Source organism: Mercenaria mercenaria, chromosome 7, assembly GCF_021730395.1.
Source record: "Mercenaria mercenaria strain notata chromosome 7, MADL_Memer_1, whole genome shotgun sequence".
Lineage (NCBI taxonomy): Eukaryota > Metazoa > Mollusca > Bivalvia > Venerida > Veneridae > Mercenaria > Mercenaria mercenaria.
Window position 1 is genome coordinate 73,662,695 of NC_069367.1, and position 60,948 is coordinate 73,723,642.

General features: G+C 36.0%; 3 protein-coding genes across 3 annotated transcripts; 1 reads left to right on the forward strand and 2 right to left on the reverse strand.

Moving 5' to 3' along the window:
• Positions 1-10,491: 10,491 nt before the first annotated feature.
• Positions 10,492-11,367, reverse strand: LOC123563785 (luc7-like protein 3). The gene has a single exon (XM_053547278.1). The coding sequence runs from the start codon at positions 11,365-11,367 to the stop codon at positions 10,492-10,494; it is 876 nt and encodes a 291-aa protein (XP_053403253.1).
• Positions 11,368-17,952: 6,585 nt separating this feature from the next.
• On the reverse strand, positions 17,953-36,291 carry LOC123553928 (GPI mannosyltransferase 4-like). Its single transcript, XM_053548663.1, has 3 exons — positions 36,230-36,291; positions 23,597-23,733; positions 17,953-23,124 (listed from the first exon to the last, which is right to left on the reverse strand). Exons 2-3 carry the CDS (start codon positions 23,706-23,708, stop codon positions 21,236-21,238), a joined length of 2,001 nt encoding a protein of 666 aa, XP_053404638.1. The 5' UTR covers positions 23,709-23,733; positions 36,230-36,291; the 3' UTR covers positions 17,953-21,235.
• An 88-nt stretch (positions 36,292-36,379) lies between these two features.
• Positions 36,380-52,850, forward strand: LOC123553930 (nuclear cap-binding protein subunit 2-like). Its single transcript, XM_045343678.2, has 4 exons — positions 36,380-36,651; positions 44,256-44,437; positions 46,794-46,932; positions 51,821-52,850. The coding sequence occupies exons 1-4, from the start codon at positions 36,586-36,588 to the stop codon at positions 51,911-51,913; spliced, it is 480 nt and encodes a 159-aa protein (XP_045199613.1). The 5' UTR covers positions 36,380-36,585; the 3' UTR covers positions 51,914-52,850.
• The last annotated feature ends 8,098 nt before the right edge of the window (positions 52,851-60,948 follow it).

Consider the following 60,948-nt stretch of genomic DNA (forward strand, 5'->3'; position numbering starts at 1 on the left):
CAAACAGTTTGTTATCATTATTATGTGATCAACTTCCCCATTAACCAAAATAGTACATTTGTTTTCAAGGTCAACTTCAAACTACAACAAACGACCGGAAACTGACTTGAAGATCATTCCGATTTTTTCATGTATTCAAACTGTTGAATGTAAAATGTTTATGACCTTTGGTTTTAACATATTTATTCCCAACAATATACTTAACTATATTTATATACTAACATTACAAGTACAGTTGGTGGAAAGGATTGGAAAGAAAGACAGATCTTACAGAGTTCTTCTACTATCTTATCATGATCTTTGCTATTTCATGAATTTGTGTTTAGGTTTCAAGTGTGTTTAATAAATATTACAATGTACATGACTATTTGTTCTTTATCAAAGTAAAACATGGCTTTTACAATATTGCTTGTCAAATAATGTTTGGTAAAATAAATATGTCACAACAGAACCTATTTCAGTATCAATGCCCACTCTTATGTGAACTCTATCCTAATGTACACTCATCACATTTATGCAGTAACTAGCTACTTCTTATAATTTCAATAAGTATTTGTCTGTTTGCTTTTCTCTTTCCTCTTAATTTAGCGTCAGAAATGCGGTCTCTGTTATGCAAGCAGTTGTATAATTGTAAAATCATTGGGAGAGTTATAAGCCTGCTCTTCAAAACAACTTGCAGTCTTCACTATACCTCATATTAACCAAGTTGTCGATGAAAACATTTTGCGACGTCAAAAAATATAGGAAACTATAAAATCACTTAAAGAAAACGTTTCTTGGCAAACAAACTAATTAAAGCTATTTATTAATTCATCTATTTTGTCATTCTTTCATCGACTGTGTAACAATATTCTCCGAACACCTTGTCTGTCCATGAAATTGCACTCTGTGTAATATTGAAAGTTTCAAGTACACCGCCGTGCCTGTGTCTCTAGATTATATTTTTGTACTGGTAGCATTGTGTAAATGTTAAGCTAGATGGCGTGGTAGGTAGCATACATTTCCACTACCGTCAGTGAACAGGCTCCTCACCATTTGCCCAAATCAAAGGTTTCTTTCTGTTCTGTTGCAAATTGGTCCCTTTTGTAACTGGGTTCCTTTTTAAAACATGTATGTTAATATTTTCTGAATTGACAGTATTTTTTCTGCTTTTTTTTCTCTGCATACGTCTGATGCTATTCTGTAATTTACTTTTTTTGCGGTTTTGGTCGTTAACACACGAACATATTCTCGTCATGTTGGTGGTGTTCAACAAAGTGAAATACAATGGCCTTAAATTCGTTCGTCGAGCCAGTCATAAACACACATACACAAGCTAAATCTGCAACGAAAAAAAAATCACAATATAATATTTATTAGTAGGACCGGGCTGTCTGCAAGATATTGAGAGTAAGTCTAAGTGGCGTCCCAATACAAAATTTTAAATGATACATGTACCTTTAACTGTTTTTGAGATAATTCATTTAATATCAACTTAAACAATGCTCAATGGAAGAACAGAATATATCTATACATTTAAAACTGGTAAGCATAACAAAAAATATTGCCCACTGTTTCACTATGGTGACTGAGTTACGTTTAGAGCTTATTACATGAATTACAACAGAGTAAACGCTATAAATATCAATGTAAAACACCACGTATCTTCAGGACTAAACAAAATACTGTTTTGTACTTTGAAAAGGAAATGATAATGTACATTTTGTAAGATTCATTCTACAAAACTCGGCGATAATGTAAACAATACACAGTACAGTAAAATTTGATACAGGTCAATACACGGTACATATATTTGCAATACACAGTACACCACCGACGCTCATTTATTATCGATTTCTCTGTCATTTGAACATTTACAAAGCTGTTTTCTTTGTATGTAACTAAATAAATCATACGATTCAGAATTTTTATCATAAGACAATAAGTGACGATATCGGGAGAGATGTGTCCCCGACCTGCAATTATCAGATGATAAAGTTGTCATTTTATCACAAATTTTACCGTTCCTTCATAAGATTGACTCGTTTTACGCTTGTGAGAGCATATACACAGCATGTAGTTATTAAAAGTAATGCTCTTTTCTTCTGTAGTAGTATAATACAATAGTAAATCAGGGTTTTACTTACCTTGTTGACGAAAAATAATCACGTTTCCGGAAAATACCTTATCGTTTAATGGCAATATCCGGTGTACGCATCCTCACCGTGACGGTGTAACGCTAAATGGCCTGAAGCATGGTACACTGTTGAGTTTACTTCAGACATTACTGTCCTGGAATTATTTCCTATTGTTGTTTTATTGTTTATTTGGGGTTCAGATCTAGAAAACAAGAAATTAAAGTTCAGTTGCGATAATATTGCAGTGGTTTACATTCTGAACAAGTTAACTTCAAAGTCAGACCTTGTCATGTGTTTGGTTAGATTTCTAACATTAAGATGTTTACAGCTCAATATCCTTATAAAGTCTAACCACGTTCAAGGTCGTTTAAATAGCGTCTGTGACGCATTATCTCGATTTCAGCTGGAAAAGTTCTGGCAGATAGCCGGGTACCAGCTTTTCTCTGGGACATCTTCAATTTAGAGCCGGGCAGCTATTACGGTCTGGAAAAGCCGCTAATTCTCCCACATCTTATCAATTCGCATTTAGAGCTTTTCAACAAATTCAGGCAGTCTTACGACTGAAATGAGTTATGGCCAGCTCTAATTAAACACATGATTATTATCATGGCCCATTGTTTCGAAAAGGGCCTGTCCCCAAGGAGCATTTCAATATATATTTCTGGGTTAAACTATTAACACAAATTATTAGGTTTTTATGACATTACTAACAAGTGTACAGTGAAGAAGGTCTTAGAGGGCTGTCACTGAAATCGCAATTCTAAAGACAATAGGGCACCTTTAACATGGAGCGTATTAATTGACGTATGTTCCGCATTACCACACATCACGATAAGTCATTACGAGTACCTACAATTTTCCGCTTTATTCTTATTTGCATATTATGGCTTATTCAGAGTTAGTGAACTAGTTGCACTAAGGCTGGGCAAAGGCAGTCAAATACAGCTGAAAGACGTATTTTGTACAAAAAATGATACACACCTTATAACAAAACTTCAGTTTCAAAACTAATTAGCGTGGAAAACCTATTAGCATTAAGTTACCACGGGTCTTGTTGATGTTTGTTTCTGCGCAGAATTTTGGGGGACAAATTTGGTAAAAATTTATTCTGGCGGAAAATTCTGTCAGGCGAGGGTCGAGCAAACCAGTCTTACAAAACACGCCGTGTTTGCTCAGTGATCGACGTTTGGGCTCCGGCTTCATTCCCTCGGTCATGGGTCAAAGGCTGCTGGTTTCCTTTATTGTAACTGTATTTAATCGAGTTGACTTAATCAAGTAATATGTTGCGTTTGATCAGTTTCCATGTTGCGTTTCTATGTTTTGTCCATAAGGTGCTGGCAATCCTAGCTTGCTTGTACTGTTACGCTTGCCAAATGGCGTGCCTGGATTTTGTACTTAGGCGTCGCCGTATTCGTAACAGTGTTGCCATTTGCTAAATGAATCCGCAACAGTATTCGCTTTTAGCTTAGTTAATTTACAGTAATTCGTTGTAGGCTTGTTCTTCTCTCGGCCGATAGGATTTCTCTTCAGTTGACAGTTGCTTCGGCATTCCCTGTCATCTGTTAAGTGGCCAATATCTCCCATACTACTTTGAATAATCATGGCAGCTTGCTACTAAGTATTCATAAAATATGACTGTACATGTATGTGTATTGTTATTTAGCCTTGGCTAATAAGGACCGTAATAAATTATTGAACTCCCAGAATTTTGGTTTTGTGTTATGTCAACTTTTGACACAGAGGTATCACTTTGGTGTCTGTCCGTCTGTTCATATATAAAGATCTGTCATTAATATATAAAGGGATTGACGTCAGTCTTGAAATAATTAAAGCTCTTGTCACAGATTATGTTGTCGCCATGGCGTCAACGTCCAATCAAATATCAAATCCTGCCGGCGGCTGTTGTCCATATGTCATGTGTCTCTCATCCGGTTTTCGGAATGATAAAATAATACAAATTATTCTATTCATAAATAATTTCATTTATTTTTCTCAGAAAACCCGTTTCTGCTGCGTTGATATGCATTTGGTTCAGGAGCGTACCTGGATGGTTTTGGACTGTACGCTAGATATGAGCAGCATAGTTAAGAACCAAGCAGCGATGCTGCGAGTATGGAGTAGGTGAGGGAGGGGGGTTTCCATCTCCCAGCAAATTAAGATTTGGGGGGGCCTCCCCTTGAAAATGTTGAACGTTTTACTGCAAGAGATGCGTTCTCTTGCTATATTCCAGTGTTAATATATTTTGTTTGTCACATTTATACTACATATTACGAAGGGAATCATTTAAAATCATAGTTTAGCACACCGCTCATGCTTAATGACAGGGATCGTGACATTGTCTAAACGCAAAAACTGCAACTCGAGCAGCCCCGGATATTTTGAGGAATACAACCATTTTTCTTATACTTTATTTACAATTAAGAGTCCTAATTAACTTGACCATGAAATTGTGTGCTTCAAGCACGGCAGAGACTTAGAACGTTGAAGAATCAGAGTTCTGTGAATTGCTGTACACAATATACCCCCTGTTTTCGTACACTAGACATCAATAGTAACAGCAGATATATGGATATGTTTCAAAATATTTGCGTGACTGAAACACTGTGTCATTTTATGATGTATTTTATTGTACAACTGCCAAGACCCGCGCACGCTAAAGGGACCGAACACTACGGCAGTTTGGGTAACTGCATCTAACTGCTACACATGTGAAAAAAATCGCATATTCAAACCGTGTGCTAAGCTGTCATTATCATTATTTATTCATTTATTATTTATTTAATATCCTCCACAACGTCAAGATTGCATAGGCAATGAATGGAACGTTACCTCGCACATTAGTTTTTTTTTGTTGTAATCGTATTTGAAATCTTCGTCAGTGTTTAATTTAAAGCATTGCGTCTACATCAGCATTTTGGCAGGTTTTTGATAAATGTATCTACCCACAAATTGCAAATGTTTCAAGTTTTCTCACGCGAAACTTAACATTTTTTCTAGTCAGATTAAACAACATCTAATTTTGGCAAAGGCAAATTCAAACTGCGTGAATCGCTAAATAGTATTTCTGTATTCAGATCTGGATATAGATTGATAAATTTTATTGCAACCATTAATAAAGTTTTCGATATCACGTTAGCAATGTTATATTTAGTGTAACGTTTTTCTTACTCGAGATAACGGATGACTATCATTTTTATTCTTCCACTGCTCCTGAAAGATCTCCACTGGCTACCTGTAAAGTACAAAACAAATTCAAAATCCTAACACTGACCTATAAAACATTACATAACAAAGGTCCAGTATATATCAATAAAATGCTGAATGTGTACCAACCAAAACGAGACTTACGATCTCAGAATGGTTCACTAAGACTGGAGTTACCTACGAACATTCGAACAGCAACTTATGATGACAGACGTTTTGAAACAGCCGCTGCAAAGCTTTGGAACGCACTCCCTCCAGGAATAAGGGATTTAACATCATTGTGTTAATTTAAAACATCACTGAATACACACTTTTTCATTCAAGAATACGGGAGATAGTTTTTGAGATGACTGAACGAAGTCTCACACTTGTAAAATGGAACTGTGATATTGAAGTGTGTGATCTTTATTTCTAATACAGTATATGATGGCACCATTAACCGGGGGGTTTGAACCTCTATATGCAGCTCGTCTGGGCGTACCAGGTGCTTTAAGCACTGGTATTGGCAATAAGGGTAAAATGACCTCAAGGGGAGGGGTGCAGTCATGACTGTTTGTTACAATAAGGCTGTAATTAGTATCAGTGTCATTATTAATATTGTTATAATAACTATTATTATTATTGTGTACAACGTCATTGAATATATCATTTATAAAAATAGGCGTTTAATCAAATTAGGTATTCAGTTTCAGTTTTATGATTGCATATGCCATGTTTTGTGATTTTCCTACATATCAGCGATATGTCACATGTTTAATTGTAAAGCGCCCTTGAACGTATATTTCATATGAAAAGGGCGCTCAACAAATCTGGTATAATAATAATAATAATTAAATATAAATCATTGGCTAAACTTTTTGTAATAGCAACAAATACTGTGTTTAGCTATACATGCATTACGTCTTATTTAAAACCTAGGGCATATAGTACTGTTAATACAGATAAACCTGTTAATTTTATGTTTACATAAACTATATGTTGTAACTGTTCATATATTCAGGTATGAAACTCGGATCTAGTATACCTTTGAGATATAGTCTGTAGCTTGTATCCGCTTGTATCTTTGTATGTTCGATATATTTTGATAGAAGGAGAATTTCATTATTATTAGCTTTAAGTCCACGAACTAGTTTTTGATTCCACATCACCCAGATTCAAACTTGGCCTTGGAATCATCAAGTTTATTGTATTTTGTTGGATTCCTAGTCATGTTGGTATTCATGGAAACGAGGATGCTGATATTGCAGCAAAGAAATCCCTTTTATTATCACAATCTAATTTGACCACATACCGATTTTAGGCCCAATATAAAGAAATACATTTTATCTAAATGGCAATCGTCATGGAACCGTGCTTCATTCAATAAACTTCATGCTATCAAACCTACTCTAGGGGAATGGCACCAAGGGAACAGATCTGTTCGCAGGGAGGAAGTTGTTCTTTCTCGCTGTCGAATAGGTCATACTCGTTTGACTCATTCTTACCTTTTGAATAAAGAAGATCAACCCGAATGTGTACCATGTCAAACACCACTAACTATTAAACATATTCTAATCGACTGTGTGGACTTTGCTACACAGCGCGGTACATATTATGACGTTCAATCATTGAAAGAGTTATTTGAAAACGTTTCAGTTGGAAATATTTTATCATTTTTAAAGCAGATAGGAATATAACAAAAAATCTAACATTTCATATTTTTGTTTACATCTTGCAATATTATTACGTTTGCAGCTGATATTTTAACACACACGTATATACATTTTTACATAACTGTTTTTAGATATGCTTTACATTGATGTTTTTAGATATGTTTTACATTACTCATAGTGTTCTTTACATTTTTACATGGATGTTTTTGGGTATGATTTACATTTTTACATCAGTGTTTATGCTTTACAGTTGGCGTTTGCAATATGACTTCTTCTCGGCGATATATGACCATTTTGTGTCGATTCGCCGTAAAATCCAACTCACTCACTCAAAATAAATCTTGCTGTTTACTGATAACATCCAATTTTTGTTTATTGTTTGTTTGTTTGTTCGGGTTTAACGTCTTTTTCAACAGTTTTTCAGTCATATAAACGACGGTGTCTGCTTGTAGCAGTGAGCACAATGCCCAATTTTATAGTGCTGCCTCACTGGAATATCACGCCGTAGACACATGGCATGATACCCCACCCAGTCACATTATACTGACACCGGGCTGACCAGTCCTAGCACTATCCTCTTAATGCTGAGCGCCAAGCGAGGAGCTGTTAGTACCATTTTTTACGTCTTTGGTATGACGCGGCCGGGGATCGAACCCACGACCTTTTGTCTATTTAAACACCGTGTAATTACATTATGATAAAGCACTACTGTCACTGACTTTCAATAAATAGGGTCATCATCAGACCAAATTTGTCAAAAGACAAAGTATTTGTAATGAGAATTTTGGGTACATAGAAAGAGAGCAACACATTCTGGGATAATGTATGCAAAATTTTACATGCATAACTGTCGTACATTTCGAGATATTGTATGCCATGTGGGAACAAGTAAACATCAATTATTTATCGTTAATAAATCTCTGTTACTTGTCACTGTATGAGTTTGCATGCGATTACTTTCGCAAAAATGATTATTCAGTGCTTCAACAACAACTGTAGAATCTAGTATGGGTCTTTATTTGTTGATTTTTGTGTAATGTGTCTCTTACCATTTATTTTTTGGACATTAGTCAAATAAAATAGAAAAAGGGAGTTTCATGGTTATTGTCATTTTTCTATACATTTTGAGACCTCTCGCATTGACATTTTATTATCATCTTAGCACGTATCATATTTGCAGTATATGAATGTTATTCCAGACATGGATGTTTTGTGGACATATGCCACCTTTTATTCAGGGTGTTAATGACGGATATCACAATGTAATAATCTGTACAAACAACAGTGTGTGCGGTAACGGAACTTTAATTTTGTAGTATTTGAAACTCTTGAAAAATGTAAAACTATTACGAAGTTTAACAAAACTGAACAAGTATTACCCCTCGACTGTTTGTAGTAAAGTTTCTATAAAATGTTCATATCCCGTCCGAGTCTTCATATCGAAATAATATTAAATAACTGCGTAAACCGAACAAAAAGTGTTAAAATATTGATTATCTACAGCACAATATGTCCTAATAAGTATTAATTTCGTATTATAATTTTGACAAACACTTTTAATGATGTAAGAATCCATTGGACATAACAAGAATCTAGAAAATATTACCGATATCCAGAGAAATTATTTGAGTAACGGAAAATTCCCAAGTAACGGAAAATTCATTGTCATTGTTTCGACACTTTCTGATCATGTTAGATGCTGAATTTCGCTCAGTTGTCTCTCACTAGAACTATAGTTGTATTGCTAGAAAAAGAATCGAATACTTTTAAAGCACAAAATAGTATCAACTAATACAAGAACAAGTTACTGGTTTCGACAAAGGATTCATTTTTTCATGAATTGTTCAAATAACTTCGTGATAGTAAATGAAGTTTCTTCATTCAATGCATACATTCTGCTGGATTTTCCTGTAGGGACCGGTGATGGTATAGTGCAGAGTATCTCGGATTTCTCTATCCAAATTTGATCACTATGGGCAGGCCACTTATATAGTTTCTTCTTCTTTTCCATGAAATTTATTTCGACCTCCGACGTATCACTATTAACAATTTTGCCGATATACCAATTGCCTTGGTAGACAGCAGCTACGAAATCATTTTCATTAAACTCTACTGATGCCTGATCGGTGTCATCTGATTCAATACTGTTAGAATTTCCTTGCTCTTTGGTAACTTCCACAGAGATATTTTCTGGACCTGCTTCCGCAGAGTTATTTTCTGGAACTGGTCGATTTTCTCTTTCATATGTTTTCGCCACATTCCATGTGTTACACATTGACCCAACCAGACATTCTTCACAATAACAGCTAGTGTTTCTTGTCAATATTTTTGAATCTCCTTTTCCAACAATGGCATGGAATCTCATTGTACCGCTAACAGTCTTTACTTGCCGTTCTGATACAACCTCTGCCTTTGCTGAGCATGCATCCTGAGAAACGAACCTAAATGTGATATTCTTCATGTTTGAGGATCTTGCCCATTGATAGAATTCTCTCGCATCGCTTATGACATGCCTTCCACTCCTGGTCGCCTCATCAGCCATCCTCTTGCTTGTTCCTCCAAGCCCATCGCATGGGCCTTTGCCATGCCCGCTTTCAAAGTAATTCCAGTGAGCATGGCAACTGTACGTACTGTAGTGATTTGCGACGGCATCAAACATATATTTATTCCTATACTGGGAGGACGGAGAGTCGCTCCAGTAATGAATAGTGTCCAGTTGAGGGTCAATTTCTTTCAGTTGTGGTATGAGATCGTCTAAAAAAGCAAGCACTGTTGACGATTTGTGTGACATTTCGTCAGAAACTGTTATAAAACTTTTATGCATTAAATTGCCATCTTCTGCTTTCCAGTACGCCACCATTGGGTGCAGTGTTACTGACGACTGGTTGAAATATGCGCTTTGAACCTCTTCGTGTGAACGGCATGAATAATTTTCTGCGAAATCTAACTGGACGATCATGTGATGTGCCGGCAGCTTCAGTTTAAGATTCTTCAGCTGTTCGTATTGTATATGTACGCGGTCAACATGCTCCTTGAAATCGTTCATCTGTTTATCGAAATGTTTTATAAATTCATCTTTGGCCATTGTACTCTCAACAATTCTGGTGACTGACTTCTTTTTCCCTTTCTCTTCTATTTCGACCCTTGTCCACTGACTAACTGCTATTTCGTTAGGTATCTTGTCATTGAGAGTTTCTGTGCCTGGTTTGTCTATCGAAACAGTCTCAGGATTTGCTGGTACATCCACATATCTACGCAGAGCTTTTACGGTCAGAGCTGCATTCTGGTGTTTGAAGCACAGGCAGGAGATTCGTGATGTCATTGCCGTTTTGTAGATATAACTTGGTCTCGTTCTGCAAAATGTAGAGCAGGAAATATCAATCTCTGTGTTTTCTGATTTGAACTTCAGATACAGATTTTTTAAATAATCGGTAAGTATCTGAACTTGCACCTTCTCGCCTTTTTCAATCTTTTAGCATCATTCTTCCCAGGTTGCATGCGACTATTATCTTCACGTTTTAAAAAGCTGATGATTTCTTCTCTGTATTTGACTTGTTTGCTACAACGTTTGTTGGGATGCAATTGATGAACTTTTGAATTGCTTTGCCAAGCTGACGTCTTCCGAGTCCTGTTTTCGCGGACAAGTACCGTATACATTTATACTTCTTTGCTATTCTACCAGCTACAATGTGGTGAAGAGCTTTCATCTTATGGCGTGGCGTATTGTTCTTAGTTGCCTTAATTTCACTGGCAATTACATTACTAAGTAGCAGAGATCTTCTTAATTTTCTTTTTTGCTCACTGTTCAGATTAGCTTCGTTCATGTCATGCTCTGTTTGTTTGCTTGGTGTCAGCTCTACTGTCTGATTTGTTACTCTTCCTTCTTTCAGTCTCTGTAGTGATCTTTGAGTTGTTTTTAATTTTGTTTTCAACTTGTCTCTTTCTTGTTCAAGGAGTCGTATTCTGGAATTTGCAGCTGAGCGGTCTCTCTTCCATCGTTTTATTGCCGCCTTTCGCTTGCCTTCACTTTGGTTATTAAAATCCAGTCTCACGAGTAATCTACCTCTTGACCTTTCACCTCCACTACTTGATGTCCTTTCCTCTTCATTTCTATTACTATTGTCATCACCATTTGAACCATTGCTTTCATATCCGCTTGTTCCACTTCTAGCTTCCACATGCCGTGTACGCACTGCCTTCTTTCTCGCATAAAACTCTCTCAAATTTGCTCTGTTTCTCCTATTTCGTTCTTCCCTGTCATTCTCGGATAACTGGTCAGAAGGGACGTAGCTCCGCCGTTTTCTTTCCCTTTCTTTTCTTAGATACTCGTCTTTACTTTTCTCCTTCTGCCGCTCTCTGTACGCCCGTTGAATTTCGGCGCGGCTCTTGCCCATTGTGAATCTGAAAATATTAAATATCCGTTACATAATTTTAAATCTCCGTTACTATGTATTATAGACTCCATACTGTTACGAACTTAACTGTAAAGTTTTAAATTGTTTTCTTTTTCATTGATTCAAGTGTAATAGATATGAAAAAAATAAAACAGAACTTTGGTATTGTCGTTCTGTTAATGAAACATCAATAATAATATTTGTGTCTGATTTACAAAATCGAATACAAGGATTCCTTATTAATAATTTGTTCATAGGATTATTTAACCATAGCGTACTAGAGTTATTTGCACTTTATATACTTATATGAGCTAATCAACATAATCTAGGAAAGTTACAGGGTTCCATAACCTTGGAGTTACCAGATAATAATACCAGTATTTGAAATAAAATCTCCGTTACCAACTAGTAACGGAGCTTTTGCTGGATTGAAGACATTACAGAATGCACTTAGAGCATGATACAAACAAAGTTATACTTTGAATTTACAGATTAAATAAAGTATCAACTCTATGCCTAAAAACAATAATTTTTTTACGTTACGAAGTTTGAAACATGGGGTAAATAATCACTACTCACCAAAAACTGCTTTTATTCAAGTCCAACCTTCTGTGCGTGCAATCCAACCTTATCAATTCAATGGCGGACAAAACAATTTACAGTGACGTTATAGTTAGTGACGTATTTTATGACATAATACTAAATTACTACCCCGGTGTATTGTTATCGACATTTCATATCGGAAATTTTATCACGGAGATTTATGGCCCTTCAAGAATTTCTTGGTTTTACATAATTTTTTGGTTAGGCCATAAAAAACATCAAGCGTCAGTGGTTCATATAGGTCTTATTTTAAAGTGTAGTTAGCCAAAATAAATTAAAGTACTATACAAAATGAACTATGGGAGGTAACGCCAATTTTTAGTTGTACTTTAAAGAAAAAGTCGGAACGTTTTAGGACTCGACTGGCGTCTAAAAACGCTCAATATAAGGAGTTTAGAAATAAGGTTCAATTGTACTATCATGGTTTTGTCTTCCAGTGACGTCTATAGGTTCCTAAAACATATTCGTAATGTTTACCATGCACTTGCAATATATAGTAACGCCGATTTTTCAAAAATTCAGATATTTGGCGACATATTTCAATCAGACTCTACGCACCTTGGACGCTTGTGTATAAATGAAAAGTTTATTAAACATTTAATTCAATGACTGTGTAAGTTTCAGACGATCTGATCGATGCGAAAATGTACATGCCTTAAACATACTACGAGTTTAAATGCATGACGTAAAAACGGCGACAGTAACGGATATTTAAAAAACAAAAGTTCATTCAACATTTTAGACGCTAAATGTATCGGGACAAAAGAAAATATGTTATGATTTTTTAAATATCAACTGTCTCTCCTTAATACCCACTACCCATGTTACATTTCAAATATTTTTTGGAGCTGTACCATGGCGACATGCAATGTTCCTATTTATTGAAAATCAGTGTGTACAAATGAACTTGATGTGTGTCCATAGGACACTGACGCCCTACTGTCTGTCACTTTATGGTAATATGTTACTTGCTGACATTATGAAAGTGTGTTAACTAGCTTTTCCTTTGACTTCAGCAGGTGAAATAGTTTTTGAATCCACATCACCCAGATTCAAACTTGGCCTTGGAATCATCAAGATAATCATTCTAACCAAGTTTCATGAAGATAGGGTCATAAATGTGACCTCTACAGTGTTTATAAGCTTTTCCTTTGATTTGGTCAGGTGACCTAGTTTTTAGCCCCATATGATCCAGTTTCGAACTTGGCATAGGAATCATCAAGATAAACATTCTGATTAGTTTCATTAAGATAGGTCAAAAATGTGGCATCTACAGTATTAACAAGTGAATGAAGTATTGCCGTGCAATACAAAGGGACGTAATTCTAAAAACAAGGGTGCCTCATAGTGGTGAACATTTGGTCCAAGTTACATCAAATTCCCTCCATGCATGAAGAAGAAATGCTTCGTACAAAGGCATTCTTGAATTTGACCTTTGACCTCTAAATATGACCTTGACCTTAGACCTAGGGACCTGGTTCTTGCGCATGACAATCCGTCTTATGTTGGTGCACATTTGTGCCAAGTTACATCACAATCCCTTCATGCATAAAGAAGAAATGCTCCAGACAAAGTCATTCTTGTGTCTGACCTTTGGTCTCTAAGTGTGACCTTGACATTAGACCTTGGGCCTGGGTTTTGCGCATGACATGTTGTCTCATCCAGGGGAATATTTGTGCCAATTGATATCTAAATCCTGTTTTGCATGACAAAGTTATAGACCGGACAGGAAAAAAATCCTCTTGACCTTTGATCACAAAGTGTGACCTTGACCGTTAAATGGACAGACAGGACAATCACTATATGCCTCCCGCATCAGTAGATGCTGGGGGCATAAAAATGTTCTCAAAAGGTTACCTTGACATTGGAGCTAAGGGTCTGGGTTTTGCGCATGACACATCAACTCATTATAGGGAACATTTGTGCCAAGTAATTTTAAAATTTAAAATCCCTTGATGAATTGCAGAGTTATTGAATGGACAAGAAACAGACCCTGTTACTCTTTGACTTCTAAGTGTGACCTTGACCCTGGAGCTAGGGGTCTGGGTCTTGCACACAACATGTCATCTCTATATAGGGAACATTCATGCCAAGTAATTTTAAAATCCCTTCGTCCATGGCAGAGTTATGGACCGTTAAACTTTAACCTCCAACTGTGACCTTGACCTGAAAGCTAGGGGTCTCGATCTTGCGCAATACTCGTCGTCTCATTATGGGGAACATTTATGTCAAGTAATTCCAAAACCCCTTGATGAATGGCAGTGTTATGAACTGGACACAAAACAGACCCTGTTAATATTTGACTTCTAAGTGTGACCTTGACCTTGGAGCTAGGGGTCTGCGTCTTGTGCATGACACATTGTCTCATTATGGTTAACATTTATGCCAAGTTACTTCAAAATCCCATCATGGATGACCGAATATGAAACAGACCCTGTTAACCTTTGACCACTAAGTGTGACCTTGACCTTGGAGCTAGGGGTCTGGGTACTGCGCATGACACGTCGTCTTATTATGGTGAATATTTATGCCAAGTTATTTCAAAATACCTTTATGGCATCTACAGTATTAACAAGTGAATGAAGTATTGCCGTGCAATACAAAGTCCCCTACTGGAAGGCACCTAATTTTCTGTACTGCAGTATAACATAATGAACTGTCCCCGTGTTCACAAAACATTTTTCGTTCTCAGCTGAGTTTGAGTTTGAAATTTTAATATAAATTTTACTAAAACTTCAAGGTTAAATTCCAACTAAGACTGACCATCAGTACTGAATAGCCATCTGAAAAAAGTTATTAACTTAAAATTTAGTTTTAAACATGCTATCTAGATATAAATGAAAAATAAATTTTCATTATCAAACTCAGCTGAGACTGAAAATGTTTTGTGAACACGGGGCCAGATATCTGTCAATGATGTGTAAACAATATTGTACTATATATACAATATGTTATAACAACACACTTGGATTAAAATGTGCATATATAAAAACCCACAGTTGTTTTCATATTGAATTGTTTTGGCTGATTATAAAAATGTTATCATATAAGTTATTTATAGTAACAACAAAGGAAAATTAATCGTAAAAAAAAATGTATATAATATAAGTCCACAAGAAACTCTTTAACAGGTAGAGATAGGTCAAAATACACCTAAGAATTGGATGTAACATGCATGTTGTACCACAGAAAAGTGGTCTCGATTTTTCTCTACCGCCAGTAATAAAAAAGTTACAATATAATCTATTTATAGTAAAAACAAAGGGACGTAATTCTAAAAACAAGGGTGCCTCATGGTGGTGAACATTTGGTCCAAGTTACATCAAATTCCCTCCATGCATGAAGAAGAAATGCTTCGTACAAAGTCATTCTTGAATTTGACCTTTGACCTCTAAATATGACCTTGACCTTAGACCTAGGGACCTGGTTCTTGCGCATGACAATCCGTCTTATGTTGGTGCACATTTGTGCCAAGTTACATCACAATCCCTCCATGCATAAAGAAGAAATGCTCCAGACAAAGTCATTCTTGTGTCTGACCTTTGGTCTCTAAGTGTGACCTTGACATTAGACCTTGGGCCTGGGTTTTGCGCATGACATGTTGTCTCATCCAGGGGAATATTTGTGCCAATTGATATCTAAATCCTGTTTTGCATGACAAAGTTATAGACCGGACAGGAAAAAAATCCTCTTGACCTTTGATCTCAAAGTGTGACCTTGACCTTTAAGCTGTTGCCCATGACATGTCGTCTCATCATAGGGAACATTTATGCCAAGTAATACTGTAATCCCTTGATGGATGACAGATTTCTGGATCAAACAGGGAAAAAAACTTATTGACCTTTGACCTCCAATTGTGACCTTGACCTTTGAGCTAAGGGTCTGGGCTTTGCGCATGACATGTTGTCTCATCATGGGGAACATTTGTGCCAAGTAATATTAAAATCCCTTCATGGATGGCAGAGTTATGGACGGGACAGGAAAAAGAAAAAATTCTGTTGACATTTGACCCCTAATTGTGACATTGACCTTTGAGCCAGGGGTCCGGGATTTGCGCACGACACGTCATCTTATCATGGGGAACATTTGTGCCAAGTGATATAAAAATCCCTTAATGAATGTCAGAGTTATGGACCGGACACGAAACAGACCCTGTCATGCTATGTTAACATTTGACTGCTAAGTGTGACCTTGATCTTTAAGCTAGGGGTCTGAAAGTTGTGCATGACACATCTTCTTATTATGAGGTACATTTGTGCCAAGTAATATTAAAATCCTTTCATGGATGGGAGAGTTATGGACCGGACAGGAAAAAAGCCTTGTTGACCTTTGACCTCCAATTGTGACCTGAAACCTTTAAGCTAGGGGTCCAAGTTTTGCGCATGAAACATCGTCTCATCATGGGGAACATTTTTGCCAAGTAATATTAAAATCCCTTCATGGATGGGAGAGTTATGGACCGGACAGGAAAAAAGCCCTGTTGACCTTTGACCTCCAATTGTGACCTTGACCTTTGAGCCAGGGGTCCGGGTTTTGCACAGGACACGTCATCTTATTATGGGGAACATTTGTGCCAAGTAATATTAAAATCCCTTCATGGATGGCAGAGTTATGGACCGGACAGGAAAAAAACCCTGTTGACTTTTGACCTCCAATTGTGACCTTGACCTTTGAGCTAGGGGTCCGGGATTTGCGCATGACACGTCGTCTCATCATGGGGAACATCTGTGCCAAGTAATATTAAAATCCCTTCATGGATGACAGAGTTATGGACTGGACACGAAATTGTGGATGGACAGAAGGAATGACGGAAAAGCGCATTCCTATAGTCCCCGAAACTGGTTTTCAACCAGTAGGGGAGTAAACAAGCTATTCCTTTGATTTGATCAGGTGACCTAGTTTTTGTCCCCACATGACCCAGTTTTGAACATGGCATAGGAATCATCAAGATAAACATTCTGACCATGTTTCAAGAAGATAGGTCATAAATGTGGCCTCTAAGGTGTAAACAAGCTTCTCCTTTGATTTGATCTGGTGGCCTAGTCTTAAACCCCACATGACCCAGTTTCAAACTTGGCCTAGACAGCATCAAGATAAACATTCTGTGCAAGTTTGTATCAAATCAAAGCAAAGCATAAATGAAATCCCTATATGGCTGAAAGGGCCAAAATAGAAAATTTGTCCCTTTCAGGAGCAGTAACTCTAGGTGGAATCTAGCCAGTTTTCAAAGGAACGTAGACCTTATTGTGACTTAAGTTGTGTGAAAGTGTTGTTAAAATCGAATGTAAAATGTCAGTTCTATCATGTTCATAAGGTAAAATTAAATTAACAATTTTTGGCTCTTTCAGGGGTCAATCAGGGGACGTAACTCCGAAACCCATGATTGGATCTGACAGATTCATCATGGAGTCCAAGATCTATTGTTGTTATAGATATTTTGCAAGTTTGTATCAAATCAAACCATAAAGGAAGTCTCTGTATGGCTGCAAAAGCCAAAATAGCAAATTTAGGCCCTTTAAATGGCCATGCGTGACAGATGAGCTAAAAAAATAGTAATTTTTATAATATAAACTGTTACAATTTTTCTTCAAACACATCTTTCAAAAGCCCCTTTGTTGAATGGGATTTAGAGGCAAAATGCCCTTGTAACCTTCTGTTTTAAAGAGACAATTAACAAGAGCTCCGCAAAGCGTGAAGATATACAAGTATGCCCGAAGTACAAGATCAGAGGAGGAAGTAAAACTTAAAGAATTTTTTTCTTGGATGTGTGTGGGGAGAGAAATGTAATGTGGCAGTGGGTGAGTTGTGAGGCAGTGGTGATGGAAGGGGATGCTTAATCGGTCCATTTTCACTACTGTTCTTTTTTTTCAATGGTAGTCAGACATTTTTGTGATACCCTTTACCTCAAACTCTATGTAAATGCAGATATTTAAATTCTCCATTTAAACTGCTAAAGAAAATTCTGTAGAGTTCAAACTACAATTGCAAACATAGTCAATGTTTTATTTTACAATGGCACAAACAATAACTTCATATCAAGATTTTAAAATGAATGCCACACTAACATACATTGTATAAGGAATGAAGCATCAACTCTGAATTTACATTTGTCAGTCACCAAACTTTTGCATAAATCATCACAGAGCATAATATGATTACTGTAAACAATAAACAAGAGAAAATGAAAAATCACATAACAAAATTAAACAACAAGATGTCAGTCCAAATTTTTTTTAACACCAGGTGTCCAGATTTACATTTTACTATATCATTTTAAACAGAAAAAATGTCAGTTCATTTGTATCAATAACCATAAATCAGCAATACTGTAGCGGACACTTCATGAGTATGATATAATAAAAGCTAAATTCTTCCCGTTTCACCTTACATTTGTACCGTGTGGGTAACTCAGTAGAGCTCTTTATATATCAGAAATTGCATATGGGTTTTTTAATAAATAAATACAACCTGGAACTCTTTATCACTATAATTACTCATTTATAAATGCAAGTATTTAGAGACTGACAAAAATCTAGAAAAGAGTAACTTCAACTAGTTCTCCTTTTGCCTTTTATTCAATTAACACCATTTTTCACCATCACTTCACTGCTAATAGTTAGTGTTTCTGGATTCTGTACCACTACTGATATGCTCTCAACAAGGAACAGACAATTTCTTCAAATGCTAATCTATGCAGACTATTTTGAGATATGACACCAGACAAAATTGCACTTCAGATACATTTTTTCTCGTTTGTAATGCCTGTATTCTTAAACAAGAGCTGTCACTATTAGTGACAAATGCCCCCGAAGCGTGCCCAAGAATGCTAGAGTTGTCTGCGCAAAATATGCCAGAATAGTTTAGGTATGACTCATTTTGTGACCAGACAAAAAATAAAAATAAACAAGAAGCTGCATTCAATAAACGCTTGATGCCCCCAGTGGCATCCTTGTCGGTAGATTTTGCACCAAAGTCCAAAACGAGGTCAAGGTCAAGGTCAAACTGAGGTCAGGTGATGTTTGAAGATGAGGAATGGTCACAGTTTACATCTGTATTAGTATCAATTCATTCTTGTATGGGGTATTGATGCTAGACGAAACGGTCCCATTTGATTAACCAAAAGATGGCCCATATAAAGCAACCTAAGTCCATTATGAGGTCAAGGTCAAGGTCAAACTGAGGTCAGGTGATGTCTGAAGATGAGGAATGGTCACAGGTTACATCTGCATAAGTATCAAGTCATTCTAGTAAGGGGTATTGATGCTAGACGAAACGGTCCCATTTGGTTAACCTCGTACAGAAGGACGAATGAACGAACGGACAGACAGGACAATCACTATATGCCTCCCGCATCAGTAGATGCTGGGGGCATAAAAATGTTCTCAAAAGGTTACCTTGACCTTGGAGCTAGGGGTCTGGGTTTTGCGCATGACACATCAACTCATTATAGGGAACATTTGTGCCAAGTAATTTTAAAATTTAAAATCCCTTGATGAATTGCAGAGTTATTGACCGGACAAGAAACAGACTCTGTTACTCTTTGACTTCTAAGTGTGACCTTGACCCTGGAGCTAGGGGTCTGGGTCTTGCACACAACATGTCATCTCTATATAGGGAACATTCATGCCAAGTAATTTTAAAATCCCTTCATCGATGGCAGAGTTATGGACCGTTAAACTTTAACCTCTAAGTGTGACCTTGACCTGAAAGCTAGGGGTCTCGATCTTGTGCAATACACGTCGTCTCATTATGGGGAACATTTATGTCAAGTAATTCCAAAATCCCTTGATGAATGGCAGTGTTATGAACTGGACACGAAACAGACCCTGTTAATATTTGACTTCTAAGTGTGACCTTGACCTTGGAGCTAGGGGTCTGCGTCTTGTGCATGACACATCGTCTCATTATGGTTAACATTTATGCCAAGTTACTTCAAAATCCCATCATGGATGGCAGAGTTAAGGACCGAATATGAAACAGACCCTGTTAACCTTTGACCACTAAGTGTGACCTTGACCTTGGAGCTAGGGGTCTGGGTCTTGCGCATGACACGTCGTCTTATTATGGTGAATATTTATGCCAAGTTATTTCAAAATCCCTTTATGGATGGCAGAGTTACAGCCTGGACAAGAATTTACACGGATGCACAAACGCACTCCCATATGATTCATGTATTAGGTGGTCATTCCATTGTTTGAAAACAATAGAATGACCACTTAAGGAACAAAAGAATTAAGTGGTTACAGAATGAATATAAAGGATTTCTATTGTCCTAGGCCACACCTCCTACCACCTAAGGTACCAATCGTGTGCTCAGACGGACAGTGCAATTTTAATATGCCCACCTTCGGGGGCATAACAACAATATTATATAATATCATTGACATAGAGAGGTTTATAATGCCATTGACAGATTGACATTTCAAATTTGTTAACATGCTGCTAGGATGCCCCTTTTTCAAGTATACCTGTCAAATTTAAGAACACTGCTAATTTCCATTAATTTAGCCATACAGTTTCAAAATGTAAAACCTGACTCTAAAGTGTAAAATGCTTTAAGATTTACATGTTGTAAGTCAAACAATTTTCAGCATACAATTACGACTATGTGTACTAATTGATCCACATATTCAGTAATAAGCCTTTTCCTTGATGTATCATTAAGTTTAAGACATTACCATTGATAGTTCACATAATTCAAATAACTCGGAGACTGGTGGTAGGAACTTTTTTGTTTTTCAAAATATCTTAATTCTGAATTCATCATTAAAAACTATTTTGGTGGGTAGGGGTATTTTCTATTGTAAATTGTGGCCATTCTTGACACCAAGTTTTAAATTTTGGCTATTTTTGTAGATGGGTTATTATAAAACTTTCAGGATATCTTAGTAAGCTGAAAAGCAACTTTTCCATACAAAAAAAAATTGTAAAATTTCTAAAAGCTTTTTTTCGAAATTGTGATTGTCTGATTTTTAAAATAAGAAAAACTACATTTTTGGCCTTAAAATATATATTTGAAATTTTCGAACATCCTGCTACCAACCTCAGAGACCTTTAGCATGATGAATAGTATACACATGTATATCTAAACTTTACTAAATAGGGCTGCAACTCATGAAACACTCTATTTTGTATTAGGTGAGTCCAAACAGTAGAACTTTTCTAATGTAGAAAACTTTCCTAGTATGCACATATATTTTAACCTCAATTTTTATAACAACTGTGATAACCTGTGATAACAAAAATACAATTCTCTTAAAATATGTTATTCAATTTCTATCAAATAAAGAGACATCATATCAACAAAAGTTTTAAAGCTGTTGATTAATCCAGTGCTCGGTGGATCTTCAAAAGACAAATGTGGGAAGAACTTCATTTCTGATTTTATGCTTATCGATTCATTACACCTCGCTTTAAATTCTGTAACTAACGTCCCAGGCAATACAATAAAAATCTTTTTCCCTTTGATGCTTTTAGTGGAGCTTGTAAAGCTACTGTCTAGTTTTTTATGTTTTTCAATTTCTGCAAAAACTGTTTGAAAGTTACTCCCCTTTAAATCTTTTAATTCTAAGTTTGGATTCTGAGTCAGAAGCACATGTTTTGGAGGCATATATGTATGTGAAAATATCAACCTTATTGAAATATTCTCATTTTTCTTAAATTCTGTCGCAGTTAACTTTTGCAATCTCATTAAGCTAGGAATAACACCTCCCTGGTGAAGAGCGCCAAATACAACACTAAATAAAACATTGAAAATTATAAAAATAGTCCAAAATATTTTTCCAAGTTTCTTACTAAAAATAACAACACTTATAACAACAAGTGGGAGGAGTGGAATAAGAAATCTGGCTTCCTGATGTGGAAAACAAGAGAGTACTACAGTAGGAAAGAAAATAAAAATCCATAGCATGCCTTTAAAGTCATTTCTAAGTTTAACTTCTACTGGAATTGATTTGTTTTCTTGGAATCCTGCGTTGTCTTTTCTTAAAACATTCAATAAAATCAAAAATTCTTTTATCACATGTCTAGTCAAATATACTAGCATTGGTCCAAATAAAAGTGGCATGTTCACAAGGAAATGGACATAAAATGGATGATATCCATGTGTGGCTAAATTTGTTGCCATACTGTTGTACAGGAAAAAATTTAGTGGTGTAATCGCACAGTTCTCAAGCACTTTTCTCCAACCATTCAGTGTGAGTAAAGAAGAAATTTCCATGCCAGAGAAATAAACTGTATCCATGGTAACAAAGATGAAAGAGAAAATCACACCAGTGATAATGAACACAGCTGCCCTCTTGAAAACATATTTTTCTCCAGTAGGATGCTTGTCAGTCCACCAAAGAAATGGTATAGCAGCGAAGATTACAAATGTTGGACGATTAAATACACCAAAAGTAACTGTTACTGCCATGACAGCTATATACATGTATAAACTATTCTGCTCTATAGATTCATTTTTATAACGCTGTTGCCTTTTCTGCGTCTGTGTTTTGGAACGTTCTGAATCTTTTCCAAAATGATGTCTTCCTTTTGCTTTCTCGTCTTGTTTACCTCTTTTAGGTTGTTTAATTTCACAATCAATTTCTTGATTTCTCTTCCTTAAATTAAATGCATTTTTATGCAAATCATTAAAGGATGAATCTAAATCTTCCTCATCTACTTCACTATCCTCCCCATTTTCTACTGGTCTTGACAAATCAGAGAAAAAATCTCGCAATTCATCGACTTCTGAAGAGAATCGATTTGCCACTCTTTTTCTTTTACTTTCCTCATCTTTTTTGATACACATTAAAATCAATAAAATCAAAGTAATAAACAATAAGGTTTCAAATGAATTTGAAAAAGTGTGAGTTTGAAAGGTCAAGGTCACATAAGAGCTGGCTAACAATACGTTTGCTGTGTGACCTTGAACTCCTATGACCTTGCAGATCTTGTATACACAATAATCTATCCATAGACTCAATAACGTCATAAGCAGACGATAGCTAGCAACAAGGTGGTATCCTGTCATATGGAATCTTAATACATCATCTGCATACTTCAGAAGCTTGAAAACTGGCTGGAAGATGATCTGAGGCAGCACAACACTACGCAGAGGGTAAGTAGAGGTAAACTCCCAGGTTTGTACCACACTAATATTCAAAGCATCACCTGAAAAAATATAGTGATCTCATTAAATGTTCTCTATCAAAAACACAAATAATAATGTCATCACCAAATATAGTATGTGTGCTATGCATTTTCTTAAATATACAGCTTGCTTACAAATGATTGAAGTACTTTACATATTTTCTGCAAAATGTAAAAACTTCCCCAGATCAATCAGAGGTAGAGTCTGAATAATATATGATTACGAAAAAACTTGGAGAACAGTTCTTGCTTCCTCTCTAATATTACATAAATAACAGTTTGTTTGTACTTTAGAATAAAACATATATAGCACAACTGATCAGCTAGCATAAGAAATTGTCAAGAATTCATACTTTGTCAAGACAAAACATACCCATAATCACACTGCTTAATCAGCACTGATAAGAATTCTGATAATTACAGATGCCAACCTGCTGGTAGGAAAAGAGTTCAATAGGTAAATATTGTCAGACTGGTTTCCAAGGCTACTTACCAGCAACAACTTCTACTGTCTGGAAGAATTCATCAGCATGTATATACCCACTCTGTGGTAACACTGACCAACAAAGTCGTAGGAGTAACAGTATGGTCCACACAGGCGACATACTTCAGCAGTACAACTGTACAAAACTGTAATAAACAATAAATTTTGTTAGTAAACATTGTATACCGGTAACACAAAGCAGGTTGTGTTTATTATTCAAAGTCTGACATTCTCTTCTTAAAGAATTTCAATAAATATATACATTTATAACAGTTTATCTAATAAAAGATGATGACAATGTAATCCAACTGTAATAATAATGTTATCATGATTGCCGCTTATTTTATAATGAAGTCAATTGAACTACAATTACATGTAATCAGAAATTACTATAGTTAATTACTGATTACTTATTACATCTAAAACTGTAATCTATTACAACAAATTCAGATTACTGATTACCATTACCCCTGTTCTGCAGGATATGCTTAATGATAATTCAACCAAATGAAAACACTAGCTGTTTGTAAATCACATCATGTTCCCCATGATACCTATTTGGAGGAAACCAGGTATGTATTTTATAGTTTCAAGAAAGCTGTTACCCTACCTGTTACCCTGTTTACCTAATGACCCTGAAACAAAAGGGGTAATTTACTGACCACAGGCAAATGACAATCATCCTATGATGTTTTGAGACTCAAAGTTGTAAAAAAAATTTCACACCACTCGCCCTGCAGGACTAAGTACCCAGTAAAATCTACTTGAATAGTGAACAGTCACTCGCCCTAAGAAAATTACAACTATCTTAATGACATTTTTAATACTGTCACTTTTATGAAAGAAGTATTATGTAAAACAAACAAATTTAAAATATAAATAATATTCTCTTGTACACTACATTTTCCTTTTTAATTAATCATATTCATTCTGCTTAAATTTTCTTCTCACAGCAGACATTTTTCTTTTCCTTTCACTGTATTTTGTCATCTCCACCACCTGGTCGCTCTCCAAATAAACTACGGATGTTGGTTTGCCATGCTTTGACAAAGGAAGGGAAAATAAATGGTGACGATCGATAATAACAGTAACTCCGTAAATTACCTCGTTTGGGGTAATATACCCAGATCAGGGTAAAACAAGAACAGAAAAGTTAAAAAAAAAATTGATATTTCTTTTTTCTTTAAAGTGCTTACATAAATATTTTTACTACAGCTTTATATCATCATTACAAACATGCCTATGTACCACTTATCAATTTTACATTTGTTATAAAATGTTGAAAATCTGAAATTTTTACAACAAAAATTTGTTTAAAAACTAGAACTGTCACAGGAGTGACTCATACCCCCACCATACGGTCTTGTCACAGAAGAATGGCAACCATAAGGAATCTTAAAAATACTTTGGAGTACTTCATCCTGGGCTTCCACATATAAGTAATACTAGTATAATACTAGTATAGTAATACTAGTAAATATATTAAATCTCTAATATTAGAGATACACTAAAAGTGAATACAAAAAAGTGTCTTACCGACCCATGTTACCACGGAAAAATGTTTTTACTTTTTACATAGGACTTATAATAAAAAAGTTAGAAAAATACCTAAAATATTGAAAATCTAAAAATAGGATTTCTAAAAATAGACTAATTCCTGGAATTTAAGGGGAAGAAACTCAGTACAAAGGTTAAAAAAAGGTTACTTCCCTTTGGCTCTAAGCCAATCAGAATGAGATATAGTGAAAATACATCAAAATTAACCTTAAATTCTAGGTAAAAGGGGACACAATTCAAGAAAAATAGTGTCAGAGTTATGCACCTTGTGTCACATGATGTGGGTGATGAGGTGGAACATCTATTTTAAGTCTGAATCAAATCCATTTAGTAGTAATTGAGATATAGTGAAAATACATCAAAATTAACCTTAAATTCTAAGTAAAAAGGGGCATAATTCATGAAAAATTGGTGTAAGAGTTACGCACCTTGTGTCACATGATGTGGGTGATGAGGTGGAACATCTATTTTAAGTTTGAATCAAATCCATTTTGTAATAATTGAGATATAGTGAAAATACATCAAAATCAACCTTAAATTTAAAGTAAAAGGGGACATAATTCATAAAAACTTTATGTCAGAGTTAAGCACCTTATGTCACATCATCTGGGTGATGAGGTGGAACAACTATTTTAAGTTTGAATCAAATCCATTTAGTAATAACTGAGATATAGTGAAAATACAACAAAATTAACCTTAAATTCTAAGTAAAAGGGGACATAATTCATGAAAACTTGGTGTCAGAGTTATGCACCTTGTGTCACGTGATGTGGGCACATGATGTGGGTGATGAGGTGGAACATCTATTTTAAGTTTGAATCAAATCCATTCAGTAGTAACTGAGATAAAGTGAAAATACATCAAAATCAACCTTAAATTCTAAGTAAAAAGAGGCATAATTCATAAAAAAAATGGTGTCAGAGTTATGCACCTTATGTCACATGATGTGGGTGATGAGGTGGAACATCTATTTTAAGTTTGAATCAAATCCATTTAGTAATAACTGAGATATAGTGAAAATACAACAAAATTAACCTTAAATTCTAAGTAAAAGGGGACATAATTCATGAAAACTTGGTGTCAAGAGTTATGCACCTTGTGTCACATGATGTGGGTGATAAGGTGGAACATGTATTTTAAGTTTGAATGAAATCCATTTGGTAATAACTGAGATAATAGATTTCGGGACGCGACGGGATGGGACGCTACGCGACGGGACGGGACGCCACGCGACGGGACGTGACAAAACTGACTCCTATATACCCCCCTCAAACATGTTTGGTGGGGGTATAATCATCATATTGTTAACTGTTAATACCATACAAAGTTCACCTGAGAATATGAGCAATAGTACTTCCTTCTTAAAAAAGTTATCAAATACTTTGTACTATTCTTTTGTTCTTGTTTTACCCCCATCAGGGTATATAACCCCGAACGAGGTAATTTATCCCGATCGGGAGATGTGCCCAGCCTGGTAATAACCGTATTGATAATAATAATAATCACAGTCTGGCATACAATCATTATTGGTATTAGTGATTTAATTTTAAAGCGTTAACCAACGCACAGTTTGCTATCTTTTTTCGCGATGTAATTCAAAACATTTTTTTGCTGAATTTTGGTAAAGTTACAATGTAAAAAGCACTCACCCAACCGGTCGAGTATACAGCGCGGTCCACTTGTCTTATTCAGACTTAAACTCGCCAATGCGAGCAGGCCAGTGGAATTTTACACCCCTGAGACTGTAGACCCAGTTGTTCTCCAGTTTCTATTCTAAAGATCATTGTGACCTTGACTTTTGACCTCCTTATTTAAACCTCCATAGCAAAACTGAGCCATTTACTGACCACAGGCAATCACCCTATCAAGTTTTATGGCTGCTGGCCCAAGCATTCCCCAGTTACTGACTGAAACTTTTTCAGTGCCAAAGTCTGACACTGTGAGTTTGACCCAATACTGACCTTCTGTACACATTCACCCTACTAAACTTGATGGTCGTACGCCTCAGAAATTTGCAGTTACTGGATGCGAGTTGACTTACAGAAACCCAAATCATTAGAGGTCATCAGTACTGACCACAAACTATCATGCTATGAAGTCTGATTACTGTAGGCCCTTGAGTTTTCCAGTTTAATATTGATTTTGAAACCTGGTTACAGTCTAACAGCAGACTAGTCAAACTAATTCGATGCGATCCTAGGAAATATTTAGATAATTTTTTCTTATGGGCAGTATCTCCACTCGCGTCAAACACTCGAAAGACCAAAATAGTGAAGGAAATTTCCGATGAAATTTTCATCGCTGCCGGCACTTTACATGCTATAGGTTTAAATGCAGATTATGTCATAAATTCAAATAAAACTTACATTTATCAAAAGGGGATTCAGTTCCTCATTGATTTATGTAAAAATTATCAAATAATTTCCAAAGTTACGAATTTTCTGGTGATTTAAACCAATGTATGTACTGTGCACGATTAACGTTTACAGTGTGTACACTGATAAAACCAATAACTTTACATGACTGTGTACTGTCCATTATTTTGGTCCTCCGAAGTTTTGACGTTTAGATTCAGGGATAACGGTGGTCCAATGACCTGGGGACAGTGTATTTTCAGGCGAACCAGAGAATCCTGAAAGCTAACTGGTCCACCGCACCACTAAAAATTCAATGGAAACAAAAATTGCTCAAATTTACATTGCATTAAAAATAGAAAATTGGTTTTCCGAAAATACCCCCAGTGTTTGAGACATGACGTAATAGAATTGACCAATGACACAAAAACTGGGCATGATGACGATCTTATTGATTATCCATGGAAACAATATCAAAGAACATTTCGAATTCAATATTAACTAGAAAATGCTTTTGTAAAAAAGCACATGTCTCCCCCAATGCAAAGTCCTATAGGCAAGAAGTCAATAGGGGACAGAAGCGAAAGTCAAAGAGACACTGATGGTTAGCTGCAATAGGGATCATCTACTTGGCATGTCCAGTCATCCCGCTAAATTTCAACACTCTTGGCCTAGTGGTTCTCAAGTCACTGTTCAGGCTCCTGTGAAATTGACCTTTGATCAAGTGACCTCAAAATAAATAGGGGTCATCTACTCTGCATGTTCAATCATCCTATGAAGTTTCAACATTCTGGGGCAAGTGGTTCTCAAATTATTGAGCGGAAATGGTTATCACTGTTCAGGCCCCTGTGACCTTGACCTTTAACAGAGTGACCCCAAAAACAATAGGGGTCATTTACTCTGCATGAACAATCATCCTATGAAGTTTCAACATTCTGGGTCGAGAGGTTCTCAAGTTATTGATTGGAAATGGTTTTCCATGTTCAGGCCCCTGTGACCTTGACCTTTAACAGAGTGACCCCAAATTCGTTAGGGGTCATCTACTCTGCATGATCAATCATCCTATGAAGTTTCATCATTCTGGGTCAAGTGGTTCTCAAGTTACTGACCGGAAATGGTTTTCAATGTTCGGGCCCCTGTGACCTTGACCTTTAACAGAGTGACCCCAAAATCAATAGGGGTCATCTACTCTGCATGACCAATCATCCTATTAAGTTTCAACATTCTGGGTCAAGTGGTTGTCAAGTTACTGACCAGAAATGGTTTTCAATGTTCAGGCCCCAGTGACCTTGACCTTTAACGGAGTGACCCCAAAATCAACAGGGGTCATCTACTTTGCATGTACAATCATCCTATGAAGTTTCAACATTCTGGGTCAAGAGGTTCTCTAGTTATTGATCGGAAATGGTTTTCAATGTTCAGGCCCCTGTGACCTTGACCTTTGACGGAGTGACCCCAAAATCAATAGGGGTCATCTACTCTTCATGACCAATCATCCTATGAAGTTTCAACATTCTGGGTCAAGTGGTTCTCTAGCTATTGATCAGAAATGGTTTTCAATGTTCAGGCCCCTGTGACCTTGACCTTTGATAGAGTGACCCCAAAATCAATAGGGGTCATCTACTCTTCATGACCAATCATCCCATGAAGTTTCAACATTCTGGGTCAAGTGGTTATTGATCGGAAATGGTTTTCAATGTTCAGGCCCCTGTGACCTTGACCTTTGACAGAGTGACCCCAAAATCAATAGGGGTCACCTACTCCTCATGACCAATCATCCTATGAAGTTTCAACATTCTGGGTCAAGTGGTTCTCTAGTTATTGATCGGAAATGGTTTTCAATGTTCAGGCCCCTGTGACCTTGACCTTTGACGGAGTGACCCCAAAAACAATAAGGGTCGTCTACTCCAGCAGCCCTAAACCCTATGAAATTTGAAGGTTCTAGGTCAAATGGTTCTCCAGTTATTGCTCCGAAATAAAGTGTGACGTACGGACGGGCGGACGGATGGACGGACGGACAGGGCAAAAACAATATGTCTCCCCCAGAGGGGGGGAGACATAATTAAAACATTTTTTCTGATCAGTAATAAAGCTACTTACTTTGGATTTTCATATATCCTACTTTTAGAACATTAAAAAAAACATTGTCTCATATTTGGTTACATAACTGGTATATCTCTCTTTTATAAGACACATTTTGATGAATAGCCTGAAATAAACACAGGCACCTGGCAACTAAACTTCAAAGGGCAAGTGTCGACAACTTTTTCTTTATTAATTTTCGGCATTACCCTTTGATGTGGGATGAAAGTTAACCTATTTGACATTGACTGATGTAATTTGACCTAATTCTGCTGAAGATATTTCGAGTGTATAAAAACATACCTTAGATTAATATTTTTTGTGGAGTTGAAGAACTGTATTAGTTTGTTTCTTCTTTTCTTTTTTTCATAAATGGAAATGAAATACTTAAAACAGACATACCTCATTTGCAATGAAGTCAAAATAATAGTTATTTGCTTCTATTTCTGTTTAGATTCTTTTGAAATATGTTTTTAATTTTTTAACATTCTTATTTGCTTTTCCCCCACTCAAAGCTATTCAATGTACTTTAATTTTAGAACAAAATTTTCAATATTTACTTTTAATGAAATTTTCTTCATTTTTTTCTGTAATTTATGTGGTATTTAAGGAAAAAGAAGTAATGAGAGTTGAAAGTATATTGAAACTTTCTTTGAAGTGATTTTGTACTAAAAACAGTTTATCATAAGATACACCTTTAAAAATTTACTTTTTCTGAAGACAGACCGGGTTTCATTAAGGGCTGAGTGTCAGGGACTTCCCCTGCTATAGTGGTATGAAGCCCTGACTATTTTTCCTCATTCCTGAAGCAAATCAATTCTATATGGGAGAACTCCATCTGCTTCAAAAATTAATGAAACCCCTGAAAGAGGCACATTTTTGTTAGTAAATTTGAGATGATAGTGGGGACCAGCTGAATTTTCAGGGGACCACTACTGTAAATTTTAAAAGCTGGTGGTCTTTTGGGCCACTAGGAAAAAAGAGTTAGTGTCAACCCCTGAGATTGCCCCGTCACAAATATAAAACAATCTAAATGTCAAATTATTTTGACTAACAGCAGACCATCTGATGGCACCATTTACCGGGAGGTTGAACCACTATATGCAGCCCGTCTGGGCGTACCAGATGTTTAAAGCACTGGTATTGGCAATAGGGGTAAAACGACCTCAGGGGTGGGGGTGCGGTCATGGCTGTTTGTTACAATAAGGCTGTAAATATTATCATTGTTCATTTATGATATTTTTGTTATTTTTTATTATTATGTACAACGCCATTGAAAATATCATTTATAAACAAGGGTGCAGAATGTCACAATATACGCCCGTCACAGCAAATTTGTTTACACTAGCACCTGTATTTGCAAATGGAATTTTAATTTTCTAGTTGTTTACAATGTTGTTTTTTTTAGAAATTATTGTAATTCTTTTATTTTTCTAAGTCCACAAAAAAAATCCTTACCAGGTAGAGATACCTTAAAATACACCCAAAATTTGAAAGTAATATCAATGTTGTACCACAGAAAAGTGGTCTTGGTTTTTCCCTACGGTCAATTATAAAAAAGTTACAATGTAAGTTATTTATAGTAACAACTAAGGGAAGTTAATCTTTAAAGAGAAAAAAAAAAAAAAAAAAAAAAAAAAAAATCGAAAAAAAAAAATTACAAGTCCACACAAAAATCCTTACCAGGTAGAGATAGCTCAAAATACACCTCAGAATTGGATGTAACATGCATGTTGTACTACAGAAAAGTGGTCTCGATTTTTCCCTACGACTTGTAATGAAAAAGTTACAATATAAGCTATTTATAGTAACAGCAAAGGGAAGTAATTCAAAAGAAGGGACCAGTGCATGACACTCCGTCTCATGATGGTGTACAATTGTGCCAAGTTACATCAAAATCCCTCCATGCATGAAGAAGAAATGCTCCAGACAAAGTCATTCTTGTATCTGACCTTTGACCTTTAAGTGTGACCTTGACCTTAGACTGAGGGACCTGGTTCTTGCGCATGACACTCCGTCTCATGCTTGTGAACATTTGTGCCAAGTTGTATCAAAATCCCTCAATGCATGAAGAAGAAATGCTCCGGACAAAGTTTTCATTCTTGTATCCTTTGACCTCTAAGTGTGACCTTGACCTTACCCCTAGGGACCTGGTTCTTGCGCATGACACTCTGACTCATGATGGTGAACAATTTTGCCAAGCTACATCAAAGTCCTTTCATGCATGAAGAAGATATGCTCCGGACAAAGTTTTCATTCTTGTATCCTTTGACCTCTAAGTGTGACCTTGACCTTAGACCTAGGAACCTGGTTCTTGCGCATGACACTCCCTCTCATTATGGTGAACAACTGTGCCAAGCTACATCAAAATCATTCCATGCATGAAGAAGATATGCTCCGGACAAAGTCATTCTTGAATTTTTCATTCTTGTATCCTTTGACCTCTAAGTGTGACCTTGACCTTAGACCTAGGGACCTGGTTTTTGCGCATGACACTCCGTCTCATGATGATGAACAATTGTGCCAACTTTCATCAAAATCCCTCCATACATGAAGAAGATATGCTCCGGACAAAGTCATTCTTGAATTTGACCTTTGACCTCTAAGTGTGACCTTGACCTTAGACCTAGGGACCTGGTTCTTGCGCATGACACTCCGTCTCATGATGGTGAACAACTGTGCCAAGTTTCATCAAAATCCCTCCATGCATGAAGAAGATATGCTCCGGACAAGGTCTGTGGACGCCGCCCGCCCGCCCGCCCGCCCGCCCGCCCAACCGCCCATCCGCCCACCAGGGGCGTTCCCATAATACGTCCCGTTTTTCAAACGGGCGTATAAAAAGGCGTTTAATCAAATTGTTCAGTTTCAGTTTTTAGATTGCATATGTCATGTTTTGTTATTTTCCTACATATCTGCGATGTGTCACATGTTTAATTGTAAAGCGCCTTTGAACGTATATTACATATGAAAAGGGCGCTCAACAAATCTGGTATAATTAATTAATTAAATCTGACAAACTGACCAACAACATCAAAGATCCATGACAGCATATAAACATCTCAGGGCTGAAATTTTTTAGCTACTATCAGATTAGTCCGAATCCGTGACTCTAGTTACCTCCCGGGAGTCAGTGGCGCAGTGGTTAACAGGTTGGACTACAATGCCTGCGGTCCGGCTTTGATTCCCAGTCGCGGCTGATATCCCGACTAGTGTTCAGTGCTGGGTGTTATGCTTAAATTGGTACTGTTTCCAGCAGTATCGGCCTAGACTTTATGCTTAGGAGGTAAATATGACACCTGCCGTGGGCTCGCTGGAAACAAGTTGTTCCATTCAATTTCCAGGTGGGGACTTTCGTCGACTACCCACGTTAAACAAGAAACTTAACCTTTACCTTTACCTTCCCCTGACGGTAATATCAAAATGAAATGAAATGAAAGTGATAATTAAGGTACTTCCGCCATCTTGAATTTAGAGTGACCTTCATTTGAAGTGTGAAAATATAGTGAACAAAAGCTTTCAAATGCAGCTGTTCCAGAATACAAAAACAGCTCAGTTTGCAAGACCTGAACTAAAAGTAGCTGTATAAAAAGTAAAACTAAAATTTGGAAATAAACAAAGAAGATATGTTACCTGTATTTTTCCAAATTTTTGGTTAGATTTATAAATCCTCTCAAAATACTTTACTAAAAAGTCATGAATGACAAAAGTTAGTTCAAAGTTTCAATTAGTGCATAGGGTTAGGGTTGTCTTACTGAATAGAACTAAACTTATTACAAAATCTGTTTTCAAACCTGACCACCTCATGTATTAAAACGAAAATAAATCTGTACATATTGCTATCTTCAGCATACATAAAAGTAGTGCAATGTGCGGACAATGATTTTTGTACGTATGGTGTACCAAACTGCCTAAAATTGTAAGACAAGTCTCACACTTAATGTGAACAAGATTTGGCAACGATCCAAAATTCTTTTCAAGGACTGTGCAAGTATAAGAAAGGTTTAATTTATTATAGTGGAATTTATGTACTTACGCGCTGCTTATCTCACGGAAAATTTGGTGGAAATGGAACCTTCGGCACTTCCTGCGGTAACTACCGAAATTACTTAACGTAACTTTCTCACTCATACGTGATTGTATATTTATAAATTATAAAAACAATCGGAATATTTGCTTTATCACGATATATGCAAATATTTTTAGACAATCTTGAAACATTAGGCCACAGTATTTCCGCATACTGGTCCGGGACAAGTTCGATGTGTATACTGATTCCTTATTAGATGTTTCATGCGTCGTAAACTAACCAATTTTGATCTATCGACTTTTTAAATAATATGAGAATAATGCAGCATGTTTTTGAAAACACAGTGAGAATAAATCGCAGAAAAAATGTACAGCCAAATATGTTAGGAGGTAATACAAAATGTATACAGTTGTAGATAACTACGAAACATTTTACAAAATGCAATCAGTTGAACTTCTCACACGAAAACCTGATGATTAAAATCAGCAATATCTCAAAAGTAACTGCATCTTGGTTCTTTGTTAAACAATGATATTTTTCACATTTTTATAGACTTAAACTGATAATGAATGTGCAAAGAAATTCCGGCATAGAAATGGACATTACTGCGGTGTTGACAGCAGAAACAGCGGTCCAGTACTAAGACCGTCTACGAAACCAAGGATAACGAGTTCTTTATCAGAAAACTACGAACACTGGGATCAGTTTTCAGTAAACACCTGAAAATGATAGACTTGCTATTTGCCGGGTGCACACTTGTTTTCTATCGTCGTTAATATAAAGTAGACTAGCAAATATTCGTACACATGCATAATCTTATAAACACTTCTTTAATGTATGTTCTCTGAAATGAATAAATAACTGGCTCAACTGAGACACCATACTTTAAAGTAAATTCAGTTTATTCACCACGAGGTTCAAAATGCACGGGAGTCTCGTGATAATACATGCCTTTAATTTCACATGGTTGAAGTGTAAACAAATAGTTAAATTTGCTTCGTTTTATTTCTCACGGAAAAGATCAGACGGTTTTTTATATTGGAATAATTATAGAACATCTATGCATTTAAAGTTGAAAGTTGATTGTTTTCTACAGGACGTAAAACTGAAACAAGTAAGCACTTTTACTTTTTCGGCAATGTTCCTCAGGTGAACTTTGACATTGTTTACGAAGAGAAATCAGTTTGGTGTCATCTTGAAATGCGTTGTTCGGCTGAAACGTATAGTTCCCGGAAAAGATCTAAAATGGTTTATTTTGGGGGATTTTTGTTTTATTTATAAATTCAACACAATGTGTAATATTTCCAGTTTTTGAAAATGATTGAAATTCAACTTTATTTTAGAAAAAGTTTCGATGATCTTTCAGTAATATTTTGTCAGCGGATGCTTACAAATTTTAAGTGAAACGGCTTTCTTGTCCAAGGGAGGTGTGTAAAGCGAAAAACTATCATTACACATTGCGTTTATTCTTTAAATGTGAAAGATCGGTAACAGATTAAGGAGATCGGACAGTGAAAAACTATACTAAATGGATATCTCTAACCATGAATAAGGAGACATACACATTTCAGTAAGGAAATCTCAGGTAAAAGAACAATCATATATTTTATTCCTTGAAATAAACATGGCGGCGAAATATTTTAGAAAAACTGTGCATGTGTTTTGCGCATTAGAATGTTTAACGACATTTTCTTGAAAAAGTAACTCTCGTGTGCACTATTTTGGCATTTCTTTGATTTGAAAATAAATGTTTTATAGCAATTTAGGTTGCATACGATACCGAAATTTTGCACCAAAAATGTTCACTAATTTTCTTCCAAAGCACTGTGGAGATAGGGTTCAGCGTAGCTTTCATGCTCTCAAGTTTACCTACAGATATATCTTTTCAGTTTTTATCATATATTTTTTGTGTCCTTGCATTTCGAAAGCTGTTTCGAGGGTTCTGTTTTTTCACATGGATTTCTAATTTCAATTTGCGGAAATACCTTAAGGTATGATGGTATTAAATGCCTCCGCTACTATTTTCTATATAAAATTAACAACTTATAACATATTTTTATCAAGATTTCTAGCCTTTCACTTCCTGCGAGACTACCGTTGTCTTGAAGGTCTGTCTTTAGGCAATCAAAATATACCCAAAAAATATGGGGTTGACCATAATGCAGTGAAACCATGGTCACGTGACTGAGACACGTGATGAAAACGCTAGTATTGCGTAGGTAGACATCAGGAAATACCTACTTTCACTTTCATTTTACAAGGCAGCTTCAAATCAACTTTTGAAGCATATAACGTAGCTTAAAATCATCTGCGGACATTCCTTTTTACAATCAAGCATCAATAAAGCTTATATCTGGCATGAAAATGGCCTTTACCAGGCGGGAAAATTGCACTATATATTGATATGGACTACATTCGAGTGGACCACGGAGGCATATCCGGCTAATTGCCCCCTTCATGCCTATAAGAAATACCAAAGTTTTCAAAAACGGGTTGGATTACTATCAGACTAGCTATTATGGGCAAATGAATTTGGCAACAGTTTGCCATGTCATCATTCAGACAGACAGGTGCCCTTCCCTGAATTGCCTGGCTGATCAAAAAAAACAACAACAATCTTACAAATTATGTAAATTGTAAATAAATTGTTGGCTACGTCATGTTGTAATAATTTTCATGAGCACCGTTAATCCAGATCAAAAGACGACTTGATAGTCATGTATAGTTTATATTAGAAAAAAAATAAAATAAAATGGGAACATCTTGTTTCCCATAAAATACACTCTAAAGTTTGATTTCAAATAATATATATTTAAAATACTTAAAAACTTTCAGATTTCAAGGTGAATAAATTAAAAACTATTGAGGATGAATATTTAGTAACTATTTCTTACTTACTAAGCAAGCGTTTCTTCGTAAAGATCAATCTCGACAAAAAGAAAGTGAAAAATTCGCATCATTTTCAAATTTTAGTGAAAATGTCGCTTTTAAAACAGTCACCTGGATCGGCAGATATAAGTTCTTACAGAGATCAACATTTTAAGGTAAAAAAAATTATCGTAAAATCGTTCTGTAAATTTAAATGTTGTGCTGCACTCTAAGTGTTATGAAATTCGGACGAAGCTTCAATGCGACGAAATAAAACATGGACATTCAGGGTTGGGATTTAACCTTGCAAACCATTAAAATATTTCAATTACAGTTTGAAAACTGCAAATGTTTTCTGCCCAAACTCCAGTAATCAATCTGAATTCTGATTATGATACAGGGTTCTCGGAAACGCTTAATTCTGCATATGCATACTTCTTGGAAAAGGATGCCAAAATATTCCAACCGTGATTGCTCAGGATGCGTAAAATGTTTATCCAACTACCTAGTCCAAATAATTGTAGATCTACTCGAGAGTTGAATATCGTTAATATGAAATTAGGCGCTGCCTATCTGACGGGAGAACCTAGTGATAGTGATACGGATTCTTTCTTTTTTTTCTGCATTAAATTGTTCTTTCTGATATTTTTTGTTTGGCTTTCAGTTTTGACAGTAAGCCTGATGGTTTTGCTATTTTTATAAAAATAAGAAGGGGAAATGTTTTAAAAAGTTTTGTTTAAATGAACATAGATCTAATAATTTCTTCAAATGTATCAAGACTAGACAGACAATGGAAAATAGTGTTCATGAGTTAAAGATAACACTTGACACTCTTTTAGGACAAATTGTGTTCCACTAATACAGCTATGGTAAAACTCGTGTATGTGAGAATGACAAACAACCATTTACTTGTGAAATTCTTATTTCAAATTCATTGTAAAAAGTTCTTGACCAGAATTTTATATATAACACAAACACTCTTGGTCTAAATTCAATTTAATTTACCTAACTGCTAACAGTCTGGGACCTTTTTTTTGAATATGATTAAGGTTAATTTCTTAGCTTGATAGTGATCGTAGTGAGCCTCTCAAGTTTATAGCCAACATTTTTTTCCAAGTGTAATTTTACTAAAACTCTAGTCAATGAATTGACTTTTAGAAAGTAGTTGCAATGTATGTGAAAGATTGTGGAAGGGAGTGGAGATAAGCAATATCGATATATGCTTTTCCATGCCTTCGAATATTTGTTCAAAATTTACAGACAGAACATTGGTTTACTATACTTATTAATGATTTGTGTTCCACTAATTGATTGAAAAAAGTGTGATAAATATAAAGAAAAAAAATTAAATTGGGCCTAAGCTAAAAAAAAAAAATCAAGCACCTTACGAGATTCAAACTCGGACCTCGCGCATGGAAAATATGTGCGCTAACCACTGGACCACAGTGACTTATGACATAAATGTGTGATAAAATTATGTATATAAATAAATTTTGTTAGGACAACGTGTCTATATTCGTTTTACATTGACATCTTTGAAATTATTGGCTTTTCTACATTCATAGAAATAAATAAACAATGGTTTTGTTATTCAAACAGTGCAGTAATGTAGCTTACATCATAATTTATTATTGGAAACAAAAAGCGGGCCGCTTGAATCATCCATAAACTCGTTTCATGAAGAAACCCAAATAACACCGATTTCTATTGATACCGCGAATTTTCAACTGGATAGAATAATTTGTTTAAATAATGCGGCGCCCGATCGTTCCTAAGAAATTTTATTTTATCAAATGTCGTTCTGAAAATTATTTATTGCGCAAGCACGGCAGCAGGTCCGGTAGAATTATGGGAGAACATCAACAACAAAACCGGTGAAGGTATAGAACATATTCCCAAGTTGAACGGTATATAGGTTTACTTTGACATATATACACGTACACATTATCTATAGACGGAAAAACCTTCGGTTGTCCCGTAATATTTTTTTGACTTGTCGATATCTGCCTCCAAGTACAAACCAGAAAAGGAAAAGAATGTGATAGCACTGTCCCCTTCATTACGTAAATAACACCAGACGGAATCCGTTGGGCGGGAATTATGTTATAATAAAGCAACGGATCAAAAAAAGAAATACATACATAGAAAGCCTATAATTTTTCCTTTCCAGTGATGTATATATTATCTAGATTCCTTAAAAAAATTACAAACTATGGCAGTTAAAAAAATTCAGAGGTTTAAATCGCGTGTACTACATATTGGAAAATGGCCGATACAGGTAAACACATTACTACACGAAGGGTTTTCATTGGTCACGCCTCCGACCGCCATTACATGAAGACGATTGAAATGTTAAGAGGTTTAAATTTTTTACAACAGAAATTCTTGATAAATATGTCATGTTCTTATGTTTTTTATTTACTATTTATGATTTAAAACAACAGGTAAGCTGTTAGGGCTAAAAGAAAATCGTGACTACTGAAAAATAGTAATTTCAATGACCACAGTTTCCACCACAGTTTTGATTGTTTCTGGATGAGACCTCTAGGTAGACAACGTAAAATACCAAAATGTAAAATCGGTCTACCGGAGGTCTCATTATTTAGACTATCCAACTACCTTGTCAGCTATTTCCCCTGTCAATCAAAGGCGGAGTTTGCTGTGGCTGTTTTGCGCTTTGACCAATCAGAGATAATTGTTTTCCAATAACCGCAAGGTCTGTTTAGTTAATATTGTTGATGTAGTGGATTTAATCAACATGTGGCAAACATGCTTTTGACTAGGGACGTTTTGACTAACATCCTATGCTAAGTGTGTTGACCAATTTATTTTCATAACACGTGGGTCAAATTGCATTCGCCTTGGATTATAAGAAGACTGAAAGTAGTGGTGTTTGCACGACAGTAACTGGACTTAATTGTGATGTTATTTGCAGCCATTCCCAAATCAATATATTAATGTAACAATAATTGACTAGTTAGGTTTGTTTCCACAATGGATGCGATACAAAATATATTATTTCAAGCACCAACATGATGACGTTCAGTCATTTAAGTATGAAATTTGGTGAATAAAAATTATTCAAAATTTGGACATTCTGATGTAATTATGTTGCTGTTAACATTAGAAATACGAAAACTTGGCGTTGATGTTTTCATGCCGGTTTACTGTAAATGATGTTTAAAAACTGTTGCAAACGTGTAGTTCATGTCATTGATGATTATGATAATGAGTGTTTTTCTTCACTTGAATAGAATAGACTTTGTTTTGAAATGTTATTCCTTCATCTTTTACCATGAATACAGTTACATATATGGAATTTTATAAGGCAAGAGTTTTTAGTTACCGTAGATACCCATGTATAATGCACAGTTTTTTTTTACCCCGGGACTACACCCGAATCATGGGTGCATATTATACAGAACAAGTTTGTTTACAATTTTCGCCATTTTGGTAAAGGGAAACTACTCTCCACGCTTACTGTCTACACTAAAATCTATGATTGCTGTTACGTTCTGTAAAAGATCGAATGGTTTATTTTTCTTTCAAACAAAATTAACTTCATATAAATTTAATAGTATTTTGATGAAAGAAATATAAAAACATCACAAATATTATGATACTAATTAGAGTATTTTCTTTAACCGAGATCAAACTGTGAACAACAAAATTGACACGCGGTGACAGGCTAATTGCCGATAATTACTGGCCATTTGATTGTTAGAAAAAGACAATCATGCCTTTTGTTATCGTTTGAATCGAGAAGCTCATGTCATTTCGAAAGATACCATTCAGAAATATTTAAAAAATTGCTTTCTATTTATTCAAAATATTTAATTAAAAAAAAAGAAACAAGAAACGTAACAATATTTTATTAGTTTTATTTTTGAGAAAACAAAAATCGATAGTACTGCGAGAGTGATGCTGCTCTCCGCTGTGTAGGTAAAATTTATTACCGGTGTCGATGTAAACTCTACTTTCGTTTTCCATCCACCTCAATATTGACCGAAAGTGTTTTTTCCCAGGATTTTGGGCTAAAATTGGTGCTGCGCATTATACACAAGAGTGCATTATACATGGGTATCTACGGTAGTTTCTTGGGAACAATAAACACGATATACTGAAATTCAAAAGTGAAAATAAAAGTATGGCGCATTTTTGTAACTTCATCATATTAGACACAAGAAACAACCAATTAAAAGTGCTGGCCGTAAAGAGTTTTTTTTCTGGTCTAGCTTGAAAAATTTGTTTTGACTAAGACTTTCTTCAGACTTTAAAAGTTCCAGTATGACATTTTGAGCTTTTGTGATCGCTCTTTGTCCGGTGTCTGTCGGCGTCTGTCCACAATTTCTTGCGAACACAATAGAGACCACATTTTGTAATCAGTTTTAATCAAACTTACACACAACTTGTAATGGCAAAATATCTCGGTTCCTTTCAAAAACTGGCCAGATCCCTTCATGGGCTCCAGAGTTATGGCCCCTTAAACTTAAAGGGCAATGTGTGCTGGTTTCCTATTTTTGAGACCAAATTTGGGCAGCAACAAGGATCAGTATTTAACGATGTGCTGCTAATGGAAAATACATTAGAATTTACTTACTGAAAGTCCAGGACCTGGTAGATTAAATGAAATGTTTCACATGTACATGTTGCTAAGACAAGTCTCTTTCTTAAAATTTGATTCTGTCACAGGGCCCTAAAGATATTCACTAATAACATCAAAAGCATTTGAAAGTTTTCAACAAAGACATTTGTAAAAGTACCATTACTATGTGAATGCCTCCTCAGGTAAACATTGAAGGTCTATCAATTTTGCAAATGTAATTGTTATTTTAGATAGACACTAATTTTAGCCCTAAATTTGGTTTATTTTATGGCCTAAAATTAGCCCTAAATTATGGTCAGGGACTGCTTGAAAGCCTGATGTTGGAATATACAAAGATGAATCAAGTTATGCTACTATAGCACATATTGATTAATAGTTAATTTAAAATTTATTGAGGAATAAGCTAAGAGATACAAAGCTCTCTGTTAAACATAAAACTAGAACTAAGCATCTCTGAAATGATACTGTTGCATAGGCGTTGAAAAGGTGCATAATGTTTTGCTCAACTGTGTTGTGTTGACAACTTGACAGACGCTTGTGATGTCTCTTACCATGTTCTGATATTCCATATATACAGGGACTACCTTAGCCTGGAAATTTAGGGAGAAGTGACTTCTCCCTCCTGGGGAAACAGGGAGAAGTTTTGAAATTTTGGGAGAAGTTCGGCAAAGTGAGACAGAACATTGCTTACATGCATTAAATAACAATAATAATGTTTATTCAGTTCCATTTGTAGTATTATCTTGCTATGACTTAAATAAAAATGGTGCAATGTTTCAACAATACAGTACATATTTGTACTGTTTTACTGCAAAATGTTTAACAACTTGACACAACAAATCTTTCCTCATATAATCAGTACTTAATATTTCTTGGATTATCTTTTTTCCTTCCTAGAGCAGCTTTTTCAGGTATGTGAGCATTCTGAGTTTAAATTTTTTTATGTTCCTTCAATTTGACAAACTACAGAGTTTAAAAACCTCTCAATCTTACAATGAAATGTTATTTGTATTGATCAGTAGATAAAATACTTAAAAATCAGGGGCAATATTTTTTAAAATTACATATTTTGACATAAAAAATCTAAAAATTGGTTAAATGTATTACCTCCCTTTAACACATTTCAGAATTAACTAAAAGAGTTGTCTGCTATTTTTATCAAACAACAAATTTAATAGTTTGTCAGGGGCCATATATCTAACTTATATCTGTTTTTAATGAAAGAAAAATGCAGATTAAAATGAACAGTAAGCAGATCCCAATTGAAAAATAAACGTCGGGAGTAACGGGTAGTCTACACTGTGACGGCAATAAAAATTTCGAAACGATTTTTATCTGAAAACAAGAATAACTGGATAAGACAAGTACCGAGGGCGTTCAGTTGACCCGAGGTTCCGTGTTTTGACCCGCGAAAATCAAGAAAAACTCGTAGTTGACCCGCACAAAAAAGTGTCCCGTGCGTCGGCTCGATTCGCGAAATGCGTCTCGAGTTCGAAGTTCTGCATTGTGAATCAAAATCTCGGTGAATTTCAATTGTTCGCCGCCACACAGTAGGCGGAGCGTCGTATGTTAATTAGCTACTGACAGATGTCAATCACTCCACGCGCCGACTGACACGTAATTAGGTTTGTAATTCGGAAGTTAATTATCGCCGTTTTACGAAGTTTTCGGGCTGTCTGATCTCAGATGTGGGTCAGCTTTAATAATAATTCTTTCATTCTTTAATTATCGTTTACTGCAATCACATTAAATGCAAACAATTAGCAGCTTATCATATGCGGCGTCAATCTGAAATCGAGTGATCATCTTTTGTTGTCATGGACACGTTTCGCCGCGCGTGCCTCCCGGTGACATCCTGTGTATTGCGAATTGTGTTTACAGACTTTACATAACCGAGATGTATAATATCGGCGCACTTTATTGCCGATTATGTTTTACTTTCATCCAATTTTAGGGCGACTTGAACTTCGCTTTTCTGGGCGGGAAGGGTGAAGTAAAATATTTTAAAGCGAAGTTTTCGCTCAACTTCGCCTAAAACGCAGTCCCTGTATATATATATAGTCTGATAAGCTTCTATGAACATGCAAGAATGCACTTCCCCAGTTCAAGTATAATTTTACAGTATGTGGTCCAAAAATTTAAGTGATAAAGGTCAAGAGTAGTACAAGGAAAGAAACAGAACAAATCCAGTTCATTCCAAGTACCATGATTTTAGCTCACCTGAGCACAAAATGCTCAAGGTGAGCTTTCTGATCACCCTGTGCTGTCAACAATTTGACTGTTAACACTCTAGAAGTCACAATTTTAGCCCAATCATAATACAGTCTCAGATGACTTTGTTATTGGTTCATCTGGTGTCAAAAACTAGGTCACTAGGTCCATTATTAGGACCTTGTTTAACACTCTAGAGACCACATTTTCTGTTTGATATTCATTGTTGTCAAATCTACGTCAAGTTTAAAACTGGGTCACCAAAGGTCAAAAACTAGGTCTCTAGGTTAAATCATAGAAAAACCTTGCTAACACTCTAGAGGCCACATTTTCTGTTTGATCTTTATGAACATTTTGTCAGAATGTTTGTCTCTATGAAGTCTAGGATAATTATAAAACTAGGCCACATTTTCTGTTCGATCTTCATTCTCCTGTTGTTTGTTTTTATGAAATCTAGGCCTAATTAGATACTAGGTTATCTTGGCCTAAGGCTTGGGTAAGAACTTTGTCAGGTGAGCGATACAGGGCCTTCAGGGCACTTTTGTTTAACTTTTCAACAGGGACAGTTTGTTATGTGTACAAGTGTATTTAATGCAATAAGCATGCAGAAGAGTTTGCAAAACACTGAAACAGGTTAAATGAGTCTGCAGAGATTTGACATTTTACTTATTATACGCCCGTCTCTGAAAGAACGGGGCATATTATGTGAACACCCGTGGCAGGTGGGCGGTTGGCGTCCAAAGCATGTCTGCTCTCTTAGTCGAACAGTTTTCATCTGATCTTCACCAGACTTGCTGACAATGTTTTTGGGCATATTATCTGCGAATTTAGCCTTGTCCGCACTCTAGAACAGTTTTCATTCAACAGGCATATTTTGTGACAGTCTAGCACTCTTGTATATAGTTACAGATATATTTATAGATTATATGTAGGTTATTTACTTAAATAAATGTTTTCTTACAGGGAAGTAGATCTGAACAAGAGAGACTTCTAAAACAGAGCACTACATTGTATATTGGAAATTTGTCATTCTACACAACAGAAGAGCAGATTCATGAACTGTTTAGTCGGTGCGGCGATGTAAAAAGAATCATCATGGGGCTTGACAAAGTCAGGAAAACACCGTGTGGCTTTTGTTTTGTGGAGTATCCTTTTATTAAGTCACGGGTACTAAACAGTGCCTGCGGTACTGACTGTGCCGACGAGGATTGAAGGCACTTCGCTTCCTGTACCGCAGGTACCTCGTCAATCTTTACAAAACGAGCGAGATCGGCGAGTGATTTTTGTCATTTTTGTCATTTTGTTACTGCATGGAGTATTTTTTCAAAAATCGCGGAATGTAGCGGGGTGTAGATGTATCTTATCTACATATCCATGCTAAAATTTGTGGCAAATGATCAATTTCCTAGAAACGTAAGGACAAATAAGTTGAGAATGAAACGTGATTTTTTCCCATCAGTGACTGTTTACACTCGATTTCTTTTCGCTGACCCAAACGATGTCGTCTCTGCCATCGTAAATTGTATTTATAAATGACATGTGATCTGCTAAAACATAAAATGTGTCCAGAAAATTCCGAATTTGAACGTTATGCCACTTTTGGAAAAGTGCCGCAGGCATTTTGACGATGCCGCAGCCCCTTCGAGGTGCCGCAGGCACTTTCAGAAAGTATCGGGACATAAATTTGGCCGAAACTAGACAGATGGAAGAACAGAGAAACAACATTTCCTTCAAGAAAACAAAAAGAAAAAGGGGTGTTGAATAGTATGCAGTGGAATGCAAGTCAACTGAAGTCAGGTACCTTCGTATTGCCGCATTTCAGAAAGCGGTCCGCAGAATAAAAACCCTATGCTGCTCGATATGTTGTTGTTTTTTTTTTTTCAAAGTTTTGTTTGCAGGGAATAAAATAGGTTTTTACGTACATGTAAAAACTGTTAAAATGTTTATGAGCTATACTTATTAAGTTCTCATTTTTTCTGAAAACATTTTTAAAATATTTTTTTTTTTTGTAGATATACTTAATATTTCCAGGAAACGTTAGGCTATTAAAATAACAACAGAAAATTTCAAACATCGATATAGTTTCTGATTTTATACAGTAATAACTGTCTAGCTAGTAAATGTCAGCTGTCCACAATGGGCTCTTACACAAATGGTATCGAGATTATAATGTGAATCATCGCAATAATATTTACAGGAAACTTCTGACTATTGAGACTCTTATTAGAAACTTTCGCTTTATCATGATAATTTCTTGAAGTATCCTGACAGCTACCTACCTATCTCGTGGCAGAGGTTATAATGCAGTAATCTGGTCAAAAATGTGCTTCCGTGGTGTAGGTGTAGTCGAAAGAAGTCCCTAATAAATAGATCTTAAGTTTTCTATTTTTCGGGCATTTTCGCATAAATCGGGAGCCAAATGGGCATCATTCCACTCGTGGAATTAATTTTACATAAAATAGGACACTTTTCATGCTAATATTCGCTTGTTTTCGAGTTGTTTTACGTGAAAACGAAAGTAGGGTTTTTATTCTGCGGACCGCTTTCTGAAATGCGACAATATGAGGGTACCTGACTCCAGTTGACTTGCATTCCACTGCATACTATTCCACACCCGTTTTTCTTTTCGTTTTCTTGAAGGAAATGTTGTTTCTCTGTTCTTCCATTTGTCTGTTTGTCTAGTTTCGGCCAAATTTATGTCCCGATACTTTTTGAAAGTGCCTGCGGCACCTCGAAGGGGCTGCGGCATCGTCAAAATGCCTGCGGCACTTTTCCAAAAGTGGCATAAAGTTCAAATTCGGAATTTTCTGGACACATTTTATACTTCAGCAGATCACATGTCATTTATAAATACAATTTACGACGGCAGAGACGACATCGTTTGAGTCAGCGAAAAGAAATCGAGTGTAAACAGTCACTGATGTGAAAAAATCACGTTTCATTCTCAACTTATTTGTCCTTACGTTTCTAGGAAATTGATCATTTGCCACAAATTTTAGCATGGATATGTAGATAAGATACATCTACACCCCGCTACATTCCGCGATTTTTGAAAAAATACTCCATGCAGTAACAAAATGACAAAATCACTCGCCGATCTCGCTCGTTTTGTAAACATTGACGAAGTACCTGCAGTACAGGAAGCGAGGTGCCTTCAATCCTCGTCGGCACAGTCAGTACCGCAGGCACTGTTTAGTACCCGTGTAAGTGCTTTCTGATGACCCTGGACTAAGACTACCAATCCACATGTTAGATGTTCTAGGTTCAGATATATTTCTTTAAAGTCTGGGAACCACCTTTTAATCATACAAACAGGTACAAAGTATACATGGATGCTATATTAAGGTCATGCATGTCTGTCCATTGTCTCGTCTGCCCATCATAATTGCAGCTCTTGTTATACTTGATCCACAGCTCCACAGCGCCCCTTGTAGGTTTAAGTTATTGATGTATGTTAAAAGAAAATTTAAAGGTTTTGAAAAAGCCTTGACATAAAATCAGATATTATACCAGACCTGATGCAGAAAATGCTATGAGGTATGTGAATGGTACTCGACTTGATGACAGAATTATCAGAACAGATTGGGATGCCGGATTTAAAGAAGGGAGGCAATATGGCAGAGGAAAAACTGGTGGCCAGGTTTGAGTTCTCTCTCTTATTTTAGCAATCAGTTACAAGACTTGACACCATTATATGCTATGTACTGCCAAAGGGCCCTTTCGGGATAGATGCACAGTTATATCCCCACAAACGAAGTTTGCGTGGGGGTATATAGGAGTGAGCTTGTCGGTCGGTCTATTGGTTTTCAAGGGTTCAGGACAATAACTCATGAAAGGCTAGACAGATTTAAATAATTTTTGGTACACAGGTCACTGGTGTAACATCCCAAAATAAAGGCCAAGTTCGACTTTGAGGTCATTAGGTCAAAGGTCAAGGTCATAATGACCCGGAACAGTTAAACAGTTTCCTGATGGTAACTTGAGAACGCTTTGGCTTAGGATCATGGAAGTTGATAGGGAGGTTGGTCATGACCAGCAGATGACTCCTATTGATTTTGAGATCAGTAGGTCAAAGGTCAAGGTCACAGTGACCCGGAACAGTTAAACCGTTTGCAGATTGTAACTTGAGATTGCATGGGCCTAGTATCATGAAAGTTGATAGGAAGGTTGGTCATGGTCAGCAGATGAACTTATTGATTTTGAGATCAGTAGGTCAAAGGTCAAGGTCACAGTGACCCAGAACAGTTAAACCATTTCCAGATTGTAACTTGAGAACACTTGGGCCTAGGATCATGAAAGTTGATAGGAAGGTTGGTCATGATCAGCAGATGAACTTATTGATTTTGAGATCAGTAGGTCAAAGGTCAAGGTCACATTGACCCGGAACATTTAAAGCGTTTCCAGATTATAACTTGAAAACATTTGGGCCTAGGATCATGAAAGTTGATAGGAAGGTTGGTCATGACCAGCAGATGACCCTATTGATTTTGAGATCTGTAGGTTAATGGTCAAGGTCACAGTGACCTAGAACAGTTTAACAGTTTCCAGATGATAACTTGAGAACGCTTGGGCCTAGGATCAGAAACTTGATAGGAAGGTTGATCATGACCAGCAGTGACCCTTACTGATTTTGAGTCAGTAGGTTAAAGGTCAAGGTCACAGTGACTAGAACAGTTTAAACGTTCCTATGTAACTTGAGAACGCTTGGCCTAGGATCACGAAACTTGATAGGAGGGTTGATCATGACCAGCAGCTGACCCTTACTGATTTTGAGGTCAGTAGGTTAAAGGTCAAGGTCACAGTGACCCGGAACAGTTTGACTTCTACATTGGCTTACTTATGTGACAGGGTATAATTCGTCACTCCTGTGATAGCTCTAGTTATTTTGTTACTTAGTCATTGTTTATTTGATAAAAAAAACATCCAGAATTTTTGGCTCAACAATTTTGTGATATCTGTTTTCTGATTCTTTTATCTATTTATTTATAAATGACTTTACGTTGTGGTTTCTGTTGTGGATTACAGATTGAGTATATTTTGTCCAGATAGTACCTGAAGTCTTCCCCTGCTAATAAAGCAGGAAATTAGTCACCATTTGACCTAAATAATGTCCCAGTGATCTGTCTTTAACCCTTACCATGTTGGACAAAATTTATTCAGCCTTTGCTACCAGTGTAGATCATGAACAGCCTGCACGTCCATGCAGTCTGACCATGATCTGCACTGTTCGCCATTCAATCTGTATTTTTTTTTGGTTAGCACCCCTTTCAACAGTTAATGGAACTGTCCAAATTGAAAGATGGACAAGTTCATTTTAGAAATTTAGCAGGGTAAGGATTAAAGGGACTATTTACCCTCACATTTTAGGCGAAAAATACTTTTTCTCAAAAGTCCATAAAAAATGAGTACTCTGAAAGTGGCTGGTGGTACAAACTTTTTGGCATAAGATTTTTGCAAGATATTCTTAAAAATAACCAAAATTATTACATACTCGTTCCTATTCCCCGTTAAGTTACACTGGTACCGGAAACGTCAATATTTTTCCATACACTGACGCCTGAATTTCATATTGGGTGCGTGACGTAATTCAGTGTGTGTTGTTGCACTATTTTTTTTCTATTTAGTTCAGTATTGTCAATCCTATTCAGGCTATTGAACATATTTATGATATTTACATAATATTTATACGTGTAGATGCGTATGTAATAAAAAGGTTATTATCTTTGCATTGGAAAATACGCACTCGTTCGTCAGTGGAAGAATATTGCGCTCCTAAAGTCGCGCAATATTTCCGCTGAAGAACTCGTGCATATTTCCCGATACAAAGCTAATAACCTATACATATTGTGCAGAAGGTAGTAAACCATTGCAATGCTTTTGAAATAATGCAAAAAATTTACATTGCATTTTTACCAATATTTAACTTTTATTTTCACCCACATTATTATTTTTCAGTGTCATATACCACTTGGTGGATATAAACATGTTGAAAAATTTCACCCAAACTGTGGCCAAGTAGCTTTAAGGGACTGCCAAGATGCTACAAAACTTTAGTGTTCACTTTTTTAAGCTCACATCTCACTCTCTGCATAAATAGAAAAAAATGTAAGAACAAATAAAACCAACTGTCCAGTAACAAACATTTCCACAATTCAGCCTTACCTTAGGCTTAAAAAAAAATTCTTTGTTTCTGGTAACATGCTCAAAAAAATTAGGGTAGGTAGGTCGGGATTTTTTGTTTTTTTTTTGAAATTTTTTTTATTAAGGGAGACTTTTCCGAAATTATTTTTTTGTCAAAAACTGATTACAAATAAGAGGGTTATGCCTTTAAAGCATCAGTGAGTTGATTTCTAACATCACTGGCCATGTTTAAAGCATAAAAAGTGCAGTTTTGCATCTTTTTGTTAAAAAGTTGAAAAAAATATTCTCCAAGGCCATAAAAAACATTTAGGGTCGGGCCAAAAATTTAGGGTAGGTCGGGATACGCCTTTACGCCTTATAGTTATAATTATTGAGACATTAAATATTAGACAGGAAATTTCTGTTTACACCTTGAAAGAATTTAGGTAAGAAGTGTAAGAAATAAGTCTAGGAAGCAAAAGAAAAGTCCGGAAACAGCTGGCATTGTGTGGTAGGAATATGTATAAATTATAATCCACTAGACTGTGAATGGTATGCATTTTTTAAATATTTATCTCAGAGTGAAGATTGAAGACCTAATGGAAATTAAAAATTGATTTTTGATTTTTTTTTTGGAGCTAATTTAAAATTTTCCTTCTGTGAGCGTTTATAACATTCAGTTTTAAAAGAAAATGTAGAAGTCCTGGGCATAGAATAGACATTATTTCTAGCTGTACAATCTTATTCAAATATAAGGTATCATGAATTTGCTTCACGTTCTAAAGAAACTTACTATGTCTTGTGAAATCAATTAATTATATTCATAGTGGACTAATTTTCCTGTGTTTCCTAGTTGCACTCTATCAACAAAATTTAACCATCTTGAAAAATAGAATTTACTATACAATGTAAAGCTCTAAATCAATGAACTCATGTCCTATGCAAATAGCCATTTTGCAGAAATTTTATGCCAACATAATTTAAGTATTTTACAGTATGTTTGAATACCTTGGCAGTGTTCTTTATGATAAAAGAATAAAGATGGTGTTTACCTGCAACTGTAGATTTTATCTTTTCATGAAACATTATTTTCAAATAGATACATTGATTTGTTTTTGTATATCTCCCACTTTTCTATAGTTCACTTTAAATGTTGTTCTACACTTTAAATGAAAAGATAATAATCTAGGAAAATGTTAAAATTCAAGTAGAGTTGAAAAAAGCAGCAAGAAGTGTGCATGAGTTTCTGATTTTCTTTCTTTCTTTTTGCATTATTTCAAAGGCAAAAAGTTCAAGATTTGAAGTGAGATAAGGGTTTGAGAGATATTTTCAAGGTATTTGTTGTTGGCATAGCAACTCCTGATATCATTTGTTTTTAATACTTTAATCAGAAAGTTGTGTTGGCACATCATTGTATGTCTTTTATCTGTTATCTCATACATAGACTGATTTGTAGCAAAAACTTTTTTCAAGGGTAACATTATTTTATATTACATATACATTTTCCATCTTTGATGGGAGGGGGTGTTAATATTTTTGATTTGACATGTTTGAGGAGTAAAATATTATATCGGTTGCTTGGCATCCATTGTTTATTTATCATTCATTCATTATAAATAAAAAGAATATTAGTTTTGTATCTAAAAATATGCATTTGGTTTTACAGGGAGAAATATAGACTAGTGTAGGAGAAAAACTGTGCTCTTCAAATTCAACATTTTCTTCCACATGTACTAGAGACCTTTAAATTGTTTTTTGGCTATTGTTCAGTTTCACATAACAAGCAGTTAAACCAGCTCCAAATAAAAACAAAAAAGTTTGCAATTTGCTCCTTGAAAGGGCTTTTATAAATTTTTCTGTTTACCTACAACAACAACAAAAGACAATTCTTTCTCTTGTTAGAGACGACCTGTTAAAGAAGATCACTTCCTCTTTTCCCAGTTTTTTGTTTTACAAAACAAAAGTGAATTTGCAATAAGTGTGGAGTCAGTCAGGACAACATTTAACATGCAATTACCTCCCCTGATTTCTTGTTACTAGAGTAAAATCCCAAAAGAAGGTAGGAACTACATAAGTGTAGACTATTTATATTTCATTGGTTTGGAAATAAGTAATGCTTTACTGATCATTAAGGAAATCATGTCAGTTGGACCCATTACTATAGACATGTTTATTATTGAATATGAATGAACCAGTATCAAGAAAAGCAATTACATTTTAATAACTGACAGGTCATTGTCAGAACAATAGACATGTTCACCCGTATCCATTATCAAATGATTAACATACCGGTAATTATATCGGTCTGCTCAGCTGTCACATTCTCCTAAATGACTAGTACTTCATACATACAATGCTGCATTGTTTTGAAAAAGAAAACATTTGCTTTGATACTTATATTATTTCAGGTTCGAGACGAATATCGTACAGATTTTGATGAAGGACGAGGAGGTTACGGAAAAATTGTTGCAACAAAAATACGACCAAGGGATTCTTTGTGACAGCCTGATGTTGTGCTGGACATTTACATAAACTTTATTATGATAGAGACAGAGATTAACTGTGGAACAAGAAGTAACATCCACCTCATAATTTTGTAATTCATCTCTTGACTAACACATGAGTTAATTGAGTGTTGAATGAATTAGTATGGAAGAAAGTTGATGAAAGAAGATGGAAAGAAGGAAACAGCTTCACCAGTACAGGGGGGCAATCAGCATTTTTGAAGAGTTTAATGTATGTAGAATTAATATTTTAAAGATCAAATATTGTATAGCAGAACTATAGTGACAAACTTAAAAATGCTTGTCAAGAACTGTATAGATGGTCATTTAAAAAAAAACACTTTAAAAAAAGTGTAAAATGTTTGAAACAGGGTCATATCTCGGACTTAAAGTTTACAGAATTAAGCCCCTTTTCCAACTTAGAAAATTTTGGTAAATCAGTTGTATGTAAGCTAGTATTCTGTAGAGTGGTCTCAAATTGTGAAGCACACTGTCAGTAGACAGCTCTTGTTTTTACTTTAAAATCAGGCTTAAAGTTTTGTTATGTTTAAATTAAAATTGATGCACATGATTGAATGTGTGGGATCTATGGATTAATTGCAGAATGCTTCATTCATAAATTGTTCTCGAGAATCATTATAAATACAGTAGTGGTTTTTATACAGCTAGATTTAAAATAGACTCATTTGCATTCTAAAAACAATGAGCTCATTCAACTTTTTTTGCCTGTGTAAATTTCTGATACAGTTTACATATTTCTTATTCTCAGTAAGATAGATATCTTTTATTGTCTAGAAGCTCTCAAACAGAAAGTATGTCATAATACCTTGATGTAGTTTAGCACATTTTGTTCAAGATTTGCTCTGTATGACATCTGTTTATAGCTAAAGAAAAATGTTATCATTTCCACTTTAGAATTAAATATGTTGTTTTATTTTGCATTGATATTTTTAGGCTCTCCAAAGGGGAAACATCCATCTGTCCCATTGTCCCGCAATTCTTTTCCTGAGTATTTCTGAGCAACAATGGGTTGGAATGTAGCAAAACTTCATAGGACCCTTCACTCTTAAGAGAAGATGGGCGTATTGTCTTCTTGTTCCGTCCAGATGATTTTTCACTGAGCTATTACCCTTTGATAATTCAACATTAGTATACTGTAACACAATTCCTCTGAGTATTTCTCAGCAACCACTGGTAGGAATTTAGCCAAACTTCATAGGAAGCTTTACAATAAAGAGGAGATGCTCAAATTGTCATCCTGTTGTGTTGTTTGAATTTTCACTGTTATTGCACATTTAGTATTCAACATAAGTGTTCTGTAGTACCATTTCTTGTCCACATCTCATCAAAACTTCATAGGAAGCTTCACCATCAAGAGATGTGCATGTTTTCTTCATACTTTGGTTGGATGATTTTTCACTGAGTTATTATGTCTCCCCCACCCTCTGGGGGAGACATACTGTTTTTGCCCTGTCCGTCAGTCCGTCTGTATGTCACACTTCATTTCCGAGCAATAACTGGAGAACCATTTGACCTAGAACCTTCAAACTTCATAGGGTTGTAGGGCTGCTGGAGTAGACGACCCCTGTTGTTTTTGGGATCACTCCATCAAAGGTCAAGGTCACAGGGGCCTGAACATTGAAAACCATTTCCGATCAATAACTAGAGAACCACTTGACCCAGAATGTTGAAACTTCATAGGATGATTGGTCATGAAGAGTAGATGACCCCTATTGTTTTTGGGGTCACTCTGTCAAAGGTCAAGGTCACAGGGGCCTGAACATTGAAAACCATTTCCGATCAATAACTAGAGAACCACTTGACCCAGAATGTTGAAACTTCATAGGATGATTGTACATGCAAAGTAGATGACCCCTATTGATTTTGGGGTAATTACGTTAAAGGTCAAGGTCACAGGGACCTGAACATGGAAAACTGTTTCCGATCAATAACTTGAGTACCACTTGACCCAGAATGTTGAAACTTCATAGGATGATTGTACATGCAAAGTAGATGACCCCTATCGATTTTGGGGTCACTCCGTTAAAGGTGAAGGTCACAGGGGCCTGAACATTGAAAACCATTTCCGGTCAGTAACTTGAGAACCACTTGACCCAGAATGTTGAAACTTAATAGGATGATTGGTCATGCAGGGTAGATGACACCTAACAATTTTGGGGTCACTCTGTTAAAGGTGAAGGTCACAGGGGCCTGAACATGGAAAACCGTTTCCAATCAATAACTTGAGAATCTCTCTATTGTTTTTGGGGTCACTCCGTTAAAGGTCAAGGTCACAGTGGCCTGTACATTGATAACCATTTCCGATCAATAACTTGAGAACCTCTTGATCCAGAATGTTGAAACTTCATAGGATGATTGAACATGCAGAGTAGATGACCCCTACCGATTTTGGGGTCACTCTGTTAAAGGTCAAGGTCTCAGGAGCCTGAACATGGAAAACAATTTCCGATCAATAATTTGAGAACCACTTGACTCAGAATGTTGAAACTTCATATGATGATTGAACATGCAGAGTAGATGACCCCTATTGATTTTGGGGTCAGTCTATTAAAGGTCAAGGTCACAGGGGCCTGGTCATGTAAAATCATTTCTGGAAAATAACTTGAGAACCACTTGACCTAGATTATTGAAACTTAATAGGATGATTGTACATGCAAAGTAGATGACCCCTATTTATTTTGAGGTCACTTGATCAAAGGTCAAGGTCACAGGAGCCTGAACAGTGACTTGAGAACCACTAGGCCAAGAGTGTTGAAATTTAGCGGGATGACTGGACATGACAAGTAGATGATCCCTATTGCAGCCAACCGTCAGTGTCTCTTTGACTTTCGCTCCTGACACCTATTGACTTCTTGCCTATAGGACTCTGCATTGGGGGAGACATGCGCTTTTTTACAAAAGCAATTTCTAGTTGCCTTTTGATTATTCAATATTAGTATACTAATTCATGTCCAGAGTATTCCTCAGCAACCACTGGATGAAATTCATCAAAATTTCATAAAAAGCTTCATATTGTCTACATGTTCCAATGGGATGATTTTTCACTGGTTAATTACCCTTTGATTATTGAACATTAGTGTACTATAGTACTATTTCTTTTACGGAGTATTCCTCAGCAACCACTGGTTGGAATTCATCAAAACTTCAAAGGAAGCTTCACTCCCAAGATAAGATATGCATATTATCTTTATGTTCGTCCTGGATTATTTTTCAGTGAGATGTTGCCCTTTGATTATTCAACATTAGTGAACTACGTGTGGACAGTCAGTGAATTCCACTTTCTTCTTTTAACATGCAATAATCATATTTCAGTTTTACAGATATTTCTTGTTATGTTAACAAATATGAGAGATATGATAAATTTAAAATACAGTGCAACCTCTGTAGAGCAACACCCTTTTGGAGATACAAATATTGACTCAGTCAGACTGTTATGTAGAGGTTGGTGTTCTGGAGAGGTAAATTTGATAGTATATTTCAGCTTAGGGAAATTTTGAAGATGTTGTTATAGAAAGGTTTTTGCTTAAAAGAGAGCCGCTCTGGAGAGGTTGTACTGTACTATAACAGTGCAAAAATACAGAGACTGCAAATTTTTAGAAGGAAAGATAAAAAAGTTTGATTTTAAGTAAGAAAGACATGTATGTAACAATGCAACACAAGCTCTGTTTAGCTTTTGGATCAAAAAGATTAAGTAAGAAAAATACTTTTTTAAAAATCAAAGATGACACCATCATAGTCACTTTGATTTTCTTTGTGGTAGCAGTGTTTACTTATCTGTTTATATGTTGAATGAATTGTAAATAAATAGTGTTAGTCCAAATGAGGACTAATAAATTATGCTTGTTTTCTTAATGCTTTATATAATAACGTTTGAAAGTTAGAAAAACACTTAACATATCTTCTGATGTAACAGTTGATACATTTGTAAATATCTTTTAAATTACTTAAAGTATATTTTAGAGTACTTAGGCAGTATATTTTTTAAGCTCACCTGTCACATAGTGACAAGGTGAGCTTTTGTGATCACACAGCGTCCGTCGTCCGTCCGTGCGTAAACTTTTCCTTGTGACATCTCTAGAGGTCACATTTTTTGTGGGATCTTTATGAAAGTTGGTCAGAATGTTCATCTTGATGATATCTAGGTCAAGTTTGAAACTGGGTCACGTGCCATCAAAAACTAGGTCAGTAGGTCTAAAAATAGAAAAACCTTGTGACCTCTCTAGAGGCCATATATTTCACAAGATCTTCATGAAAATTGGTCAGAATGTTCACCTTGATGATATCTAGGTCAAGTTCGAAACTGGGTCACGTGCCATCTAAAACTAGGTCAGTAGGTCTAAAAATAGAAAAACCTTGTGACCTCTCTAGAGGCTATATATTTCAAAAGATCTTCATGAATATTGGTCAGAACGTTCAACTTGATGGTATCTAGGTCAAGTTCTAAACTGGGTCACGTTCCATCAAAAACTAGGTCAGTAGGTCTAATAATAGAAAAACCTTGTGACCTCTCTAAAGGCCATATTTTTCATGGGATATGTATGAAAGTTGGTCTGAATGTTCATCTTGATGATATCTAGGTCAGATTCGAAACTGGGTCACGTGCCTTCAAAAACTAGGTCAGTAGGTCTAAAAATAGAAAAACCTTGTGACCTCTCTAGGGGCCATATATTTCATGCGATCTTCATGAAAATTAGTCAGAATGTTCACCTTGATGATATTTAGGTTAGGTTCGAAAGTGGGTCACGTGCCTTCAAAAACTAGGTCAGTAGGTCAAATAAAAGAAAAACCTTGGTACCTCTCTAGAGGCTATATTTTTTATGGGATCTGTATGAAAGTTGGTCTGAATGTTCATCTTGATGATATCTAGGTCAAGTTCGAAAGTGGGTCACGTGGCATCAAAAACTAGGTCAGTAAGTCAAATAATAGAAAAACCTTATGACCTCTCTAAAGGCCATATTTTTTATGGGATCTGTATGAAAGTTGGTCTGAATGTTCATCTTGATGATATCTAGGTCAAGTTCGAAACAGGATCATATGCGGTCAAAAACTAGGTCAGTAGGTCTAAAAATAGAAAAACCTTGTGACATCTCTAGAGGCCATATTTGTGAATGGATCTTCTTGAAAATTGGTCAGAATGTTCATCTTGACGATATCTAGGTCAAGTTCGAAAGTGGGTCACGTGCCTTCAAAAAGTAGGTCAGTAGGTCAAATAATGAAAAAACGTTGTGACCTCTCTAGAGGCCATATTTTTCATGGGATCTGTATGAAAGTTGGTCTGAATGTTTATCAAAAGGGTCATGTGGGAAGAGGTGAGCGATTCAGGACCATCATGGTCCTGTTGTTTATAGGATATTGTCTAATTAGTCTAGATCGAGTCAGCAGATTTGTTAAGTGTGTTTATGCATGTACTTTGACTGTTATCTAAGATCTCACAAGGTTGTCTAAAAGAAAAAGGAGAGTTTACAACTTCAGTTAGAGATGTCTTGAGAATCAAGACACTGATTCAGATCACATACACATACTGTTAACAAATCTAGTTAGGCTAGTTAGTAACAAAATGGTCTGTCTAGTGATAGCAAGTTCATTTCCCATTGCAATTTAAATATTCTATGTGGCAATTTGTTGGTAAAGGGCAGAGACACACCAAGTTCACTTCTTAATCAATTATTTTACATGTTCTGCTTTAGCCTCACTTCAAACCGATTTCTATTTTAAGCATCTTTGATCTTAGTCTGGTTTCCATTCCACTATCCACACCAGTAGTTAATAATGATCTGAAACCTGGCAGGCACATTGCTCACAGACAATAGATGACCCCTATTGATTTTGGTCAAAGTTTAAGGTTACAGCGACTGTTAATATTATTTCCCATTTCTGCTCAATATCTTGAGAACACCTTGTCCTACAATCCTTTAACCTGGAATGCACATTGCCCAAGGGCAGGAATGACCTCGGTTAATTAGGTTTCATAGTCAAAGGTCATGGTCATTTTCATGATAGTGGTAGGATAGGCTACATTGCAGTCATTCACACCATATCAGTTGAATCTCTTTAGAGTTTTGTTCAACAATGACAGCTTCACAGCTGTGTACAGGCTTATATTTTTCTGCCAAGCAATGCTCTTATTAGACAATGTTCCATTTGCTAAGATACAGCTAGTCGGAGAAGCACTAAAAGTATTCCTTAGCACCATTGAATCAAACATTCTCAGACTTGCTCACTTATTAAATAATCTGATTAATTATTGGAAGTTGTCAATGGTTGAGACTTACTGTCGTACACAACTGAATGCTGTTGAAAATCAGTGCATAAAAAACATGATTAACTAGTGTTGGAAATTCAGTTGCTGGTTGCTTTAGCTCCCTTGAAATGCTGTTGCAGCCAAGTATGCCCTGAAGGACATCTGTCTCTAGAGACTGCTAGTTTCACTTGCAAATTTAAAGACCTTTTTAGCTTGACTATGTGAAGTATATGGAGAGGTACGCCCGAGCATCAGTGTCGACATCTGTTTTGCTTCCACACCTTGGTTGAAGTTTTGATGCACTTTCTCTTTATCTCTGTAATTACTTGATGAATTGCTTCAGACTTAAAATACTTATTCTTCATCATCACCCGCATCATATGGCACAAGAGCCATAACCTTGGACCAATATTTCATGATTTATCTCCCCTTTTTGCTTAGAATTTCAGGTTGAAGTTTTTGTGCACATTTTTACTTTATTCTTGTAAATACTAAATGAATTTGATTCAAACTTAAAATGGTTGTTCTACTTCATCACCCATATCATATGACACAAGGTCCATGACTCTGTGACACCAATTTTTATGAATTATGCCCCTTTTTACTTAGATTTTTAGGTTAATGTTGATGTATTTTCACTATATCTCTGATATTGCAGGAGGGATTTTCTTCAAACTAAAATAATTGTTCCACATCATCACCCACATCACATGACACAAGGGCCATAACTCCGCATCCACACTTTGGTAAAAGTTTTGATGCACTTTCTCTTTATCTCTGTAATTACTTGATGGACTTGCTTCAGACTTAAAATGGTTGTTCCACATCATCTGACACAAGGTCCATATCTCTGGCACCAATATGTTATGAATTATGCCCTATCATGCTCTATCATACTTATTACTAAACAGATTTAGTTCAGACTTGAAATAGTTGTTATACGCCCGAAGGGACGTATTATGTTATACCCCCGGTGTCCATCTGTCTTTCTGTCTGTCCATTAGCAATTTCTTGTCCGCTCTGTAACTCTTGAACCCCTTGAAGGATTTTAAAGAAACTTGACACAAATGTTCACTACACCGAGATGATATGCAGAGCGCATGTTTTGGATGTGTCGATTCAAGGTCAAGGTCACACTTAGGGGTCAAAGGTCATATCAGTTTGTTTCGTGTCCGCTCTGTAACTCTTGAACTGCTTGAAGGATTTCAAAGAAACTTGGCACAAATGTTCACCACATCGAGACGACGTGCAGAGCGCATGTTTCGGATGACTCACTTCAAGGTCAAGGTCACACTTAGGGGTCAAAGGTCATATATGACTTTGCTTTGTGTATATTGCTCTACATTGCAGTGCTCTTGTTTTATTTGGCAGATCCCATTTTTGTTCACTTACATTAAAAAAAAATTTGAATTACTTCCCTTTTATGTTACTATAAATAGCTAATTTTGAAACTTTTTATGCCCCCGGCATCTACTGATGCGGGAGGCATATAGTTATTGTCCTGTCTGTCCTGTTTGTCCGTCTGTACGAGGTTAACCAAATGGGACCGTTTCGTCTAGCATCAATACCCATTACTAGAATGACTTGATACTAATGCAGATGTAACCTGTGACCATTCCTCATCTTCAGACATCACCTGACCTCAGTTTGACCTTGACCTTGACCTCATCTTGGACTTAGGTTGCTTTATATGGGCCATCTCTTGGTTAACCAAATGGGACCGTTTCGTCTAGCATCAATACCGTTTACAAGAATGAATTGATACTAATACAGATGTAACCTGTGACCATTCCTCATCTTCAGACATCACCAGACCTCAGTTTGACCTTCGACCTTGACCTCATTTTGGACTTAGGTTGCTTTATATTGGCCATCTCTTGGTTAACCAAATGGGACCGTTTCGTCTAGCATCAATACCGCTTACAAGAATGAATTGATACTAATACAGATGTAACCTGTGACCATTCCTCATCTTCAAACATCACCTGACCTCAGTTTGACCTTGACCTCGTTTTGGACTTTTTGTATCGACAAGGATGCCACCGGGGGCATCAAGCATTTATTGAACGCAGCTCCTTGTTTACTATTGGTGTAGGGAAAAACTGAGACCACTTTTCTGTGGTACAACATGGATGGTATATCCCATTTTTAGGTGTATTTTGACATACCTGTACCTGGTAAGGATTTTTTTTGTGGACTTAGAATTTTTTCGGGGAATTTCTTCCCTTTGTTGTTCCTGTCCTCTGGGCTTCAACAGTCAAGTTCTTTAAACTTGCTCCCATCCTCTGATGTAACCCTTCGGGCGTATATTGTCCCGCTTGGTGGAGCTCTTGTTCTACATTATTAGCAACATAACATGACAGCCTTTCAGAAATCTTCCATGAATTATGTCCTTTATTATATTTAGTTAATGTTTTGATACACTTTACCTATATCTCTGGTTTTACTAAATACATTTGACACAATGTCGAATATTGTCATCCACATTGGAGTCATTAAACACTCAAAAGATAAGTGCTTGAGCTTACAGTAGTCACACTTCATAGGATAGTTGCCTGTGGTCAGTAGATGAAAGGTCAAGCCCACAATGACCTTTCGTCTGAAAAAGGTTTCTACTCAATAACTAAAGAATACTTCGGCATTTTAGTCGTCAAACTTCATAGTATGATTATTGTGGTCAGTAGATGACACCTATGGTTTTTGGGGTTGTCAAGGTCACAGTTACCTTGAGACTGAAAATAGTAACCGCTCAGTAAATAAATAAAGCTTT

What these genes read in the sequence shown, in the direction of transcription:
- LOC123563785 (XM_053547278.1), bottom strand. Translation starts at nt 11,367, where the DNA reads ATGGGCAAGAGCCGCGCCGAAATTCAACGGGCGTACAGAGAGCGGCAG.
- LOC123553928 (XM_053548663.1), bottom strand. Translation starts at nt 23,708, where the DNA reads ATGTCGCCTGTGTGGACCATACTGTTACTCCTACGACTTTGTTGGTCA. An exon ending in GACAGTAGAAGTTGTTGCTG is followed by an intron (nt 23,125 to 23,596) that starts GTAAGTAGCCTT and finishes ATATTTTTTCAG; the next exon opens with GTGATGCTTTGAATATTAGT.
- LOC123553930 (XM_045343678.2), top strand. Translation starts at nt 36,586, where the DNA reads ATGTCGCTTTTAAAACAGTCACCTGGATCGGCAGATATAAGTTCTTAC. An exon ending in TGTGGCTTTTGTTTTGTGGA is followed by an intron (nt 44,438 to 46,793) that starts GTATCCTTTTAT and finishes ACATAAAATCAG; the next exon opens with ATATTATACCAGACCTGATG. An exon ending in GAGGAAAAACTGGTGGCCAG is followed by an intron (nt 46,933 to 51,820) that starts GTTTGAGTTCTC and finishes ATATTATTTCAG; the next exon opens with GTTCGAGACGAATATCGTAC.